Source organism: Pantherophis guttatus, chromosome 6 (assembly GCF_059756535.1).
Source record: "Pantherophis guttatus breed Tessera chromosome 6, ASM5975653v1, whole genome shotgun sequence".
NCBI classification, from domain to species: Eukaryota; Metazoa; Chordata; class Lepidosauria; order Squamata; family Colubridae; genus Pantherophis; species Pantherophis guttatus.
This window is the reverse complement of record NC_142068.1, coordinates 27,682,196-27,754,284: the sequence shown is the minus strand read 5'-3', so window position 1 is coordinate 27,754,284 and position 72,089 is coordinate 27,682,196. Positions and strand designations below refer to the sequence as shown.

Sequence of the window (72,089 nt, the reverse complement as noted above, 5' to 3'; positions counted from 1 at the left end):
AATCCCTTAAAAACCATATTTAAAATTATTACAGTTTGTGCAACCCCTAGCAGATCAAGTTATTTGACGGAAGAGCCACATCTTCAGTTCGCGACGAAAGGAGAGGAGGTCCGGGGCTATCCTGAGCTCGGTGGGCAAATCATTCCAATATTTAGTTGTATATAAACCACTGTTATATCTAAAGGCTCTGTGTGCTGTGTTTTGCTCCTGGGTTTATCTCGTAATACTAGTTACACTGCCTAAACTCGGACAGATCTGATCATGAGTTCGTTTAGGCCAGGAAGGACTACTTTTGCATGGAGATGAGAAAAGCAATGGAAGTATGCTGCTTTGGACCTTCTTTCTGTAGAAGGTCCAAAGCAGTACTTGAAATGCCTCTAATCCAGTGTTTTCTCAACCATGGCAACTTTAAGAAGTGTGGATTTCAGCTCCCGGAATTTTCCAGCTAGCATGAGCAAGAAGCCTGCACATCTTGCCAAGGTTAAGAAACGCTGATCTAGTCTAACTTCAGAACGCAGTTCTCAGAGAGCCTCTATTCATAAAAAAAGAGGCTATGTGGTGAAAGTAGGAGAACATATCGGAAAACCTGGATTCAACTTCATTCTTGAGATTTTTCAGCCCAGCTTCCCTCAAGCATTGTTGTTATGCAAGGAAATTTGGAAAAGGGAAGCTATGTATCCCTCTTGAAGTCCTCAAGAAAAATGGAGTATAAATAAATAAAAAAAAAATACATAACAGGAGCAGTACTGATTGATAAGCGTTACACAAATTATTTATTCTTTCCTATTCAAAGTCTTTTGAATTTGCTACGCAACAAAGCTTTTATTCTAGTTCTTAAGCAAAGGCAACTACCAATTATTTCTATTTCACTTTTAGTGTTTTTATAAATAACTGAAGGGGGTGAACCTATCTAATATTCCTTCCTTCTCCTATCTTCCCCAGAACAACAATCCTATGAGGTGGGTTTAACTAAGACAGAGTGACTGATCATGATTTAGTTCCCCGAATAATTCATCCAAAAGTTATTTAAAATAACAACTACCTAAATTTAAAGATTCCAAAAATCAGAAAGGGTTGGTTGCATATCCATTGCTTATGATACTTGAATTACTTGAATCGTTTCTTATAATACAATGAATCGTTTTCTATTTATGTTTAAAGGAGGTTTTAAGTTTGTGAATCAGATACACAATATAAGTTTAATTATTGGTCTGGAATATTACATCTAACCAAGAACTCAGTTTAAACTGTTTCCAGTAGATCATCACCTGATAATGTACAAGTTGCAAGTCCTATCACTTACATATCAAAATGGAACAGCTTATGTCCGAGCAAGGGCCATTAGCAGGCATGGGGCAACTGCAACATCTGTAGAAGGACAGAAAGGCTGTGAAGGGGGAAATCAAGGCAACCTAATGTAAGTTAAGAAGACAGCCTGGTCTAGTGGTTAAGGCACCAGGTTAGAAACTAGGAGACTGTGAGTTCTAGGCCCACTTTAGACATAAAAGCCAACTTCATGACTTCGAGCCAGTCATTCTCTCTCATTTCAACTCACTTCCCAGGGTTGTTGTTGTTGTGGGGAAAATAGAACAAGGAAAGTGTATTACCGGTAGTTATGTTGACTGCTTTGGGTTGTTTATAAAAATAATAAAGGCAGGATATAAATCAATAAATATAAATAGATCAATACACAAAGAGAGGCCATTGGCTGTAGAATAGTGACTGACTTATGGGGACAATGGGAAACCATGAGAGGATGGAATGCACTGGAATTCCAAACAGAAGTTTTCTCTGCTATCACTTCTTTTGACTGACATGGCTTCCAGGTTGCACATTTTATCCACTTACCATCAAGGGTTTTCAGGCAGAACTTATTTTTACCCAGCAGCTATCATTCTATCTTGGATTAACACTTTACCTTGTATAATTGCACTGAGGCATTTCCCATGGCATTTTGCAGTTTCAATGCTGCATTCATAATTGGGCTACCTATGAAGTCTGATCAGATTTGCTGAGGTTGCTAAGTGAGATATTACCAAGCCCAACGGAAAAGCTATAGCTAAATCAACAAAAAGGTATGAAGCATTTTTGTTTCCTGACAATTTTGGGAGCTGCCTAGTGGTGTGCTAATAATATGTTCTCTGCAAGAGGGAAGGCTGGTGCCTTTTTATTCCCCGGTCGTTTGCAGCAATTTTTTTTGGCTGGGAACAAGGTGAACAGATGGGACATTTACTGGAGTGATCCTGTAACCCCTGAATAACTCTTGGTTGGCAGCTCTTTGATCTACTACAACAGTGTTGCAGAAAATAGCCAAAAATATTTTGAATTTTACATAAATATTGATCAAAGGGAAATAGGAGAGAGAGAAAGAGAGAGAGAGGGACGGAGGGAAGGAGGGAGGGAGGGGAAGATGGAGAGAAAGAGAGAGAAACACTTCTATTAACTGGTACTTGAGAAATTCTTATATGAAATCATTCTGGATTCCACTGTAATTGCTAAGTGCATGGATGAGCTACTTAAATTATTAAGTTTCTAGGCCTCATGGCTACAATGAAAGAAATTAGCATTTCTATAACAGACATGAAAGATGCTGAAAATTGCTCCTAGTACTCATTTCTTTGCCTGGTGTCCATTTAGTTTCTCCCTCAGCACCACTGCAGCTTCTTTGAATTGAAAGAAGACGATTCAAATTATGCAGGCTAAGAATTTTTTTAGAAATATATATGCATAAATATTGTATTGCCAGAGTACTTCAGTTTCCTTGGAATGCAAATACTTTTAGCATAAAGTGTACGTAACTTGGATTATAAATCTGACCCATGTACTACATATATAGTATATGAAGTGTGTCTTAATCCCAGTAAGAATATTTAGGTTTTATTGCTCAGGCTATGAAGTTTGTGTACGTAACTCTGTAATCCTAAGAAAAGACAAAACTAGGTAGTGAGGAATATAACTGAGCATAGCTGAAGGCAGAATGCTGCAGTTGTCTAACCCTCCTAATGGTGATTATTGACAGACGCTTTTATATTCATTGTTTTTAATAACTTGTACCTGAGTGACCTGTTTTGATTTGCCTCTTATTGGTTCTTTCTGACAGCTAAAAAACATGGGGGTGATTATTACATGACTCATCTGACAAGAAAGGCATTCTAGAGGGAAATGTCTAGACACCTCCTCCCTGTAAAAAGAGGACATTTTAGGTCATATTTGTCCCATTATTGAGTTTAAATGTTTTACTTTGACCAGTTAATGAGAAGGACGGACTCACTGGAGAAGACTTAATGCTGGGAACGACAGAGGGCAAAAGAAGAACGGGATGGCAGAGAATGAGGAGGCTGGATGAGTCACTGAAGCAGTACACGTGAGCTTAAATGGACTCTGGTTGACCCCGGTTTGCACCGGTTCTATAGAACCGGTAGTAAAACCAGTGGGAGGCTCTGCCCACCGACCCCGATGTCATCAAAACGCTTCTGCACATGTGCAGAAGAGCGCGCGCACACGCGGCCCCGTTGCAAACCGGTAGTAAAGATAAGTAGAACCCACCCCTGACTCCAGGGGATGGTAGAGGACAGGAAGGCCTGGAGGAAAGTTGTCCATGGGGCCGTGATGGGTCGGACACAACTTCTTAACTAACAACAACAACAACAAGTCAGTTCTTTTGAAATATGGAGGCAAGAAGTAAATATGGTAGCAGTTATATGTGTCCTGGAAGACAGGTGGGCAGTGATGGCCATCAAGACCTATTTGCAGCTCTCACACATCTCTTAAACCAAGACTGTGGTCTGACTAACTTTACCACCCATTTTGAGACATCTGCAAAACAAGCATTTAAAAAAACAAACACAACCTTCAACATTCTTCCTGAAATATTAGCCATGCTTGTCTATGGTCCTCATCTCCCCTCTCCAAAGCTATCATGTGAAATCTTTGTCAATAAAAAGTTGCCTGGCCCTGGCAGCCTTGACAGGTTGGAGAAATGACTCCTTAATGCAGATCTCCTCATAAGTCAAATCCTGGTTAGGAATTTTAAGCCATGACTGATTCTAAAGCTTTATCTTTTTCAAATCTATGATATTCAGGAATAAGGGTTTGTATGAGTTTAATCCATTAATAGTTGCATATTCCTAGATAAGTATGAATTATGATGCTTTGCAACCTTCCTCAGTCTGATGCTCTCTTTCCCCAACTGAGAGCTTATATTTCATCTGTTCCTTTTTGAAGGTTTTTTTTTCCTAGAGAGAAATATGGTGCTGGGAAATCAGGAGGATTACAAATGAAAGAGTGCGCAACAAATCATAAGGAAGGTCTATGAAATTTCAGAACAGCCTCACTCAAAACAGTTTTGATGCTTCTAGTGACTTATTCTTCTCAGGATTCCAGTGGCTGGATAGGATGAGAATTCCAGACTCCAACATGTGGTGGGCATCAGATGGAGGACAACTCCTTTCTAAATTTATAATTGAATGACTACTTGTTAATACACACACATGAAATGGGTATGGGAAAAGCTGCCTAAAATGTATCTTCTGAGCATTTGTCAAAGAGAAAGGATTATTTGCATACATTCAAACAAATCAAATATTTATTACTATACAACAATGTAGACTGGAAGGTGGTTGGTTCTCCTCTAGGGGAACATGTAAGCAGAAGTTGAAAAGACAGCTTTAAAATACTTGAGGTGTGTAATTCCTGCATTAAGAAGAGTTTGACTAAATGACCTCTCCCCTCTGATTGGTTACAATTCTACAGTACTATTATATTCTTCATTGGGGGTGGTAGGTGGTAAGACACACTGACATAGGAAAATGGTGTGACCCAGCATCCAGCCAATTTTGCTGAGGGTGCTGAGACATGCATCCTTGGAAGGATGTCTCTTGAGCATCTTCTAAGATGCTATAAACTAGTGTTTCTCAACCTCAGCAATTCATCTTCAGCAGAATTCGAGAGTGGAAGTCCATACATCTTAAAAAGTTGCTGAGATTGAGAAATACTGTTCTAAACTCTTCTGAAGTGCTCCACTCAGATTACAGTTATGATCTATTGTCCACAAGCAAATGTAAAAGCTATGGGTGAGAAAACCCATTTAAACAGACAAAGAAATATAAAGTCGTGTACCACCCAGAAATCAATGGATCATTGGGGTTTATGCAAGTTATACCTAAATCCTTAAAATTTGAATACAGAAAGCTGACATTCGTAATGTTTTTAATCTGTTCTGCCATTGTCCTTTCCAATGATTGCACATTTTATTTGAGGCTGTTATCCGCACCTCACCTCCCACAATCATGGTTAGCCACAGTCTCAGCAGCTGAACAGGTTGGCACATGCTGTGTTAGTCATACAGTTAATTGTTTGCTTATATTATTATTTCTGAATTAGCGAATTATAACACTGCAGATTAGATATACAATCATAAATAGAACTTTTGAAATGCAGCAATTGTATTCTGCATTTGTAATTGCAGCTGCAATTGTATTAACTTATTAAGATTAAGAATATATTAGGCTTGGTCCAGGCAAGTAGAGAATTTGCATTTGGATGCAAATTTTTAATTTATAAAAGGAGGAAAAAGAAATGATGGAGTATCATTTGCTCTCTTTGATAGTGGAAGAATTGTGAAAACTAAACAAATGTGAAATATACTTGATTTATAGCCGGGTCAGTAACCTTTGGAAAGGCCAATGTTACAGCAATCACACAAAATCTCATCAGCAATCTAATCTTCTAGTATTACAAAAGAACTCAAATGCCCAGTATTTTAATGTTAAACTTAATTTTCATTTGATTTTCAGAAGCCATGGGCATCATGTTTCCAACCCATTTTTATTGTGTATTGGGGCAAAGTTTCAGATTTAAGGATGTAGACAGCCTTCCTGGTTTCCATCTAAACTTGAGTGGGCAATCTAGTGCTCTAATCCATAAGCACAAGCCAATGGTCAGGGAAATATGGAAGTAACAAAATATTTAGAGATCTGCCTTGCTCTTAACTGCTTTCTATATATCAAATGAGAAAAAAAGAATTTCAAGGACAGTAAGTTAGAAAAGTATGAACAGAGAAATCTTGTACATATGGCATTTTTGATAATACTGTAGTCTTGCCAGAAAGAATGAAGGTATTTTTATTACCAGACCCAATAATGAAAATGAAAACAACTATATACAATTTGAGAATAGACTAAAATCTCACTAATTAAATCATCTACTTCTGTTATTGGGTCTGAATGTAGCTTTATAGCTTGAGCACTGAATTTAGACACAGGTGATTTCCTAATATTTTAGAAAAAATTCTGGACACTATTTGTTTGCTAGAAGAGAATCTCATAGAAGAGAATGTACATAGTGGTGCTGTCTGAGCTTGGTTGTTTGCTTGCAGACATTTTATTACCCAACTAGATAACATCAACAGTGCAAGCTAGTGTAGAGTTTGCTCCCTTTTTATATATTTGCCCTGCCTGTTTTGGTGGGGTGTGGTTTTCTCCTTGGTAGTCCCTTGATTAGGGTATTGTTTTCTGCTTGATTGTTTGTCTGATATTAATCCCTGTTTATCTGGCATAGGCTGCTGGAATGGATGTCTTCTGGATTTTTATTTTCCTTCTTAGCTTTTTTTATTGTGTCTTTTGAATGTGATGTAAGAGAAGTTTATCCCATATACCTATTGATGGCTGATTTGTTTGAATTCCCTAGCATTTTTAGATTTAGCTTGGTCTAGGATGCTCAGTTTCCCAGCTGAAACCATGGTTGAGTCGAGCCTGACCATGTGTTGCGAGATAAAAAAAGTTTTCATTCTGTCTTCTGATTGCTAGTTGATGTTTATTTTTATTTTTTATTTATTTTTATTTTTATTTATTTTTATATGCCGCCCTTCTCCGGAGACTCAGGGTGGCTTACAATGCGTTAAGCAATAGCCTTCATACTTTTGTATATTTTATACAAAGTCAGCTTATTGCCCCCACAAACCGGGTCCTCATTTTACCCATCTTAGAAAGGATGGAAGGCTGAGTCAACCTTGAGCCTGGTGAGAATTGAACTCGCAGTAATTGCAGGCAGCTGGATGTTAAATGCTGCCTTAGTAGGAGGCATTAGCCTCCTACGCCACTCAGGATGTTCATGGACACCCTCTGCTAGTATTCTGCCTGTCTGTCCTAAATAGTGTTTGTTATAGTCATTATACTGTAAATTGTGGATGACTCATGTTTTTGTTTTCTTCTTGAGCTACTGAGTTTTTTGGTTTACTGAATGTTTTGGGCATTATATGTCTCAGATTCTCACTTTAGGACCAGGTTATCTTTATTGTTCAGGTATGGACAAAAGACAGAAATCTGTTGCTCCCAGAAGAAACAATCCAAAAAAGGAACCCTCACTAATATCTGTTAAACTCTGTCAATAAATTTCCCATCCATCTTTTCAGAAGCCTCCATCCCAGTTCAGATATCCAGGGAAGTGGGACTGTCTTGACCTCAAGTGCTATGAAAGCTTCGCTTCTGCTTGTAGCAAGAACAAAGCTGCAGGCAGATGAAGCGGCTTTTAATCCACAACAGATAAGAACAATCTGCAGTTGGAAAACAATACTGGTAATCAGCAGATCTTCAATTGTTCTGAAACTGAGTAAACCTGAACGTCTTGGAGAGGACGGAAAAGACAAAGGAGAGCAAAGGATGCCTGCATCACGTCAGCAAAAAAAGCTTGCCTAGTAATGCAGCAGTGCCATCTGCACAATGCAGGTGTTCACACAGCTGAGCAGTTTACTTAATACTCTCACCTGAAGGCCAGGTGTGCATAAATCAGGGCTGGGTGAGGAACAAAAGTCAATAATACCTGTGGCAGCTTGCTGAATTGTAGATCTCTAGGCTTATAATTTCTAAAATAAGCAAGATTCCTAAGATGAATTCCACGGTTTTTCCCCTTCTAAAATCAATAGTTTTATAACAAATGTATTATTTTTTTCATTTACTACATTTTCTTCTTCTTTTCTCTTTAAAATGTCAGATGGGCAACTATTTCCTGAGACAGGCAGCAAGTTGAGCTGGGATGCACATCCAAGTTTGTAATGATCCTTGCCAATGATCAATGAAAATTATAACCCAAGAACACTAAATCAATCCTATACTAAAGCTGAAATCCTATATAAATATTGGGTTCACTCATCAAATTAACCACAATTTAAGATGTCTAGTATGCATGCAAAATATATGACTGGCAGATCACAACGGCTGATTTTCCACACTATGCCAAAAGCAAAGAAGTCTCATTAGACTTTGTTTGATGTATGAACCTCTCCAAGCTGCTTCTTGAAGAGGAAACAGGAATGGAAAGGGAAGGTGTTAAAAGTGCTGAAGTAGCAAGCACCACAAGTGAATTAGAAAATGACAGAATAAGCAAGCAAGATTGCAAAACCATGGTCAGAGTTGCTCTTCCCCTACTTCAGATCAAACAAATGGATAGCCTTGACTTGTGGGAAAACAACTGGGGAAAAAGTCAGGGGGAAAAACATATTTAAAACAGTAAAATCTCTATAGAACAAAGTGGGGGAAGCATCACTTAAAGGTGAATCTGAACATTTGTAATTTTTAAAAAAAGTTATTCAAAATTGGAGTAATTTATTTAAGGTATATTAAATACAGAAAAATCATGTGAAAATACAGATTTCATCCACTGCAGCCAAAATCTACTGAAAGAAAGTTTGTAAAAGTAAGGATTTAATGTTTACTATATTGCATTTCTATCCCAAGGACTCCAAGTTATCTCTTTTCTTCCTTTCCTTTTATTTTATAATACTCCCAAGGGCAACTAATGAGCTCAATTCATTCATGGCTCAATAAATAGTTTGAAATGGGGCTTTCCAACACCTTATATAACATTTTCATTGCTTGGAAGATAATCCTTCCACAATATCAAGTGTTAGACAGGGGCTAAGAAAGGACGTCAAGAACTATAAGCTGCCCAGAGTCACCTTAGAGTGGAGATGGGCGGCATAAAAATATAATAAATAAAGAAAAGAAAAGAAGGAAAATCCTGAACATGGCACAGAAGACAGACTGGTATTATCTCCAACAGCTCCACAGCTCTTAAGTTCTATGTGGTTGACCCCCTACCAGCTCAGCCGTTGCTTCCCTGCATGACTCTGGTCCCCAAAGAAGTTACAGTATTTCTCCAAGAGATCTTGACCCTTTGTCCATTCAATTCTTCTCGGACACAACATTGGATTGGACTTGAACACTACTGGAACCTGCTGCTTTGGGCAGCTTTCCATTTTTTATTTGTTTAAAAACATTAAAAGATCAAACTGACATAGTTTAATGGTCAGGAAAAGGTCTCAGTAGACACATGCTTGTGGGCCTGAAGATACCAGAGGACTATATCATACTACAATATTATTACTTTGAAAAGCATCATATGGCCCTTTCTCTAATAACTCCATAAAACTTGATTGTGCATAGCAGCCCAGCTGCATGACTAGGTTATATCACCTGTGTAACCTAGCTACTGAATTAACCCTTACTTAAGCTAAGCAAACAGGCTAGATTTGTGCCACAAGTGTTAAGCTATAAAAAGGCTAACATGCTAATCAAATGTCATATATATTATACAACTGCACCTGTAATTGTTTAGCTGACCTGAATAAATGTGTTTCTCTGAATCTCAGGCCTAAAACATAGCAATAGTACATAATATCCTACCCGATGGGGGTAAACACTGCTTAAGAAGTATTCTGGTAAATTAATATTTTGTAACTGGTTATGTGCAGGGATGGGCTTCAAAAATTTTATCAAGGGTTCTCTGCCCAGTTGCTGAGTGGGTGTGGCCATGGTGGGCGTGACCTAGTCAGCCTCTTGCACCATGGCAGGAGGAGGTGTTTTTGCCCTTCCTGGGCTCTAGACGTTTTTCTCAAGCCTCCGGGAGGGCGAAAATGGTCTCCCCAGGTTCTGGAGGCCCTCTGGAAATCGAAAATGGGCCCGTTTCTGGCCTTCTCGAACTTCTGGTAGGCCCATTTTTCACCCTCCCCGAGCTGCCGCATTTACCTACATCCAAAACGGGCCACATGAGGACTCCTGGGAGGGGTGGGATGGGAGGGGCCAACCAGGAGTGAGATTTGGAGGCTCTCCGAACCACACAGAATCTTAGCTAGAGGTTCTCCTGAACCCTTGCAAACTCCCAGCAATCCACCCCGGTTATGTGTTCTATAGCTGTACAACCCCCCCCCACACACACCAGTAATATTGGCAAAGCCAATCTGAACCTAGTCTTAAAATAATAGATTAGCCAAAAAATGTGGCTGGCTCTTGCCATGCCTACAGTGCTTGATACAATCTAATTTCAGTCCAAATATTACAAAGATACATCCTACAGCAGCCAAAATCCTACCCTTGTGAATAAGAAACTCAAAGCCATTCATAAATTATCCATTAAATGCACCAACAACTATAAACAGGATCAATAGCTGCTCTACCCCATCTGATTTATCAACAACATTTGTGGAAAAGAAAGCTTTTTCTGGTCTCTTTTATGTTCCTCTTCTTCATATTTGATCTTTACAAAACAGCTTTTGATTCAGTCAGACAAAAGCTATTCAGGGACAGAAAAAGAGCAAAAAGGATCTATTGGTCCATTTTAATTAACATTATTTTTAGATGAAGAACAAAGATGAATTAATCTGGATAGATGCCCTCATTTTAAGACCAGGGAGGAGAACTGCTGAATTAAATTAAGAGAAGATGCTTTAATAAATCCAAAACTGAAGGAAGATTAGTAGGTTGAATAATGAAGTTAAGATCCATATTTATGATGTTGACATTGGCTGAACTTCTGTTTGCATCAGGACTTGATAAAGACTTTGGATGTGACCTGTAAAATCTAGATACCATTGGATATAAATAAAGAGGAACAGAAAAATCTCATACCAGTGGAGATCTGGTAGCCCAGACTAGAAAAAGTGAATGAATTCCTGCATACTAGTACTATAAGCCATTAGGATTTCTTCTCTAAATAAGCCAACTATTTAATACTATTTCTTCCCTTCCCTTCCCTTCCCTTCCCTTCCCTTCCCTCCTTGAATCATACAAATGAAGACTCAATCATCCAGGCCAAAAGTATCCAAAAAGGTCTTCAGGCATATTTTAAAGGAACTTGGAAATAGCAAAGCAACGTTTTAAAATAAGCTGCTATTGACGGAGACCAATGGTGTCCAATGATATACTTATTCTACAGTATAGAAAGGTAAGGCATAGATAAGGAAGAAAAACCAAAGTAAATTTAACACAGGCAAATGCAACATTTTTCACCTGGAAGATGCCTGGCTTGATAACAGTATTGAAAAACAGGTTAGAATAGTAGTTGATCAGAAACAAAATATGAACCAGCAGACTGATGTGGCTGCGATTAAAGCAAGCACAGTTAGCCCTAGACGTACAACTTTTATTTAGTGATAGCTAAAATTACAAAAGTGCTGAAAAAAATTGTAATTTATGACCCGTGCTCTCACTTATAACTGTCACAATATCCCCATGGTCACATGATCAAAATCCAGGTCCATGGCAACCAACATGTATTTATCACAGCTACAGCATCCTGGGGCCATGAGATTGCCATTTGCAAATTTACTTCCAACTTCTGACAAGCAAAGTCAATGGGGGAAACTAGGTTTTCTTAATGACTGTGTGATTCACAGTGATGAGCGTTAAAAAGGTTATAAAATTGGGTGCAATTCACTGACCAGTCATCTCCCTCAATGACAGAAGTTCTGGTTCCAATTGGGGTCATAACTTGAGAATGATCTGCATCAGTGGTATGTTTCAAAATTTTTTACTACCAGTTCTGTGGGTGTGGCTTGGTGGGCATGGCTTGGTGGGCGTGGCAGGGGAAGGATACTGCAAAATCCCCATTTCCTCCCAATCAGCTGGGACTTGGGAGGCAGAGAATAGATGGGGGCGGGGCCAGTCAGAAGTTTTACCACCGGTTCTCCGAACTACTCAAAATTTCCACTACCAGTTCTCTAGAACTGGTCAGAACCTGCTGCAACCCACCTCTGATCTGCATCAATTTTGATCTACATCACCAGACTAGAGAAGCAAGGAAAGAGGCAAGGGAGAAATTTGACTGGAGTAAGAAAAAATGATAACCTGCCCTTCGAGAATGTCTGCAGTGGTAGTGAGTCAAAAAATAGTCGAGATGGTAGGGGCACAATTGCATGACTGAAGCCTTCTTTTTTTTAATACCCATTGTAAAAAAGAGGAAGACTTTGATCATACGGTCATAGCAAACACCGATTTTATGATTTCCCCTGCAGAAGCCCCTGCTCCCCCCTGTAGTTTCAGTTTTCTGGACTAAACTGCATGTGCTAATTTCACACATATTGTGGGAGGAAATGATTGAAAAAAAACCCCACATGTTTTGAACATACACTGCCTTTGTCTTTAAATCTTCAAAAAACCAGAAACGGAACTCTTATTTATCCTTGAGCAATAACAAAATGCAACCTACCAATAAAACCTGAAACTCTAGTTCTGTGGCTAACACCAATCTAGATCATCCCCTTAAAATGGAACTTTCTGGAAATTTCCTTTAATATGTACAATATTTCTCAGTCACAGGTCAGTTGTTCAGCCAGAACATCACATCCTGTTTTCTCGAAAATAAGACCCAACTGGAAAACAAGCTCTAGCATGATTTTTTTCAGGGTACTCATAATATAAGCCCTACCCCAAAAATAAGGCCCAGTTAAGATTGTCAGCCAGATGGACGCATTTAGTACTGTATTTTCCCTAAAATAAGACCTAACCAGAAAATAAGCCCTAATGCATCTTTTGGAGAAAAAAATAATATAAGACCTGGTCTTATTTTTGGGGAAACATGGATGTTATTTGTCACCTGTCTAGTACCTCTGCTCAGGTTAAAGCTTTCTAGCTTGTTTTTTCTATAAAAAGAAATCCCCAGAAATATTCCAGTGTTGGATTTATTGGTAATAGAAAAAAACTAAAGAGAAGTGGGTACAGCCAGGTGCCTTGGAAGCATGAATTGAGGCAACCATGCTGCCCGGCATTCAGAAATTTAAAAAGAGGATGAATCTTAAACACACACCTAGGGTCGATGTTAAAATCACCTGTTTAAGCAGACAGCCATGTTGGTAACTCTTAAGTTCTAACCAGAAGTTAGGAGATTTGTTTTAAAAATGGATTAATATCTCACCTTTTCTTTGGGAGTTGCAACAATAAACCTGTGGTGTGGTTGAGAGACAAAGCTGGTCCAAAATCACACAGCAAGTTTCTGTAGTGAAGGGTTGGTCTGAAGTTAGATTTTCTCAATGCTAGATCAACACTTGAGCTGCAAGATCATACTTCTTTCTCAAAGTCTATTCCAAAGATTGCCCGCTTTGAGCAAACAGACTGGTGAGCACTTCAGCTTTTTATGAATAAGAGCCTCCAAAACTACTAATTGTGAGAAGAAACAGGTTTAGGGAGGACAGAGAACATCTGTGCTTGTTTTTGATGCCCTAATCACCCCTCTGTTTTGGTATTCAGTTATATTTTTTCTTCTTGGCATAAAAAAAATGTGTCTCTACAATTAGATATTGATCCAAACCAATAAACGAAAAGTAGTTTTGCCATCCTTTTTAGGGAGTCAGATTTTATTTACGAATTTGTATTTGAAAGGGAGTAAAAGATCAACACAGCATTTTTCCTAATCCCCCAAGTTACTTCATTTGGATCATTAAAGTGGTCCCATCATCACAATTGATGACTTTTCCAAAGCAAGTTAGCAATGACCATTTAGCTACAAAGGCAACCTTTCTCTTTCAAATGTACAAGTAAAACGGTCTCCTTCAAATTAATTCATTAGTTCATTAATTTGATTTGATTTAATTAGTTAAAATTATATACATTCACCCCAGATAAATGCTGATTTATTATGAAGATGGCACTTTTATAAGCTTCATCTGGAAGCAAGGATTTAGAAGATGATTGAGTTTAGGTTCTCTGGATTCATCTCAACTTCTCCAATAACTGCTTTTCATGATCTGGTATTCTCCTAGAACTCTTATACAGATTGAATAAGAAAGCAAAATCTCCTTCAAGAGAAGCTTTTCAGTTATTGCCTTTAGTAAAAAAATCATGCAGCTTTCTTAGCCACTACAGAGAAGTGGTGTACTAGTTCTACATTTGGAATGTTTTTTCAACTTCTAGCCTAGGAATTCCTAATAATCTTCTATCCATGTACTAAGCCAATCCAAGTCTATTTAGCTTTTTGAGACCAGCCAAAGTCAATTTGGTCCTGACACCTAACTGGGACAAATCTCAAGATAGCTAAATTGGCTGATAATATAAAAGTTTAATGTATTGCGATTACTGTGAATCAGTTTAAAAGATAGATGGGTTGACCACCACAATTTTGAGATCAGTTATCTGCTCTAATTATATTATACATAAACTGCATTTTTCCCCATGATATTCTTCTCAAGCAGGAAAAACTAGTACTTCTAGTAATGTGCTATGATTTTCCTGTTTTCCTTGGAGGCTATTAACTCTTTGGGTGACCATGAAGCAATGACATTATACTAGGCAACAGTAACATGAGCCTACTGCTTTGACTTTGTTTTTGGCAACACACCTATGTTAAACTGGAAGAATAACTCTCATTCTTCCAAACAGGTGGGCTTAAATGGGCAACTGACAAAGGCTAATAAATAGTATTGATTTTTCTTGGCCAATGGAGAGCAAATTCTATATCTTCTTTAATACTCACAAATATCTCTGAAAGACATAAATAGTTTTATTAGCTATATGTCTACAGGTTTCCTTAGTAAGTCAGATCAGGAAAAGTGAACTTTGCCTTCCTTACACCAACTTCTCTGCAATTGATGCTGCCCACTTCAGAAATGATTTTGAGATGCACCCTTCAGAGGTTTTAATAGTATACCTGAATACACAAAGTGTGAATGAAATAAGTGGATATAGTGTTTAGATTGCAGTTCAAAATAAGTGGGCTGTACTACTAGCCTTATCTGAAATGTCTGATACAGTATAACACTTCTGAGCAAATTACTGAAGTAAAATCAGTAGTATGTATTCTTCATTTGCCTTTAAGATCCCCTGAAGTCAATTTATAGAAACTTTCTGGTAACAGATTTCTGCCTTCCATTAGGGATTTCTTACCTAGGGTATTAACAAAATGAAATAGCTCAAGGAAATCATCCTAAAGGGTGTTTTGGGTACATATTTATTTTGAAGGTTCAGTGCTAATGATCAATATGGAGTGAATATGGCCTATCAATATGGAGTGTTCAAACTTGCAGGAGAAAAAAGAAACAGCTAAGATTTTCTTCCTGACTTCATTGGAAAAGTTTGACAGCGCTGCCCTCAATTGAGGCAGATATGAAAAAGAAAAAAAAAATCATTTTCACAGATACAGATGGGTCAGAGGAAAGTGCTACAGCCTTCTGGCTCATACCAGTCAAATTCTGTGGCAAATATAGTCAGGAAGAGAGATGACTCAAGAAGCAAGGCAGGAGTTTTAAAAATAACAGACCACAAGCAATATAGATTTTAAGCAGAGATGTAAGAATAGGAAATGCAAATGGGGGGAAAAAAATCCCTGAATGTGAAATATGATGTATTTGTTCCCCTCCAACCTGGGAAACCACCTGTTCCAAGACACTGATATTAAAGCAAGCATAACTATGCATATAAATGGCTTTGTCTCGTATATTCATTTGCTGCACTACAATTCACCCAATTTCCAGCCAATGCTGATACCGAACATGCTGGATAAGATAAGTTCTAAGGCACAAGATTGCCAAAGACTAACCTACTCAACTCAAGATAAACATCAGAAGCTTTGTGCACAGAACAATGGCACAATGGAAGACATAGCTGTTGGTCATTGGTGATAGACTGGGAGAAGTTAACATCAAGAGAGGATTTTTTAAAAGAAGATTCACTATCATCACTACTATTGCACTAATTCCTCTGACAACAATACTGAACAAATCAGACCATGTCTGTCAAACATCAAAAACATCTGGCAAGTATCCCACCTCCTTTACATGGGTCTGAAGTTCTATGGAAAAGCACCACCTGAAACAGAATAGGTGCTCCACACTGTCTATATATACAGCCAAGATATTGCAGTGGAGTTTGCTCTGGACAAATGTGACAAAATAGTGAAAACTGAAGGAATTAAGATGCCCTATGGAAATGATATCAAGAGTCTGGCTAAAGGCCATCATTATAAATAACTGGGCATCATTTAATCTGACAACATCAAGTACACTGAAATTGAGAAGAAGGTTAGAATACATCAGGGGGAGTATTCAAAGTCCAAACCCAGTGGAGGAAATGCCACCAAGATATGCAGTTGGAATAATGAAATGGACTCAAGCATAATTAAAAATCCTGGATAGAGATATTATAAAAATAATATTTATAAAAATCAAAGTTTTACATTTTACATTTATATTATAAAAAGCGAAGTTTTACATTTAGGTAGGAAAAATCAAAGGTATAAGTACAGATTAGAAAAGACCTGGCTCAAAAGCAGTAACTGCGGGAGAGATCTTGGAGTCCTAGTGGATGATCACTTGAATATGAGCCAGCAGTGTGCAGTAGCATCCAAAAAAGCTAATACAATCCTGGGTTGTATAAACAGAGGCATAGAATCAAGATCACGTGAACTGTTAGTATCGCTTTATAAAACCCTAGTAAGGCCACACCTGGAATACTGCAACCAATTTTGGTCACCATACTACAAAAAATATGTTGAGACTTTGGAAAAAGTTCAGAGAAGAGCAACTAAGATGATCAAGGGCCAGGATACTAAACCGTATGAAGAATGGCTGCAGGTTTTGGGTTTGGCTAGTCTAAAGAAAAGAAGAATTAGGGGTGATATGATAGCAGTATTCCAGTATTTGAAGGGCTGCCACAAAGAAGAGGGGGTCAAATTATTCTCCAAAGAACCAGAGGGCAAGATAAGAAACAATGTTTGAAAACTAATCAAAGAGAGAAGCAACCTAGAAATAAGGAGAAACTTCCTAACAGTGAGAACAATTGACCAGTAGAACACCATGCCTTCAGAAATTGTGGATGCTCCATCACTGGAGGTTTTTAAGATAGCTTTAACACCATCAAACAACATCTGTCAATCCTAAATCCTTGGGTAGGATTTGACTGGTGGATAAAATGCCAAATCAAGTCTAAACAGCCTTGCTGACTGTGTGACCAGATACAATAAAAATAATTTCTCACTCTTAATACCCAAGTTTGCGACAAAAGTTTTTTCAGAACTTCAGATGTGGAATATTCTCATCCCAAAAATGGCTGGCACCCGGTTTGCTGTCTTCAGATGACAATTATTTACCCAAATTTACCCACTTTATTTCATTTCTATAAACTGGTTTCTGATAAAAGTCCTTTTGGAAATCTTTTAAGTAAATACTGTAAAATAAATTCACATGGATACTAATGTATATGCCTACCTTGAATTTAATATTTTCAATATGAGCAGGCTAAAAATACTTTGTATGATTTGCCAATTCCCCAAATGATAACTGAACTTTTAATCTGGTTTATATCGATATTTACTCAGTGTTCAAAAGACTTATTCCCAGGTCATTGTGCATAATTTGCTTCTTTTGTTTCTCAGGATTCCTAATTGAGCAACAGTTCATTTGAGCAATAGTTTATTAGCATATATTGAGCCTGAAACCAGTATTTATTAAACACATTTTGAATGAGTGCTTGATTTTTAATGGTATATATAATTCTTCCTGAAAAGAAATTATAAACACAGAAGCTTCTGCAGAATAAAGGGTCTCTACAGTATAAATGGCAATGAAGATTTAAATTATTATAATTTTGCCTGAAGGTAAAATAAATTAGGTTCATTTTCCTCTTATAGTTACCTTCAGCATGTTTAATTTGCAATGTGTCAATCCAAACAGTGTGCATAAGATATCCATAGTGACTCACATAAACTCTACGAAGCTAATTTGCCATTTCATGGAATCATAAAATGGGGAGGGGACTTCACATTATCAGGTCCAATCAGGAGTCAGAACAGGAATCCAAAGTAAAGCACCCCGACCAATGGTTGTATAGCTTTCACTTAAACACATCCAATGAAGCAGTAGAGCAGTGTAACATTGGAACCAATTACTCCACTTTTCTAGTCTCACTACTCTTATTCCATCTTATTGGGTTCCATGCTCTTATTGTTAGAGAAAGTTTTGTTCATATTCAATCAAAATCTGTCTTCCTATAACTTACATCCATTATACCATGTCCTGAACTCTAATAAAAAGAGAACAGATCTTGATGTTCTATGTGACATCATTTGGCTCATATTTAATTTGAAATCAATTACTAATCTGATTTTCACAAATACTATTATTAAGCCACTATTCCCCATCATGTAGTTGTGCTTCAGATTTTTGTTTCCTAACTGAAGAACTTTTCATGTTAAATGTTACTCTGGTATTTTCTGATATTTCATTTCTGTCTTCTAAGGTATTAGCTAGTCCACTCAATTTTGTATAATCAGTTCATTTGATAAACGTTCCCTCCACCTCTTCATCCATTACTAATAAAATCCTGAAGAGTAGAAACCAAGGCCTGAATTTTGGGATGGTCCACTTGATATCACTCTAATTTGATAGATAGGCTCTTTTAGTAAAATTTTCAAGCCAGCTATCTTCTTAATGTCATGCCATTCAGTCTTCATAGGGTAATCTGCTGATCAGAATGACGTGGTATACATTGTCAAATTTCTTGCTAAAGTATTTTCCTCTTGGTGACAAAACAGCTGATTAATGCCTGATAGGTCTTACTACATCCTTCATGGGTTGAGTAGGCTAATGGGAAAAAGTTCAATAGTTCAGGAGTAGCACATATGCTTATATGAAAAATATTCCCAGTTCAATTTGGGAATAAATTAAATAGATCTGGAAAAAATCTGCAGCTGAAACAATTGAGAGCTACAGTTAATCAATGTAAGACAACTTTCCTCTATCAATGATTCCCAGTTGATTTGGACCACAGCTGCCATCTTTCCTAACCATAGTTCATGTTAGATTAATCTGATGGAAACTGTACCCTTCAGTATCTAAAACAAGCCACCTAATTGAGCCAATGGTTTGACTCAATATAAAATAGCTTCTTATGCTGAGCAGAACTTAGCATAAGTATCACACATGGGTTCATCTAATCCAATACCCCTGGGTATGATTGACAGAAAATGTCCATCTTAAGTTCTCACTCAGTCTTCTTGCCTAACATCTTCAGGAAGCAATATGTTTCACCCTTGAACTAGAGAACCCAAACATGGAACCCGAAATGCTCCCCTCCCCCCAATGAAAAAACAACAACAACTATTGTATCTGATGTCTCTTCTCCTCCTTTAATTCATACCTGGGGATCAACACTACTTCTTCAACCTCGGCTTTCTTTTCTTCTTCGGAGCCTTTCCTCTGGATAACTTAAGTAGCATTTCCAATCTTGCTTTTATCAGCTGACCTTAAGATCTGTCTCAATGACACTTTAGAAGGTTTAAAGTGCATATTGATCAGTTTAAACCTAACTCTTGGGAGCAAAAGACACTTGAAACTGATACCAGGGTATCAAGTTAAAAGTGGCTTCTTGAGATTAGTAGTGATAAAAAGGGTAAAAAAAAAACCAATTCTCCCCCTTGCCAGCTGACACATCTTTTTCTTTTTAAATATTAGATCACTTAGATGCAATACAGTAGCTGCTTCCCCCAGTAAAAGTATCATGAAAGCAGAAAGGTAAGGAGACATTTTAAAGAAGAAGCAATAAATAGAGATCCTACGGGATTAGTGTTTTATTGTGGAATCCATGCTCACCATGTTGACTACTATAATCTTTTTATTTAATAATGAACTTTGATGGTTGGGTGTCTATCATTTGAGAAGTAAAATGGGTTCACTCGCCCGAAGAAATATAAGGAGCAGTTACTATATATCTGCATGTAGACCAGTGGTGGGTTGCCCCCGGTTCGGATCGGTTCACAAGAACTGGTAGTAAAACCGGTGGGAGGCCACACCTACCACCCTGGATGTCATCATCAGCGATCTGCGCATGTGCAGAAGGAAGGCGCGCGGGCGAGCGAAGTGAGAGCGCACATGCGATCCCATTGCGAACCGGTAGTAAAGGTAAGTAGAACCCACTCCTGATGTAGACATATAGCAATCCATAAATAAAAAGATACATATTTTAAAAACCTAAACTGATAATATCTGATAAAGATTTGGAAAAAGGATTCCTAAGATGTAGGGAATATTAAATAGTCAACTACAAGGAAGAGAGATCCAGAGAGGACTCCTTCAGGCAGGGGTGGGATTCAGCTGGTTCTGACCAGTTCAGGAATACCGGTAGCTCCGATGATCAGCTGAGAGTGAATCAGTTCGCTCCAATGATCAGATGGGCCCTGCCCACCCCTGCATTATAACCTACCTATATTTCTTTTGTTTTTAAGCCCAGCTGATAGGCATGGCAGAGCGGATTGCAATGCCTCAGCTGTTTTACTCACTCTGGATTCAGTAGAAGGTAATTTTCGATAGTATTGAGCATGCACGGAAGCACAAATTTGGCGCACAGGCGTGCAGTGAACCGGTTATTACAATAGGTGAATCCCACCACTGCCTTCAGGCCACCAACAACTTAAACCAACCTTCCTCAGCCAAGAAATCTTCAAATTTCAAATATCTGAAGTTAGTTTCTAGCTAATACAGCCAATGGATATACTCACATGTATGTATATCACCAGGTGGATAGTGATTGCTTAAAAGAAGCACCCAGTAATGATATATTGCATTATGCTACTAAATACTAAAGCATGGAGATATAGCATCATCCCAAGAGGGTCTGTAAACGTGTTTAGTTAGATTACTACAGGACGTCCATTAACTATGATGCATTTCACTGAACTGTTGTTATAGAAGCTTTTAATACAAGTGGTGAGAACCTGCACTTTAGAATAGCTCCATATATTCCTGTTTTACCAGTCATATGACTTTGTAGCTGTTGAACAGTGATGCTCCCCAGATATTTAAGAATATTTCCTCCCTACCCTCCACTAACTGGGGCATTTATTTCATGTTATTATTTAAAGTGCTTTAGAGGCTTTTCAGTGCTACAACTTCATCACATAACGGATAAAGAAGAGTACTGTTGGACAATAGCCACAGTCACCAACATAAAGTTTTGAAAAATAACTTTTAAATTTGCAAGCCAACTATGGAGGAAGTTTCAAACAGAAATATTTCTGAGCTCCCTTAACATTTCAACTGAAAGAGATAGACTACAGGGCCTTTTCAGTAATGGCTGCAACACTGTTTCTTGTCCATGTTAATTTAACAAATTTTAGTGATGAGCATTCATAAAGTATCCTCTACACAATTCTGCAAGCATAGGTAAGATTATATAAGAAAACATTATACCTTACAAAAAGCCCTGCCTGTAGTCATTTGGGATTGCTTTATTTACATTAGCACTTCTGAACTAGAATCAGTTGGTACGAAAACTGAGTTGTTTTCCAACTTTTTGTAAGTTTCCAGCATCAGAAACTTTGAAGCACTTTGAAGTTACACAGGCACCACCTCTTAAAATACTTTGCTATTGTCTAGTTTGTAATTAATGAAGATATTATCCAAGCCATGCTCAATTGTTTCACACAGAGCCACAACTGCTGTTCAAGCTGAAGCTTGCAAAAATATTTTCTAGCCACAGCAATTCTTTGTAGTGAGCCTACAAGCATTCAGTCTGAACTTTCCATGGCAATGCAACTCATCCAAGACTGATTTCATACCTTATCCAAATCAGCCAGATTTCCAATTCACAGAGATTTGTCTTTATTGGACTAGCAGTGTTCATTTTCCCCCCATTTTCCTTCTTAGTACTGATCCACAGGGTCTCTCATTTAGGCTGAGAAGCTTTATCTACATTTCATAAGAAACCTCACACTTCCTATTTATATTTCAGAGTGATTTACTATAGATTTGTAAGAACTATGGGAAACATTGGAGGCGGGAATGTTGAGAAAAATAGCCAATACCACTCTTTAACAACCAAACATAAAAAAAAAAAAGACTATGGGACTAAACCTGTAAGTTTCTGGGTCTGCCCTGCCCCCTTCCCTTCCCCCCCAACGTAAATAACTAAGGAGACAAGTTTGCTGTAAAGATCTACAAGGTTAGTGATTATGCAGCATACCTATTTTTTAAGTCCTCAAGACTATTGTATTTACATACATTTAATTCAATCTTTTTACAACAATCCTTTAGGGCAGCATTCGGTAACTTGATATCCTTCAAATGAAAATAGGTCTGCAACTCCAGCAATTCTTCGCAAACATGGCCAAAGGCAGCACCAGTACAACTGAAGAGGACCTGCTTGAGGACTTGCTGACCTAAAGATACTACTTTAAATAGCCTATAGAACAAGTACCAAGAGCTGAGACAGGAATATTGTCTTGGTTACATCCGTTGTCCAGGTGAGATTTATATCCGGTGCCTTCCTATCTCGATTTCAGTCTCTTGCCTAGAAAATGCAGCAGGAACCATTCTGTTCATCTCTCACTGGGCAGATGGTTTGTGAGCAGAAATCTTGAGCAGATCATTTCGTTTCCTGAAATGTTGATGCCCAGTCCAATAGGAAGAGTACAGAGAACGCAGTTCTTAAGCGAAAGAGCTACTGGAATGGTGATCTGAATGAATGCCAGGGAAAGAATATATATATATAGTATATAAAATATGTACACCTCACTTTCACAAGTGTGTAGGAGAGCGAGAGCACGGAAAACCCGAGACTTTTCTAATAAGAACTACCATTTCAAGGCGATCCCCTGAAGTCTTCCCAAGGGGGAACGGGAATTTTTTTTTAAAATAGAGCCACTATTGGAGAAATAGTTGGGATTCCCTGCCGCAACCTCAAGGGCAGGTGCTCAGACCAACAGCGTCGCTCCCCGTCGCTCCATCCCGTTCCTCTCCCCGCCCACCTTCCTTCTCCGTGGCATTGCCCGCCGACTTCTCCCACCAGCCTTACCTTGCAAGGGAAGAGGACTGCCGAGGCCACTTTCTCCATCGCTAAGTTCCTGATGCTGGGGGTCAAGGATCCCCGGCATGTGGGGCAGCAGCTCAGCTTCTGCCGGCATTGGTTGCAAACCAAGTGCCCGGCTTGGCACTGCAGGATCGGGGGCAGCACATAGTCGAAGCAAACCGGGCACTCGAAGAGCGAGGTCAGCTCGTGATGCTGAGGCGATACCGGCCCCCCACTGCTTTCCCCAGCTCCAGGGCTCGAGATCACAGCGGCCGCGGCAGAGACCGCGGAAGAGCCGGCTCCGGCAGCGGAGATGGTGGCGGCCGCGGCGGCGGTGTTCGCGGCGGCGGCAGCAGCAGCCGGCGATGGCGTGTGCTGCTGCTGCTGCTGCTGCTTGCCGCAAGGTTTGTTAGCACTGGGTCCGGCGGAGGACGGGCGGCTCATTTCGGTCGGAACAAACCATCGAACTGCGGACACCGAGCAGATCGCTCACCCAAACCCCGCAGGGGCCCGCCAGTGGGACTCAAAACAACCACCACCCCCCCCCCGTCTTCCTGGAGCCGCCGTTCCTCAGAGAACCGGCTCGGGGCCTCCGCCTTGGCGCCGCAGGAAACCGCGAAACGTTCCAAAGTGTATCAACGTTCCAAAAGAGAAGCCTCCGACGTTCCGCGCTGGCCAGCTCCGCCGCGCTCCGAGCCAAGTCCTTCGCCCCCAACAGCCCTTTCCGCTCCTCCCCCGGACAAACCGAGCGTGGTTCCTTCTCGGCTCCCCCCACCCACCCCTCCCCGGAACATTAATCTGACGCAAGAAAGAGACAGGGGGTGGTGTAGTCACAGGCTGCTGCTCCCAAGTGGAGGTTGGCTCCTACTGAGCATGCCCTGGCTTTTTGCTAATGGCAAGGCGGGGACGGCAATTGCTACCCTGTTGGGTTTTTTTTTCTCCTTCCCGCGGTTTCTCCGCGCGATCAAACGGCGGCCAAGGAAGTGTGAGAGAAAAAAAAAAAGGGGGGGGGCAGAGGACGGCAGGAGAGGAATCGATGGGCACGCGCGCACGGGAGAGCTGTTTTCCTCTATTGTTTAAAGCATAGCAAAGACGGAACGAGGTTCCCTGACCGCCATCTGCTGGGTGTTTAGCTCACTGCTTTCCCAGCACCCCGACTTTCAAAATATACCCCCCCTTGTATTACTCATTCCCCCCCCCCCCAGAGGCCAAGCGAATTAACTATTGGCTGTTTCTCCGTTTCTGTTGAAAAAGGACAGAAATACCTTTCCAGGAAAGTCTGCGACGTCTCTCGTTTCTGGCCTAGAAGATTTATGCCTGACGTAACATCCATAAGCACCTGATGCAAGTTTTCTTGCCGTGCTGATGTAACAGAGCAATCTTAATTTGCTTCCCCAGAATGAAGAGTGAGGTTAGATAAATTCAGACCAGTCTGGTTGTATTGCTCTTGCACACATCCCAACACCTGTTTTCCATTAGAGGTATACAGTATGTGGTCTTGAAACCACATGTCATCCCCAAACAGTCATTTCTGGATTCCAGATCTGTTTTGATCAGACTGTCCCAAGAAATCAACATGGTTTCCTGTTATCTTGAGAGGGGAATCACAAATAATAAAATGGGTTTATTTTTGAATATAATATAATTAATTACAATAGTAAAATCTAATAACACTAAACTCAGAAAAGGAAAAGAATAGAAAAAAAAAGAACTGATATCTTATAATAAAAGTCAGCGTTCCAAATTTTTCTGGACCCTTGATCCATTTATAACTTTTTTTTCTCAAAAAGCTAAACAGCCTTGTTGGAAGAAACATCCTTCTAGGTTCTGCTCCAAGTGGGGAAACAGACACTGGAAACATGGAGACTGCTTGGAAAGATGGTTTAATGGTGGACAGGATCACATGGCTTGAGTTCCTGAACAGAAAAGGGGAGATACAGCGAGTTTTTCAGGTTTTATGCTCTCTCTGGCTTTGAACTTCCTGGGGCCCAGAAAGAATATCCTGATTGGTTGTCAGACTCCCAGGGGGTGGGGGCCTTGCTGGCTGATGGTCACATGTGCTTCCCAGGTCACATGTGGTGAGTTTCTGCTGCTATTGTGTAGAGGGCTAATCCTATCTTTGGCAATTCCTACTATGGCTCTGCCTGAAGGAGGTAGATCTTTGTTATGTAGAATAGACTGGCCCAGGCCTTAATGGCCCAATGACAAAGGGTGGGGGGCAGGAAGGTGGCAGCTGCTTTGTCTGTAAAATATGCTTCTCATATTTCTCATCCAGGGAAATATAATATTCTGCCTTTTTCATATTTCCTAAAATATTTCACTCTTCCAGGAAAGGGGTGGGTGCTAACTTCCTACAATCCCTACTTTTTTTTTCAAAACGTGAGTTTTGAAACAAGTTCTTGGCAAAAGATTAAAATTGATCAGATCAGGGAGCCTTAATGGGTGCTTTTAATTTTCTAATGCAAAGGGGAGGCATTGATAGAGGCAACAGAAAAGGATTCCTTCAGTGGCTCTTGAAAGCTTTCAACCATGAAGGTCTAGCAGCCAGGAGAAAAGTTCTGGTAAAAATTTTACAGTATCCAATTTTCCATGCCAATTAATTTCAGACTTCAGATATTACTTTCTGTGAGCTTCCAGTCAGGTTTCAAGCAAGCACATGTCCCAAAATTTTTCACAGCCATAGTTTTCCTTTAAATTACAGGCTGCCCATTTCCAAGGGTTGGTTACTAAACCTGCCCTAGCTCTTACTTTGGTGCATCCAGGATTTGTGAGTCCAAATTGAGGTTAGCCAGTGTACAATATCCATTCTTTTTTTTTTCTTTTTTTTTGGTGTTACACATAATGAGCCCTGGGATTTCTACTCATGAGACCACCAGTGCAATATATCTTCCTTTACTGGGCAACTGGGCAGCATCATTTGTGAGTCACAGTCAGGGCTTGGGTTTTGGATATCACTTTTCTGCTATCTCTTCAAGTGAGGGAATTGCCTGAGGGGGGGGATTGTCCCCTTCCCCATGGAATTAGCAGGGAGATATGACTCCTTGGGCTTTTAGTGCCATGGAGCAAAAATCAACCTAGGAGAAGCTTTGGGTGGAGGTAAATGAAGGAAATAGTTTCAATCTAATTCTGAATAGTGTGTCTCTCTGTGTGTGCATGTGTATGCAGCTACTTTTACAATACAGACAATACAAACATTTTGGACATATTTCTCCTCTCCACCAGACAGAAATCTAGAGTGTACATAACTTGCTGTGGCAATCACTCTCAAATACAATTCTTACAATAAACTGATTACAATATAAATGAGACAAGAAAGAAAACCTTACAATGAATTTCCACCCTCCCCCATAGTCTTTCCAGCTGTCTTCTGGGAATTGAAAAGAGTCTTTTGGTCTTTACTTGTACATCTCAGGGTCTTTTCTTTCATGTCTGCTGGGTAGCATGCTTGGTGGTAAGGCTGGTCAGTCAGGCTTGGAAAGGTCTGCTCCACTCTGCTTGCTGTGATGACTTTCAGTGGAGACTGGATTCAAACCCAATTCCTGGTTCAAACAGATGGAAGGTCTCCTCTGGAGGCAGCATCTGGATCCATGTGCTCTGCTTCCACAGGTTGCAGAGTCCTTTGTGCAGGGCTGAAAGACATTAGAACAGGGTCCCCTCCTCCCTTTTGTGGGTAATCTTCCCAGGAAAGGCATTGTAACAGGGTTACAGATTGGGGGGGGGTGTAGATAGCTTGCAGGCAGAGTTTGAAAAGAAACAACACAACAGTATTGCAGTTACTAAACAGATAATGCAGTTTCAACAAAATGGAGACACAACAGATAAGAAAAAAACTGGATTCACATGCTTCAGGAAAGAGATGAACAGGTAAACCCATTTAAACACATACAGTAAATGCAAGACTGATTTTTTTCTTGTAAACAAACTTAAAACGTTTCCTCATAAACTTGAGTTGTTACTTTAAGATACAGAGAGGAGGAGAAAAAAAACCAGAAATGAAATGAAATGCTCTCTTTAATCTGTGTTTGTTGGCCAGACAAACACAGGGCAAAGGCTCTTTCTTTCTTTTTTCTCTCTCTCCCCCATTTTCATTGCTTCAACCTTTTTTTTTTCTAACAATTTAAAATTCTTGTCTCTAGAGATCAGATACATTTTACAGTTACAATTACCTCGAGGGCGCACAAAGACTTAGACACACACACATAAAAAGAAGAAGGACAAAGAGAAGAAAGCAGAACTCTGAGATTTCACACATACTGATCATTCCCACCATAAATCTCAGTTAAATTAGGGAAGGCACAAATCTTAAGAAAGATACCACGTGGTTACATAGAAGACAGAGAAAGAGACAAACAAACAAAACAAACAAAAACCCCAACATTCCTATTTATATATTTCCCTTTTCTTTTAAGTACCTTTATTTAGCCAAATTTGTCTCCCGGTGTTATCTCTTAGCAAAACCCATTTTTGACACAATTTTCCTAATTTCCTTTTATCCATGCCCCTCAATATGGGCACCCGCCTGGCGTCCCAGGCCGCGAGCACTTCTTCCACAGGGGTCCCCGCCACCCGCGAACTATCGCTACCCATGACCCTTTCCTTTTCTCCAGAAGGATCACTTCGACTTAGCCGGGTGGCACGCCGTCAGTTTTCAGAGAAAAAGCTCTGGGAAGGACTTCGATTCCCTTACGAAGTATGGGCCCCTTCCTCTTAGGGAATCGCCGTAGTTTTTCGGATCCAAAAAGGGGATCCGGGAGGACCTGCTGACCCCAGCAGGTGGTACTGGCACCTCCTCTCACACACACACGCTCGCCCCTTGTCTGGGCTGGACAAAACCGGGTTTCCCTTTCACAATTTTATTACCCCCCCTTCACACGCTTGGCTTTCACTCGGCTTCCATTCCCTTTAAACACAAAGTTCCACATTTGGTGACCCCCCCTTGCTTTCTCTTTCCTACTGGTCATGGCTCGGTGGGGCTAGCAGTAGGCAGAGGTGCGGCTAGAGGTCACTCAAAGAGGTGAAATCAGACTGTTTTCCAGGTGGAATCCCACACACACACTTCCTCCTTCCCTAACAGAAGGTCCTGTGCTCTGGCAAAACCCCCATGCTCTCCAGACTGTAAAGTCTTTCTGCGGCTAGGAAATGCACAGAGAAAGCAAGATCCAACTGTGATTGGGAGAAGGGCCTTCACTCACACACTTGCAGGCATACACAAATTCCCCATGCTTTTCCATACTTTAAAATTAAAATTTAGAGGTACTCACCTTCTTTCCAAGCTGCCTTTGAGCTCAAACTCAAAACCCCTTTAAAACCTAGTTCCAAATGGCCAAGGTCCATGAAAACATGCCCACAGACTCAATGGGTCTGCTGCTAGCAAGGGAGGCTTACCTGGGCCTGGTCCATTGGTTAGGTTAGCTTGGAGTCCCATCTGGGTCGCCAATTGTTGGAAGAAACATCCTTCTAGGTTCTGCTCCAAGTGGGGAAACAGACACTGGAAACATGGAGACTGCTTGGAAAGATGGTTTAATGGTGGACAGGATCACATGGCTTGAGTTCCTGAACAGAAAAGGGGAGATACAGCAAGTTTTTCAGGTTTTATGCTCTCTCTGGCTTTGAACTTCCTGGGGCCCAGAAAGAATATCCTGATTGGTTGTCAGACTCCCAGGGGGTGGGGGCCTTGCTGGCTGATGGTCACATGTGCTTCCCAGGTCACATGTGGTGAGTTTCTGCTGCTATTGTGTAGAGGGCTAATCCTATCTTTGGCAATTCCTACTATGGCTCTGCCTGAAGGAGGTAGATCTTTGTTATGTAGAATAGACTGGCCCAGGCCTTAATGGCCCAATGACAAAGGGTGGGGGGCAGGAAGGTGGCAGCTGCTTTGTCTGTAAAATATGCTTCTCATATTTCTCATCCAGGGAAATATAATATTCTGCCTTTTTCATATTTCCTAAAATATTTCACTCTTCCAGGAAAGGGGTGGGTGCTAACTTCCTACAGCCTTTCCCTGTTTATTTCAAATATTTAAATTCTCAGGCTTAAAATTAATTTTTATTCTAAAGATAAACAGTGAATATTTTTTGAACTCTAATAGCTTTAAGTGGTTAACAGGCAATTTCCAAAAGTGATTAGAAAGTGAGTTTTCTGAACTTAGTGTCCTTTGAAAGACTCTGCTGTAGTTGTAAGTAAGAAGACTGATCTTGGCTCTCAAACCTGCATAATATTGCGGACTTACCATCTCCTTGCGAGGACCAGATGTCCAGAGTAACAAGTGAGCAATCTCTCATTTAGTCTCACCTGTTGCTTGGTTTTTCCCATGTTTGTCAGCTCTGATTTAGTGAATTTGTTTTCAGTTCACTGTATCTCCCCAAAAATGGGTTTATTAAAACCCATCATTTTACTAAAAAGGGAAAAAAAACACATTTCCAAACTGACTGCTAATCTTTCCAGCACACCAGAAAGTTGAAAGGTGTACTAACAGATGTAAAAAAACCCTGACCTGATCACAAAAAATCCCTCCCCCCAAATACAATTATAAGAAAGTGTGCAATTGAGATAAGTGACAATAGTAAATATGCTGCGTTTTCTACCAATACTAATGGTGGACAGGTCCACTAGCTTTGACAACTTCCTGCATTTATGAATGCTTTAACTGTTTGATAAAACACATACTGCTGATGAAGATGATTCCAGAGTTTATCTGTAGCACAGATTTAAACAGCCATGTTTTGAAACCAAGAACTGTCTGGAAATATGGGCTAGTAATGCACCCTGGATAGAATGCAGCTAAGTATTTAGTATTTTTACTCAGTATGTGCTTAAAGACCTATATTTCTTTCAGCATTGTCACCAGTGGCCCTGCTGGAAAGCACAATCCACATAGCTGGATATATGCAGTTTGTGAGAGGGTAGCATAAACAACATTAACCCAAGCAGCTGTTCAATAAGGCAGGGTTCCCATGTTAAGTCAGTGTTCCCACTCAGCCATGAGCAATTTGGGGCCAATCGATCTCAGCCCAATCTCCCTCCTCCTGGGATTGTTGTGATAAAATTCGAGAAGATTGTACTTCTCCACCATTGTGCCTTTGAGCTTGCATAGAAAAGTAGAACGTAAGTGTCTTGAACAAATACGTTATACCATAAGACAATTTCATTAAACTTGTATTAGAAAAGAGTTGGAAAACAGACAGACAAACAAACAAATAAATGGACAGCTCAATGTTCACCGGTTCAAAAGACTTTCTGAAAAAAAAATTACATCTTCATAAAGAAGATGTAAAATAAAAAATAGCTGTAGAAGCAACATGCTTCCAGCCAAAAATGAATATCACGAATTAATGTAGATTCTGGAAGAAAATGTCAGGTGTATAAAATAGCCTTTTCAAAAGTTGTGCTCGAACAACTATTCCCAGGAACCTCAGTATGTTTGGAAAAGAGAGTTATTTTAAAAAAGTATATTGAAGTGTCATATTCCCTCTTGTTATTCTATTGATAATGATGTGTAATGTGAAATCAAATATTTCAAGATTGATTTTCAGTAATCAGAAACAGTATGGAGCAGCTTCCTTCTGAAAAAAATGTTCTTATCACCCCATCAGCATAATCAACGCAAGTATCAGTCAGTTAGTCACCAAAAAATGTTACAAACAGAAGCTGAGTTTCCAGATCACTTTGTTCTTTGTATACAAAATATATATTCATTATCTTTTTGTGAATCAGTTCAGTTTTTTTTTTAGTCTGCAGTGCACTCTTCCACTGAACAAGATTTCTTGACTTCTTGTGAGCATGTGATTCATCTGTGATTCTAGCTATGAGCCAGTTTTGTTGTTGTTAAATTTAGATGGTCTTTGACTTCATCAAATTTAATTGAAGTAGTCTTAAGGGACTACTTCACACTGGTACACTGCCTGTGAATTTAGCACGAATGGCAATATAATAGATGAGCAGATCAGTAAACTGCTTCTGGCTGAACTTTCATGCAGGAACAAGATCAAATTATGCTGAACATCTGAAATATGGCAGCACACAACTGAGATGCCTGGTAGGTTTTCTTGGGTCTCATTTTTTGCTTATATAATGCTTATACAATGCCAGAAGTTGTGGCCAGGAACTTTCTCCATTTTTAATGTTGTGTCTACTAAGTTAGGGTGAAGTAGGGTGCAAAATTCTCTCTTCACTTCTTAGATGGATGCAGTGAAGTGCTCTCTTGCAAATACTCTGTTGGAAGATGTGTTGAAGGTGAATTGCTTTAGTTGAAAGGACTATTTCCCAATTTGCAATGGTTTTCTGTTTCTAACTAGGAGGTGTGGACAATTATGATTGAGCAATGGAACTGGAATGCTAGATAAGGAACCAGAGTGTGAAAATGCTCCGATTCTTTCTGTATTGAGTATTTCCACACCTTTTTTCTAAACGTTGTACTCATTTGGCATAGATAAGAAATGTGGGCTAGATGCAGCTACTGAATTTAATTGCTCCAAAGTATGATTCAATTTAATGGGGTTTAATTCTGATTAGACATGTATAAGAGATTTCAGTATAAATTCTTCCTTTACTTTCTGCATCCAGTCATGGTGCAGATTTATTTTTTGTTGCTGATGATAAAACCAAATTAACACACATAGAAACTAAACACCCAAGGACCATTCAAGCAATCAACCCAATGAAACTAAAGACTGGGACTGTCCCTTGCACTCCCCATCATAATATATTCCTTGTAAAATATTGGCTGACAGTACAGCAATAAAATCCATAATATAAATGCACATTATAAATAAAGTAAGCGTAAATTAAAATGATAACACAATAAGCAATTAGCACATCACATTAAACCCAAACTAGCAAACCACCTGTGTTTTGATTATTCAAGGGTAGCATGATATATGAAGGCAGAGCTCTGGCTTCAACTGCTCAAAAGAAGTTAAGAGAAAGGGGCTTTAGCATGCGGAAAACAAAGCAAGTCTCTCTTCTCTGGCTTCTTCAGATGAAGCTATTTTCTTGCATTTGCACATTATCCTAATCTTGGCTACCAAAGCCACGGATTGCCCATTAGGGGTTTGCATGAATATCGGCACATATTAATATTAATATTAATATGGATATTTCATATCTCTATGTGTAGAATCAAATATTTTTTAGATTGGCTTTGTTTGTGGAGGGCTTTAGGACTGAAAGTGAGTATAATTTCTCTCACAGAGACTTTTCAGTTTTTTTGTTTGTTTACTGATATTTTTCACTGAACAATGCGTTCTAAAAATTGGCCATTAAATTGCTAGATTTCAATACTCCGTAGACCATAAATTGGGATTGGTATATGTTGGGGTGGCATATGGTTTGCAGAACATGAGCTGCTCTCTCCTGGTCCAAAATGACATTGTTATTTATTGTTATTATAGGAATGTGTGGAAAGGGAAAAGTCTCAAAACTTCCAGGAGAATGTATCTAGATCCGAGAAGATTCTTGGGAGGATTCTAAAGAAGAAAGTGGATAATATTGCTTTTCTCCTAAAAATGGTTCCCTGTACATAAATAAGATTGATAAAGTTGCAGGACATTCATGGGTTGCAAATGAAAGACCATGAGCAAATCATTGGTTTACGTTATCTTCAGTGTGAGTACAAGCCATCTACCATTTGTGGAAGGATGGAATGCATGATGTTCTCAATTAAGCTTTTGTGAGAAGCTGCTGTAACACTTTCCCATGTTTTCTAGTCCTAGGTCAAGAACAGTGATGCCCATCTTTAATAGAACAGCTATTAAGTTAAGTCAAGTTTGTTTAACAGAGTTGGAAGGGACCTTGGAGGTCTTCTAGTCCAACCCCCTGTTCAAGCAGGAAACCTATACCATTTCAGACAAATGGTTGTCCAATCTCTTGTTAAAAACTAAGCTCCTAAGAGGATGCAGTCCTGGTTTTGATTCCAAAGCACATGCTCTTTCTTCATTCATATAATAAGACTGCAGCTGGTTTTGATAAAGTTTCTATGAAGCGTTTTGCCCTTTAGTAGTCAGTCCTCTTGTTCCCTTTTGTTTTACAATGCTATATTGCAGTTTTCTAACCCATTTCTTTCATCACAGTAGTAATGCAATTAATTTTTATGACTGCTACTTATTTACTACTAGACGAATGCAGAGTGCATGATGCCCTGGATGAGGTAGAATTTCCTTGGAATAATGGAACACTGTATAAATAACCACCAAATACCAGGAATTGTTATTTCCAGCATTTGGGGAGTAGAGCAGGACATTGTCGACTTACAGATATGAATGTGTGTCCATAGGCAATGCAATGTGGTGATGTTCCAGAGCATAGTTGAGCAAAAGAGGAATTGTCCAATGAGGTCCATGCTAAATCACAGTCTGAAGTAAACACCTTTCCAGTTCTCAGAAACATTTTTCTCCAGTCAGCCTACAGTTCATCTGGGCACACTAAGCAGGAGCAGTTTAAGGTTATGATACAGAATTGCCTAATCTTTTCAAAACCCATTTTATAATTCTGCAAATGAGACAGCACAATTGTATGATCATCAACTCATCAACTCATCTTGAACTATCTTACTTCCTTGGAGACATTTGTAATTTTGTCTTCTGCCGTGTCTGAATATATATTCATTGATCTGAATGACTGAAAAGGCGTGACAAACTGGAAATGGCTACTACTGCATATTTTATGGGTATGCATGCATGTAGGTGTTTGAACCTATCCAAGTAGCATTACATTGGGAGTCATTTCAATGGATTTTGGAGGTCATAAATCTTCTTCCTTATTTATGAAGAATAACATTCCAATGGATCATGTGCCAAATAGGATTTAAGACATTGCAATCAGTAGAAAGTCACAAAGTAAGTAATAATTCTCGAAAACAGTCAAAACTGTTTGAAAAATGAAGTTATTTCCTCCCTTCTCTGAGAGGAACCATTTAAGAGCCATTTAGGTATGATGATAGATGTAACTGTGGTTGAGAAATCAAGGTTATCATAGTTGAAAATCATACCTTATTGCATTGGAAGCAGATTCAATAGCATCTGTTTACTGCAATGGATTTGTACTACACTTTAGGGACATGTATCTGCCAATGACATGTGATATTCTATTGAGAGCTGCTGTGTTTTTCTTCTTCTTTTTGGCACTGTCAGTTTAAGTTGTAGTGCATCAATTGGCCATTACCACAACTTTCTCGTATGTTGCTGTAACCCATAGGGTCACATAAAACAGAGAAACCATTTTCATCACACACACTTTGACAGGTTTTTACTTCTGAAGTTGTGTGTTTCATTCTCTCTGCCAGAAGATTATTTACAAGAAACATTCTATGGAATATTTTGTTACGCTGAGCGATGGCATTTCTTTTTTTCTTTTTGGATGATTTAAAATACGTTATCATGCCCAACTTCAAATATTACATCAGAATCAGAGGTTTCTGGCTAATGCACAATACATTGTTGCAAGCTGGAAATTGCTATCAGAACTATAACAGCTCCTCTCCCACACCAATAAGATTCTCATCCTTCGTACGGTGTTTTGTTCCTGTCTGTATTTATCATATCATATTTCTAAAAACCTCCAGATGATCCTTCTGTATGTGGGTGATGCTTTTCTGGCTACATAAGTAAAGACTCATAGCATAATCTTGACAGAATAAGGAAATGATAACAACAGATGTGATGCTATTAACTTACATTTCTTCCTTAGCAGTTAAATTTTAAATGCAAAGATAGCAAAGAAGCATTCATTGGAAGTAGTGTTCCCTGCCACCAGACTGTCTCCTAATGATCTCAAGTTATTCTCTAACCCATTGTCCCTGTTGTTATGTTTCAATGGACTCCTTTGAAAATTTGAAAATACGTTGTGGGTGCTCCCACAAAATGATTACTTTTCAAAAAAAGGCAAATACAATTTAATCTGTGATAGCTTTGTGGCCTTAGTCTGCAGTTCCATGCATACAATAAAACCATTAGTCTTTAGGGTGCCACATAGCTCACTTATATCTGACAAATTTGGTATCATACATATCACTGTACTAAATACCAAGTTCTGGTTTTCAAATCATAATACAATTTGTATAAATTTGGTTAGCATGTTGCCTGAATCAAGCCACTCTGATTCAAAAATAATAGGTTATGCCTGGCATATTGTGCAAACCACAGCTAATTAGTGTCTTATGCAATTGATTCTGGTTGAAGAAACCATGGCTTACAGTGTCATGCAAACCAGGTCAGAATGAAATTATTAATCTAGCATATACAAAAGTACGTGTCCACAAAAGGACATACATGCATGTTACACATCCACCCACACAAACACACATTCTTTAAAATAATGATACTTGGAGCATCGAGTATGATGATAGCTCATTTCCAGAATGTTTTGCCCTATCCAGCAACTGCCTGCACCAGTGTTAGCAAAATACCAATGCAAATCTTCAGTTAGCCATTATAAGAGAAGAGATCAACTTCAGATGTTCTGAGCACTTTGCAGAACAGACAGATTTTAAAATAAATATAACAGCTTGTCATTCTTATGGAACCTTAAGATAACAAACAGAAAAGAAGATGGTTTTTGTAATTCATTATATTCCCAGATATAGCATCCCCTGATGGAAAAACAACAACATGCCAAAATGTGCATCTGCTTCTGTTTATTTTTTCTTTCTCCTCTGGACCTTGGAAATAAAGAATGCATTTTAGAATACCACCTGGGAGTTTACACGTAGGCAAAAAATAATGTTGGACAATTGCAAGTCCATTTTAGAATAGTATCTAGGGATACATTTAGAGACCAAAAAAAAAAATAATGTTGGCCAACTGCAACTCTTTAAAGTATATGTGAAAAGTTTGCCCGAGAAAATAAGTTATGTTACTGGAACACATTCCTTACAACTGTATCATAAATGCAACATTCCACTTACAGGCACTTTATAATGAGTAATACTTTAATGCATGCTTTGAAAGATGGGGTGGATATATACATTTTGCTACCTGATATTTTGACCCCATTCCAAATCACCATAGTAACAGTCTTGTTCTGTATTGAACAAACTTGAGAATAGCCCAGTAGGGCACATGTTTTACACTTAGAAAATTACAGGTCAGATAAAAGGATTACACAGTAGATAAGGAAGGTCCCTTTGACTAAGGCACTAGAAAAGTGCTGCCAACAAAGTAGACTCAGCTTGCTGAGTTTGATGCTCTTCAGATGTTCTGGACTTAACTCTCAGAATTTCTAAGCAGGAAAACCAAAGGCCCACGAAGTTGCAGGTACAAGAAACTTGACTCATAGGCAGCTTCCCCCCCACTCCTCAAAAGCGATGAAAAGATAGAGGCATGGATTAGTATAGCCTGCTCAACAAATCTTACAATACAGGAATTCTTCAAGTGATGGTGGAAAAAAATTTGTCAGTTCTCTTCCCTGCCTAAAGGGCAATGGATTCCTAAGGCAATACAGAACTTAGAACATTTCCTTTCATAAACTCAATTTTTTTAAAGTTTCCCTTGGTTATGACTATATCAGAGGTGGGTTTCAGCAGGTTCTGACCAGTTCTGGAGAACTGGTAGCAGAAATTTTGAGTAGTTCGGACAACCGGTAGTAAAAAATCTGACTGGCCCCACCCCCATCTATTGTCTGCCTCCCAAGTCCCAGCTGATCAAGAGGAAATGGGGATTTTGCAGTAACCTTCCCCTGGATTGGGGAGGGAATGGAGATTTTACAGTATCTTTCCCCTACCATGCCCACCATGCCATTCCCACCAAACCATGCCACACTGACCAAACCATTCCACGCCCACCAAGCCACATCCACAGAACCGGTAGTAAAAAATTTTTAAACCCACCACTGGGCTATATGATTTGGGCTGCAAAAATCCAAATGAGCACAGGATGATAGCAAAGACTTAGAATTTTCTGCTGGCTCACTGGTTAGAATGCAGTATTACAGGCTAATTCAGCTCACTGCCAGGACTTCAATTCTCACTAGCTCAAGGTTGACTCAATTTCCATCCTTCTAAGGTCGGTAAAATGAGGAACCAGATATTTGGGGGCAATATGCTGACTCTGTAAACCCCTTAGAGCAGGGCTGTCAAACTCCCAGCCTGCAGGTCGGATGCGTCACGTGACACCGCCATGCGCAAACCCAGTTTAGCAAAGGGGGAAAAAGTCCCGATACGTCACATGACACCGCCCTGACACCGCCATGATGACATGAGTTTGACAGCCCTGCCTTAGAGAGTGCTGTGAAGCACTATGAAGCGGTATATAAATCTAAGTGCTATTTCTTTTGCTATTTAGTGGTTCTCTGGATTTTTCCCAGGATAGTTCTGTACAATAAAAGTGGATAAAATACTCGCAATATGAATTTTGCTTTGTATCTGGGAGTTCTACAACAGAATATTGTACAACCTGCTCATCAGGTGTTGAAGGCTGAAATGGGAGTCATGCAAATGGGTCATGCAAGAAGATCTCCGACACACAAACATATCTGCAAAAGTGTTGGAAGAAATATCCTTCTGGGTTCAGCTCCAAGTGGGGAAAAAGACACTGGAAACATAGAGACTGCTTGGAAAGATGGTTTAATGGTGGACAGGATCACATGGTTTGAGTTCCTGAATGGAAAAGGGCAGAGATGCTGCAAGTCCCCAGCAAGTCCCTCTCTGGGCTTTGAACTTCTGGGGCACAGGAAGAGTATCTTGATTGGTTGTCAGACTCCCCGGGGGTGGGGGTCTTAGCTAGCCTTGCTGGCTGATGCAATCTTCCCAGATGACATGTGGTGAGTTTCTGTTGCTAGATGGGTCCTATTGTGTTGCAGATGATGGTCCATTGACAAAGGTGGGGGGGGGATTGGGTTTCTGCCTCTGGCCCATTGACAAAGTGGGAGGGGGAGGCAGGAAGGTGGGAGCTGATTTGTCTTTAAAACAAGTTTCTCCATTTCTCATCCAGGGAAATATATTCTGCCTTTTTAATATTTCCTAAAGTATTTCATTCTTCTAGGAGAGGGGTGGGTGCTAACTTCCTACAAAAGAATGGAGAAGAGTACATTAAATGTTTTAGATTGGCCAGATCTAAACACAAAACTCTAGAAAGGTTATAAAAAGACCCGAAAAAAGGACTTCCATTCTCAAACAGTACTACATTGAAGCAGTTGCCAAGTGGGAATGAGCTGAAATTTCTACACAATAAAGAGAGATTGACTGCCAATTAAAAAAAACAAAAACATTTGGGTGCAGTTATTGCAACTAAAAGTGAAAAAGTTTCTGAAATGAAGGAGTCCATCGCATGCTGGATGCTTCTTTAAGTAATAAGATGAAACAAGAATGAGACTTGGGTTTATTTGTTCACTTATATTGTTTATACGTCTACAGGATATCACATAACACTTACATCAACTTTGGCAACATTTGGGAACAAATAATAAGCCAGCATTCAAAAAATCCAAAATGTTGTCAGACCTACATAAGTATAGTGCAGTCCAATAGTAACAGTACACTTTTATATCCCAAGCATGGATGAGGACGAGATGCCGAGGCATCTGAATTATTTTTAGGGGAACAATTATACACTGAATTAGCTGTGTAAAGAACAATTGTGAAGTAAAAGGTATTTTCCATCCTTGTTAAATAGGAAGATTGCTGTGCTGATTTCCCTTGTTTTTCCCAGCAATTGGAAACAGGTTGTTATTTGAAGGAGGAATTAAGATGTGGAATTTACAAGCATTTCACTTTTATTCCCAGAAAATGTTGAAAGAATACAATTCAACTGAATACTACTCTGTTTTTGGTAACTATGCCATTTGCATGTCTGGAGGGTCCTTATTTTTCTGTCCAAAATGCAAAATGATACAGGGTTGGTTTTATTTTTCTTCTCTTGATCAAACTAAGTTTGCATAATAAATACTTTTGGAAACTTGAAAGCTTTAGCTAAAAGCTAAAGCTTCTGAGTTTCCAAAAGTTTTCATTATGCAAAGATAATTTAAGAGGAAAACAACTCCTGTGTTATTTTGCAATTTTGGATGGAAAAATAGAGATATAACATTTCAATGTTTCCATTGCCCTAAGAAAGATATTGCCTATAAGGCCTGTGAACTGCATAAAAACCTACTACTGATTTTAAATATAAAAATGTTGGAAGCACGGGAAACAATGAGGTGGAGAAAACAGAAAGGTCAAGAATCCATAAATTTGAATGCTCATTCATATATTGAGAGAATTGTGGATGTGCTAAAAAATTCTTAGCTTTCCCCAAATTGGTCTCTTCCAGATGTGTTGGTTGTCTTTTCAAACAAACCATAATCTACACGTTCTCTGTAGATGAAGGATTCTGAGATTTAAAATCTAACACATCTTGAGGGCACTAGAGTGACAAAAGGTATTTTAGGGGTGGCCTATTACTCAACTTTTTATCAGAATCTTACTAACAAGACTGTTACTACTACAGTACTAACTTGTGATACAACATGGTTCAAGATTTTTTCACAAATGCTTTTGGGTGGCTCATGACTAGTTGGTGCACAAAGTTCATACTTGAAGGTGAATTAGAATTTTCCAGGGAATATACATGTTGTAACATGTTGGTTTGTACAGAGCATTTTTAGAGAACTCACCCAACTGGTAGCTCATATTTACCTGCCATTGTTGGTGGAAGTTTCACAAACAGCATTGTGCTTCTTCCATTTTGTGGATGGCGGAGATTAAACAGTGATATTGCAATGAATGCCATTGACATGAAAGGTTCGTTTGTAGTTCTGAGCGCCATCTTCTGGATTATTTCAGAAGATAGTGAGAATATTCTCAGTGCAATACCCTTGTTCTCTGTGCCACCACAGATTTTGTTGTTTGATATGAGTGAGAAAAGAAGAAGACAAGCAAATAGGAAGGACATGCAGGCTGTACATCAAAGGGGTTTGTAGATTCATTGTTTCTGAGTTTTGCATAATCTTGTTCTTTCTGATTCTTAAGAATAAATTATGTGTTCAATGCGCTGAACATTTTATGGTTATTGAGTTATGTTTATTTTCAAAGCTTTTTATATTAGGTTTTAAGGCTTCCAATAATACTAATTTGCCCAATATAATCTTACCATTGTGGATTACCAGTAATTCATTTTTATATTCTTTCTATTATTCCATACTGATTTCAAATAGGAGAAATCATCAATTTATACTGAAACACTGAAATTGCTCATGGAAAAATATTTCAATTTAACACACAGTCGTTTTACTTCTTTAAATTATTTGGTGCAGAATTCCTCTATGAAAATACAAACTGTCTGAAACACACAAGTACATTCTTGTGAATTTCTGCCAAATTCTTTCAAACACTTTTTATTTTAATATGTATTAACACCTTTGTTTACTCTTAGTTTGCTGTTTTTGCTATTGATTTCTATAGATGTTGTTATTGTCACTATTTTTGCAGAAAAAAAACTTAATATTTTTATCCTTTTGCCCAACAACCTATCCATTGTGTCTCTCAACTTTAATATTTCCTTGTTAGAAAGGTATGATTCCAGATTCCCATTACCGGTAATATTAATCCTGTTGATTTCATGCTTAGCTTTAACTTTACCACTTCAAATTGGTGGTAAAGCCAAAAGTGTTTATATGATAGTACTTTGCAGAGATTTCAGTGTCCCAGACTTTCACAAACTGAGTAAGCTCTAAAAGGGGATAGGGCTCTGTATATTCTACTGAACAAAATTTGAATCTTTCATGCATACAAACTTCTTAGGCTTTTAAAGTTCTCCTGCAGACTCTTTCATTCAGAACATCAAGATCAGGATTAAGACAACATGCATGTGCCATGTAGATTCTGTGTTCAGAATTAGCCATGATGGCACAGTGGTTAGAATACAGTACTGCAGGCTACTTCTGCTGACTGCTGGCTGCCAGCAGTTTTGCAGTTCGATTCTGATTGGCTCAAGGTTGACTCAGCCTTCCATCTTTCCAAGGTCAGTAAAATGAAGACCCAGATTGTTGGGGGCAATATGCTGACTCTGTAAACTGCTTAGAGAGGGCTATAAAGCACTGTGAAGTGGTATATAAGTCTAAGTGCTATTGCTATTAGCATGTAGAAGCTCAGCGTAAGCAAAGACCTCGTCATTGATCTTTTTATTTAATTAACAAATTCATGTGGTCACTCATCTACTAATGGAAGCATGAATGCTTAACAAAGATAAGCACATAATATAATGATCAAAGTCACTTTGAGAAAAACATACTAAAACAAAGTCAAGGCCCCATTGAAATCTCAGCACAAACTGAAGAATTGTCTAAGACTAAATTAAAGACTTCTAGACCATGGCTTCCTAGTGCTACCAATAAACAAATATTTTGTTTTTCTCTCCTTAATGATTTTAGAGGTACAAAAAAGGCAAGTTAGAAAGAGTGGTGAAAAATACAGAAGGTATAGATAGAACACAGCTTTTTTCTAAATCCTCCAATAAAGTTCTAATTTTGAGGAAAGACAATTGGAAAATAAAAGAATAGTCAAAGCCTATTAGATTCAAAGGCCTCAAGTATATTATATTGGGTTACTTCATTCTTTTGCTTAAGGAATAGCGTGTTAAATAATAATTTGTTAAAATGATAAGTATCACTTTTCAAAATCAGAAGGCAAGTGGACAATATCTTGGATATTTGACTTAATTCTGCCATTTTCCAAAATTCTAATTGATATTATCTCTATTTAGGTCTTCACTATCCAAGAGCAATCTTGATATGATGGCTAGAAGAAATCTGGGCTAATATTGTTCCCATGATATAATATGTGTGCCTATCACATTACTGGTTGATGCTGAGATAGCATTAATCTGAAGAAAATCAATTCTGCTTAATTTCTGAACACATAACTGGAGAATCAGTGAGATATCGATAAGCTGCAGTTCAAGCATGGGCCCATTGGCCATGTTGATTAGGTCTGGTTGGATTTGTTGTTCAACAAAACTGAGATTCATATATTGGCTACTTTTTTATTAATGATGTTTTCTATCCCATAAGGAAATTTTCAAAATAGAAGTGGGTTTTTTTTGTGCCTGACCTTACAGAAAATTATGTTCATGAGGGATAATACTATTTCCATGAAATTCACTTTCCCTGTATTCAAGAGCAAGACTGCTTAATGCTCATTTTCAGTTACCTCGTATCAATTATATTTCCATTACAGGTAGTCCTTGTTTAGTGACTTCCTTGAACAGCAACCGTTTGCACTTGCAATGGTAATGAAGAACTAACTTCGCGACCAGTTGCTGTTCCTAATTGTGGTCACTAAATGAGGACTGTACAGACAAATACTCATCTTGCTACAATCCATTGTATCATGTATTGATTAGCACTTGAGTGAATTACGCATGATGCAATTTTTCCCCCTGTAATTCGCAGTAGCAACTTTTTAAATTAGCAATACGCTGTCTTCCTTCTCACTTTCATTTCAAGGTTCATGTGGGCAGCACCTTTAAAGAAGACCATCTCTTCCAGTCACTTGGATCAGAAGAAAGGAGTTGTCCCATTCCAGCTAATGGCGGCTCCTTCCCATTTAGTTCGAATGGCCATTTCCAGAGATGGCACTCTTTTGTTGGGATCCCTGTCATCCACAGAATGGTTTTCTTCCCAGTGATGAGAATGTGTATCTGCGAAGAGAACAGCAAACATGCATTTACTCTGGTTCCGGCAAAACAGATCTTGAGTCCACTTTAGTATTAATTCAGAATATAGCCATATATTGAAATTAGAAGAGCAGATAAGTCTCAGTCACTTTTTGAAATGTTTCTCAGAATAAAGCTCACAAAATGTAACTTATGTGAAAGAAATGATACAAAGGAAAAGGATTGTGCCCAATGTTCACACAGCTACATTTCAGATTAGGACCATTATCTGCAGTTTTTGATACAGAAGACCAAGTGGCCAAGACCAGTTCTGTATATTTCCAGAGTACATGAAATGGAAGACATAGGAAGGCAGATACCAGTTAAATGTTAGGGGGGAAAAGATTCCCAGCAGTGAAACCAATTATCCAAAGATATACTGGGTTCCCTTCATGGGAGATATTCAAATAAAGGCTAGATAGCGAAAGGATTGCACTGATCAAAGAGTTGGACTCAATAGCCTAAATAATATCTTCCAAGCCTATGAATCACAGAATATTTTGAAATATGAAAATGCAATCGTGCATTTATCATTCTACATCATTAGATTGTTGGAATTTCTTCACACATTTCCATTTACTAGGCCGTTGATTTCAGTGGTCTCTCTCTCTCTCTCCATCCAATCATTCATCTATTTATCCATCTATTTATCCACTGAATGGAGACCTCTCAAATATTTAAAAAGGGATGTAGGACTATTCCCCACAGTCAACTTGCCATGGTGAACTCACCATGGCCAACTCACCACTGCCAACTTGCCATGGGACAATTCACTGTGGTATAAGAGTTACAGTAATATTGAATAAATTGTGGAATAGAATCATTTAAAAAAAAGAATACCAAAGGAGGGACAAAATGAAATGTGAATGACAAAAAATAAAATATTTGTTTTTAGTTGTTTTAAACAATTAAACCCAATTGTTGAATTGTCCTGCGGTGAATTGGCCATGGCGAATTGTCCCATGGTCAATTGGCCATGGCAAGTTAGTCACAATGAATTGTCCCATTCCATTTAAAAGGTCCCTTCTTGCCGAGTACCTTCTCATTCTAGCACAGTACTCCATACTATGATATTCAAACCTTCACTTTTTTATTACAGCACTTCAGCACATCACTTATTGTATACAATAGAGCAGTTTTATGATATATATGGTCTTTAGGTAAGTCTTTTAATGGCTTATATGGCTTGAAACAATTGGAGTATTTCCCTTACCTTTATTGGCAATGATTTTGGAATTTTCACCAGAAACTTTCATTCTCAGTCACAGCTGGATCTTTTAAGATGCTAGATTGTTTATTTTAATTTGTTTATAGTTTGAGTGATTGTCTAAGAATTTTTAGGAATACTTTTTAATCTGGGGTTCATCACTTTACAATTAAAAATTAGAAGGGGCATTTAAATTGATATCACTTTTAAAATTTGATTTACAATGATCAGAAAAGACAGGAAAATGGATTTAAACATTACTTGTGGGAAAAAGAAATAAGCATCTTCCTTTAATACTTTTCCAAGAAATATAAATGCCTACCTATTGTTAGATGAACAGTTTTCTTTTGGGAGGGCTTGCCTTTATAAAAATATAAATCAAAGAGATGTTCCATTTTCCAATCAGACAATAATAGCCTGTTTAAGCTGAAGAGAATGCTGTATGTTTCATTTATGTTGCACAGCCATATTGGCAATTTTGGTGTCTTCAACATGCTTCCAACCTGTAGTATAAAAGTTGTAGTTATGGATCAAGTGAAATAAAATGCAATTGCATGTTTTTTTAGAATTGCATATTTCTAAATTTAAAATGCAAACACCTCACTCTAAAAAGGTTAAACTGGCATAAAAGTAAAATGAGATTCATTGTCTGCAAAAAGTGGTGATAGTTTTTTATTTCAACCACCCTGGGAACAATTCTAGATTCTTCTGAGGGATGTCTAATTAGTCATGTCTGGGATAGTAAGCTATCATTCCCTAAGATCTTTAATTCTTCTAAAATGCTGTCAAGTGGACTATGAAAGTTATGGCAGTCCAAGAAATAGCCTGAATTATCCAGTGAAGCTGAATGATGAAAGAGAAAAACACATGAATTATAAAATTAACTTCCATGAGTTGTGGCAATATCATCAGCCTAACAAATACTAAATAGAGATTTATACAAACACATGAAATATGACTTCTGGAGGATTATGGCAAACATAAGACAGCTCTGCTAAAGTGGAGCCAATGACTGCAGCAAAGACCAATGAACAGGGGAGCAGACTGGTTTCTTGGAACGTCTCCAGATAAAGAGAGGACGTGCCCTCAACTCACGATCACATGATCACAGTTTAGGCATTTAGCAACCTGTTCACACTTATAGCTGGTTGCCAAGTGCCCTATGATCATGTGATCGCCATTTCCAATTTTCTCTGCCAGCTTCCCCAGAAAGTCAATGGGGAAACCAGCAAGGAAGGTTGCAAATTGCGGCTGCCTGCCAAAAGGAATCCCTCTTGTCTTTGGGGTCTGACTCAGAAAGCTTCTTGCTGAAGGATTTCAGCTCTAAGTCTGCTTGGCTTTTGTCAGGGAGCTCTTTCAGCCAGCTTCCAGAGATGAGAGGGAGCTGAAATCTAATCAGGATTTTCAGCCCATGTGTGGAGAAGCAATGCAGTAGAGCAGTGATGGCTAAGCTTTTTGGTGCTGAGTGCCCAAAGCATGCACGTCTGCATGCAACCCCAAAACACAATGCAAGCACCCCCGCACATGCACCCCCCCATGCGCCTCTCCCTCACCCATTTTTGGCTTCCAGGTTGGTGCAGGAGGCCTTCCAGGCCCAAAACTGGGTGTGGGGGCGCACACACATGCATAAACTCATAAAATGCATTGCGAGCTCCCCCCGCACATGTGCCCTGCCCCCCATGCATGCACATGCACATCCCCCATATGCGCCCCATCCCCCGTGCATGCACAGCAGACACCCGAAAACCAGCTGGCTGGCAGGAAGCATGTGCGCATGTGTAGTGGAGCTGGGCTGGGGCGACGGCTGGCGTGCCCGCAGAGAGGGCTCTGTGTGCCACCTGTGGCACATGTACCATAGGTTCATCATCATGGCAGTAGAGTAAAGAGTGCAGGGTGCCTAAGAGGGGCGAAGAGACCATGGGAGGCCTGGTGTAGGCTGCATACAAGTGTCTCTGCTCAGAGGCTGAAAATCTTGCTTGCACATATACTGTCCAGTATTACTATCAGTTGCTGGGAGAAAGGATTATAGGATTTACATCTGCTTATGAGCTTCTTGTTAACACCTGCTAGGCCCCTGTCAGAAGAAAATGCTAAACTAGATCAAACTTTTATTTCACCAAGAAAGATGTTTTTTATATTCTTCTATAAGCTGGCTGTTTCTCATTGTTCTCACTCTTGTTGGCTCATGATGTCTCAAAGCTATTTTGAGATCCTCTTATGGGGCTGGACCAGTGGTGGGTTTTCCCCGGTTCAGACCGGTTCGCAAGAACCAGTAGTAAAACTGGCAGGAGGCCTTGTCCACCGCCCCAGATGTCATCAGCGATCTGCGCATGCACAGAAGTAAGTCGCGCGCGCGCGCAAGCGAAGCAAAAGTGTGTGCACGATCCTATTGCAAACCGGTAGTAAAGGTAAGTAGCCTTGGTAGTACAGTGGTCTAAGGCACCCTGTTATTAAGCTGGTTATTAAGACCAGCTGCCTGCAATTACTGCAGGTTCGAATCTCGCCAAGGCTCAAGGTCTCACCGCCCTGAGTCCTTCGGGAGTAGGGCGGTATACAAATCTAATAAAATGACAAAAAGACAAAGGTTGACTCAGCCTTCCATCCTTTCTAAGGTAGGTAAATTGAGGACCCAGTTGTGGGGGCAATAAGCTGACTTTGTATAAATATACAAAAGAATGAAGGCTATTGCTCAGCGCATTGTAAGCCGCCCTGAGTCTCCGGAGAAGGGCAGCATATAAATCAAATTAAAAAAAAAAAAGTAGAACCCACCCCTGGATTGGACTGGCTAATCAAGGGAGCAAAACTCCTTCAAATACTTGTCAGCTGAATGCTTTTTTCCACACCTGTAGAGATCTGTACTGTTCTGTTTCTTCCTTGCTCCATCGTAAGTAGCCAACATCACCACGGGAGAGAATTCCATGCTGTACTTTTTGCACGCTGCCTTCAGTGTCAAGCTTTTGGCATCCATTGAACACATGTGGACTTGCCCTGCCAGTTAAAATGAGATTCAGAATTGCCTAAAGGGAGAAAGGACCAACATTACACTTCCAGGTAGTATGAAGAATCAGGACACCTGACTATAAAGACTAAATTGCTGCTCAGTTGCCTGGGGTCTGCTAGGCAAACCACCCTGCCTCTGAGGGTGTCAGCTGCAGCTGCTGGCAACACACCAGGAAATCTTTTGTCTTGGCTACAATCTCTAAACCCTGAAACCCAACATTGCCCAGTAACTGGAAACGTTAAAGTATAGCAGCATATTATTTTTTTTCATTTTTATGTACTTATGGAAAGTAGTCAAAGACTATAAATTTCACATTTAGAAACTTACTTGTCTGCAGCTAATGTCTCCATGTCTCCATTGTAACAGGTGAGTTGTGGTGAAGTCGAGATCTCCCTGAAGCCTGTTCAGCCAAAAATAGAGAAAATGCTACAGAATTGGTTTCACTTATAGTTTAACCTTTTTAAAAAAATTTTTATTTTTACATTTAAACAAACAATACATCATTAATTATTCAGTGTGACATCTGAGTACATATTTTTGTGTCATTATATTTCCTCCTTTACCATCATTTTCTTGCTACATTTCTATCTGACTTTTACATTTTAATTTAATTTATTACATTTTTTCTAAGTTTCTTGCATTATATTAATTTTTATTATATCTTATCTCTATCCATTGATAGAATTGCCCCCATATCCTGTAATACTCCACTTATAGTTTAACTATTAATTAACTTCACTTCATTTATAGTTTGCCATCTACACAAAATCCTGTTTCAGCTATCCTATGGCAAAGCCTATAGGACGGAGAATGAACAATGTTTAACAGCATTGCAGGGTGTAATAATCAGTATGATATTAAGTAAAGCATCAGACCTAGCTGGGAGACAAGAGTCATGAAGGTTATTCTGTATGAATAGATTGTTTGTTATTTCACAGCACATTTCATTTTTAAAATATTATTGAGATCATGCCCAGCCTTTCTTTATATAAACACTCAAGTTTAATTTACATAGCAGAGTTATGGAATTGATAAAATAGGAAGGAAGAAAATCAAATAAACCTCCCTTTGAGAGGCAGGATATGGAAATAATAAGCAAAGATATAACAAATATGAAACTGGGCAATTAAGGGTCACTTAATTGAAGGGTTTTTTTGAAGAGCCTTTCTGTAAAAATCACCTGCATCTCTTGATTCTCTTCTTTCCTACTTTGGTTTTGGATTTACAATTTGCATACCCTGTTTCCCTGAAAATAAGACATCCCCTGATAATAAGCTCAATCAGGCTTTTGAGCGCATGCGCTAAAATAAACCCCCCTGAAAATCAGCCCTCCCTGAAAATAAGCCCTCCCCAAAAACATTTAAGCGCATGCGCAGCTGGTCCCTGCCATTTCCTCTGGTTAGGGTTAGAGAGACAGAGCTGGAAATCAGGTAAGACAGCAAGAGGAGTCCCGTCTTGCTCAATGCGCCCAAAATAATAAGACCTCCCTGAAAATAAGGCCAAGCACTTATTTTGGGGTCCAAAAAAATATAAGACAGGGTCTTATTTTTGGGGAAACACGGTAGTACGTGGTTATAATTCTGTTGTTTTTATTGTGATATTGCAACCAGCAGAAAAACATTCAGCAATTCCAGATACCAAAGGTTCTTTTTCTCAAGGGAGAAAAATGGGACTGTTTGCAAACAAGGGCTATGTTTATGTCCATATATATTGAAAATCTTCTCTGTGGAACTGAAGTGGAGTCCTTGATGCTCTCTGAGTATTGATAGTATATGGATCAACTTATCTTCTAAAACTTTCTTTACCGATGAATATAAATAACATTTTCAGAATCATAAGGTATACACATTGATTGGTAAATAATTGCTTAACTTAAATCTAAGTATTTAAAAAATGGAAAAAAAAAACATTTTACCTTTCAAATGTCCTGGAGAAAAGTAAACTATACAGAAATAAGATGACCCCATGACTTCCCTCAGAATTCAGCTGATTCAAATAGATTAAAGAAAACAATAATTATTTTAACATTGCCCAACTTTTCGGAGAATTGGAATTAGATGTTGTTTCTTGTTTTTAATTACAATATTATCCAAAATAGCCTTTCCTAACCTGGTATTTTCCAGATATACTGGGATTACAACTTCCAAAATTCTTCACCAGCATAGATTTATTTATTTATTTAAAAATGTACATGGTTGCCCAATTCTACAACGACTCTGGGTTGTACACAGAAAATAATAATTTTAAAATGCAATTAAAAGAACCAAATGCTAGAAGAACAACAACCAAGTAGACAGGACCCATTACCAGGGGTGAAATGCTCCCGGATTGGACCGGATCGCCCGATTCGGTAGCGATCTTGGCCGGTGGTTCGGCGATCCTGTAGCGATGGCAGAGAAAAGCTCTGCCCACCTGCCCGGGTATCATTACTTCCTGCTCTTAACCAGGTTTTGCGCCTGCACAGAAGGTCTGCGTGTGCATGTGATGCGTATGCGCGCACACAAAGTGAGCATATACACACGGTGCGTGCACTTCCGAACCGGTAAGGAAGGTAAGTAGATTTCACCCCTGCCCACTACCCACTCTAACCCAACAGCTGTAGAAACAGCCAGATTTTGGATGACAAGATGAAGAAAACTTCTCCATACAAAAGCAAACATGATTATTCAAAATGTATGAAAAGTTTAGCTGCTGGATAAGAATAAAATTGAATTAGTTAATACTTCTGGATATGAACCGGACAGCAATCCTGTGTAAGATGATTTAAGAATAATCCCTAGTAAACAGGTAGTAATCGTTTAAGAGAAAAATACACGGAACTGTAGTTCTCTTTCTGAGTATAGTAAAAAAAAAAAAGATTGGAAGAGATTCAATTTTGTAAGTGAATTGCACACCCTCTACTTACGCAGTGTATGTGATCCAAGATAAACTGCTGCATTGTTTCTTTTTCAAAAAAGTCAAACAGTTGAACCTGCAAAGAAATATTAAGAACTACAGAATGCCCATAAAGAGGTTGGATTCCAGTAAGAACAAAATATTGAAAAACATGTGAGATATAGTAATTACCTCATTCAGCACTATTACAGACAAGCATTGTTTGTTCTGATTTGAATTATGTATCTTGCATATCCTAGAGTTCACCTTAGTAAAATCTGCCAGATTTCACTGGGTTAGAAAAATGTGGATGACTCCTAAAGAGCAGCAAAGTAATACATAAAAGTTAACTATTTCCAGGCTACTAATGGGTTGTTTGAATGTTTGCATCCCACATATGGTTTCCTCTTTTATCACATACAGCAATCTTCCCCAAATAGCCTGTCACTATTATAGGTAGTCCTTGACTTATGTAGTATCTATATATGAGGTGTGTATACAGTGATGAAATCCAATTTTTTTTACTACCGGTTCTGTGGGCATGGCTTGGTGGGTGTGGCAGGGGAAGGATACTGCAAAAACTCCATTCCCACCACACTCCAGGGGAAGGATACTGCAAAATCCCCATTTCCTCCCCACTCCTGGGGGAGGGAAATTGCAAAAGCTCCATTCCCACTCCACTCTGGAGCCAGCCAGAGGTGGTATTTCCCGGTTCTCAAGATTTCTGCTACCGTTTCTTCAGAATCTGTCAGAACCTGCTGGATTTCACCCATGTGTATATACACATACACATACACATACACATACACATACATACACACACATATATAGTCCATTTGGGACCAGAATTTCCATTACTAAGCAAAATGGTTATGAGTGAGTCACACTCAATTTTAGGATATTTTTGCCATAGTGTTAAGCAAATCATTGCAGTTGTTAAGTGAATCATGTGGTCATTAAGTGAATCCAGGTTTATCTATTGACTTTGCTTGTTGGAAACTGGCTGCAAAGATTGCAAGTGGGATGCTGCAACCATTGTAAATACACCCCGGTTGCCAAGTGCCCAAAATTTGATCATGTGACTGTGGGCATGCTGCAAAGTCATAAGAGAAATGTCCAATTGTACGTCACCTTTTTCAGTGCCATTGTAAGTTTGTATGGTTGCTAAATGAATGGTTGTAAGTCAAGGGCTACCTGTATTTTTAAATTCTTAGAATTCTGGCTTTGAATGGGTGGCATTTGTTCTAAGTATTTATTTAGCTTGTGTACTTTTGAGGGGTTTTTTATGTTGGGTCTAAACCAATGGTGGGTTTCAAATTTCTTTACTACAGGTTTTGTGGGTGTGGCTTGGTGGGCGTGGCATGGCTTGGTGGGCGTGGCTTGGTGGGCTTGGCTTGATTAGTGTGGCAGGGGAAGGATACTGTAAAATCTCCATTCCCACCCCACTCCAGGGGAAGGCTACTGCAAAATTCCCATTTCCTCTCGATCAGCTGGGATTCAGGAGGCAGAGAATAGATAAGGGCGGGACCAGTCAGACTTTTTACTACCGGTTCTCCGAACTACTCAAAATTTCCGCTACCAGTTCTCCAGAACTGGTCAGAACCTGCTGAAACCCACCTCTGGTCTAAACTCAACTCAAACATTTCTCCCTTCCAGATCTTTAAAATAGCTCATCTTACTTGTTCAGTAAAGTGATCCACTTCGTAGTCTATATTTGCAATAAAGTAGGTATCATCCGTGATAAGGCAGATAGTCGCTCTCTGACTTTCTCCTGCTGTCCACAGAATGTCGGCTACTGCTCTTGTAAGAGTTTTTTCTTGCTCTTTGAGGCTTATTTCAGATATACTGGAAAGCCAAACAGAAAAAGGTCACAGGGAGCCATGGAAGTAAATCAGTAGATTCTGAACTATTTCTTTGATTTTTATTCACAAAAGGCATTGGGTTGGACTTGTAAAAAAAATAATAATACCAAACCATGATTTAGCATAATGTTAAAATAAGATATGCAAGACTTGGGTGTGTTATCTCACCAGGGTTTTTCCTAAGTGAATGGGAAAAGGTTTCCGAAATGGTTCCTTTTATTAATTGCAGGTATGTCATATATTATGGAATAAGAAACTATGGTCTATGTTGAGCTCAACAAGGTAGATTCAAATCTCGGTTTCTTAAATTGGGTGATGAAATTTACCAGGATTAATGTTAAATGCAATCCCCGCAGCCTGGAACAGCTGATTGGCGGTATTCTGGGAGGCCAATCCAACCACCAATCAGCTGCTCATGCTAAATCAAGCTGTACTGAAACTGACCAGGCTGTTTGCTGCAAGGAGGCAAATTGCTGGGAGGCAGAGGCAGATTTTTTTTCTTGTTTTTCTCCCCAAAAGCTAGGTGTATCTTATCGTCTGGAGCATCTTATAGTGCGAAAAATATGGTACTTTCACATGTTTAGCAGAGGAAAGACAAAAGCAGAGGAAATAAGATCTTTGGAGATGCTAAAGTGAAAAGAGATTAAGCAAAGTGATAAAGTGAGGCTTGGAGAAAGCTTGGAGCTGGTAGGAAAATCAGAAATGGACACCTCTTGAAGGGAGGTTTTTTTCCCAAGAGCATAAAGAGGCAAGAAATGGATCTCAGAGACAAAAAGAGAAATAGCAACCTATGAATATAAGCAGAGACACACACAGACAAACAGATGCAAAGAAGGAGAAAGTTGAGCAGCAGAAGTTTAGCAGTTTTCTCAACCATAGTGACTCAAGATATGTGAACTTCAGTTCCCAGAATTCTCCTGCCAACATGCTGGGTGGGAAACTTTAGGAGTTAAAGTCCAATATGTAATATTGTCAAGATTGAGAAACACTATCTTAGAGGGATGGTTAGCAAAAAGAAGACGTTAACCTAGAGAGAGGCAGCCTAAAGTAACCAAGGGATCAGCATCTGAAAGGAGAGTCCGAAAGGAGAGTCCGAAAGGAGAAGGGCGGTATAGAAGTTTGAATAATAAATAAATAAATAAATAATAAACATCAATGGGGAGAAAAATACTACCGAAATCAGGGGTTGGGAAATCAATCCAACCAATGTGAGTTAGAGCCACTATTAAGGCCTACCTCATGGTGATAAGTGCAACAAAACACCATGATTTCTCCACCCTTCTTGAGTCTGCACAATGTTGCCCAGCAGCCCCTGTGCAGGTTCACATGCATTCAGATTACCCGAGGACCACAATGAGATTGGCTCATCCTACCTGCATCAGCAGACCTCAATGGTCAAGGAATTCTGGCTGGCAGGATCTAAATTGCATGTGTGTTGACATTTCTTCATACTTTGTGAACAGAACATGTGCTATATTAATCCTTTGTCAAACAAATATTAAATGTAAGTCATAGTGGAAATATCAGTATGGGCTTTTGGAAACAGTCTTTTTTGCTGTGGCTTCCACCTTCTGGAACATCATGCCCCCTGAAGTGAGATCTGCACCGACTCTTTTGGCCTTCCAAATGGGCCTGAAAAACTGGCTCTGTCAACTGGCTTGGGGCCCCAATGGGCATGTGTCATTCTGGAAGTGTTTAGTGGATTAAGATAACACCCCATTTCCTCCCCATGTGAATCTTGCTCCCTTCCCACCTTTGCCCATTTTAAATCAGTTTTAGCATTAATATTTGTTTTAATGTTTCAGTGTTATATCCTGTTGTTTTTATTGATTGTAAGCCACCTAGAATCAAGTCTAGGCAAGATGGGCAGCATATAAATGTGAGATAGATAGATAGATAGATAGATAGATAGATAGATAGATAGATGATAGATAGATAGATAGATAGATAGATAGATAGATAGATAGATAGATGATAAATGAAAATATACAACACTTTACAGCTGGGATTCCTCTTTCTGAAAACAGAGGAGGCAGCTTGGAGATGGCCTAACAGGCCAGATAGTGCACAGAGACAGAGAGAATGGTTGGTAGATTTCATTTGTGAGGAAACTGCCAAGAGAATAGGCTGGAGGAAACTTGAGGTTTGATACTGGGAGGACAAGAAGCAGATTAGAGCCTGGAATGGTTCAGAATGGAGTGAGTTTCTCTGAGATTTTTTGCAGAGGGACAGCTGTTGCTGTGGGCGTTTGTGGAAGAAGGTGAGAAGAATCAGTTCAACTATATACTATGCTGTTGAAATGAGTTGTAACTAAGATGGCTGAATGTAATGGGCAGAGAGTTCTAGCTATGATTAAGCTTCCCTGCTGAGTACATAAAGATCCCACTAAGTCCCACCGCTTATTACTGCTTAAATTATTTCTCCGTGTTATACTCTCTACATTGTTTTCCTAACGCAAATTATAAAGTTCCTGTCTATTCATAACTCACAGTGGAAATTGCTCTTTAGTGTCTCTCCACTGGATAGATATGGCAGCAAATTAACATGCACATGAATTGAATAGATGCTGGAGTGATTCTAGTTGGGAGTTTTGTTGCAAATGCACTCCTCAAGTTTAGGACTGAGTGCCATCTGAAAAATGAAGTTACATATGGTTAATTAAAAGAACACTGAAGGAGGTTACAGTTCCTCTCTGGACTTGTGGGAGAAGAGTGGGAGATCAGAGGTTTACTGCCCTTCACATGAAAATAACTGCAAATCCTGCAGTTTTAGAACCACAAGGGATCCCATTAAGCCTTGGATGTGGTCATCAAGACCTCCAAATTCTTTGAACAAATGAATGACTGGAGAGAAATATAATTATGTTTTAATTTTAATTAAATTCAAGAATAAATGAAATGAAATCAGATTTAGATACTACCTTTGACTTTGGGGACTGAAATCCAAGGCAGTCCGCACAGAGGTGGTATTCAGCAGGTTCTGACCAGTTCTGAAGAACTGGTAGCGGAAATTTTGAGTAGTTCGGAGAACCGGTAAATACCACCTCTGACTGGCCCCGTCCCCATCTATTCTCTGCCTCCCGAGTCCCAGCTGATCAAGAGGAAATGGGGATTTTGCAGTATCCTTCCCCTGCCACGCCCACCAAGCCACGTCCACCAAGCCATGCCACACCGACCAAGCCACACACACAGAACCGGTAGTAAATCTTTTTGAAACCCACCACTGAATCCACTCAAAGCAACTGATGCTTTCAGTCCAGAAAAAGCAGTGTCTCTCTGCTCTAAGTCATGATTTGAAAATGCTATTACAGGCAGTCCTCGACTTACAACAGTTTTGTTTAGTGACCGTTCAAAGTTACAATAGCAGTGAAAAAAGTGACTTACGACCCCTTTTCACACTGATGACTACTGCAGCATTCCCATAGTCATGGGATTAAAATTCAAATGCTTAGTAACTGACTCATATTTATGACAGTTGCAGTGTCCTTGGGTCACGTAATCACTTTTTGCGACAAGTGAAATCAGTGGAGAAGCCAGATTCATTTCACAACGGTGTTATTAATTTAACAACTGCAGTGATTCACTTAATAAACATAGCAAGAAAAGTTGTAAAATGGCAAAACTCACTTAACAACTGTCTCACTTAGCAACATAAATTTTAGGCTTAATTGTGATTATAAGTTGAAGACTATCTGTATTATGTTCTTCCTGCTCCATCTAGAAATTAATAAATACAATTTTCCCCATCTCAGAGGTACCGTATTTTTCAGGGTATAAGATGCTCTGGAGTATAAGATGCACCTTAGTTTTTGGGGAGGAAAATAAGAAAAAAAAATCTGACTCTTCTTACCAGCATCCATTGGTATTCATCTGGCTAGCGTCCTGTCAGCATGTGAGAGACTTGAGGACTGTTTGGAAACTGAAACAGTATTTGTTGTGTGAGCAATAAGGAAGGAGACAGCAAGGTGCCTGGGCGTGGCTTAGCTCAACTGTTCTAAAACTGCATGCTGTACTAATCTCTGAAACTAAAACTGAAACTGAAACTCCTCTGCTTGTGGTTTGCTTGTATTTACTACCATATTGGAAAACCTGCTTTTGGTATTGTATATTTACTTCATGTGTTATATTATATGTAAAGAGAAGTTATTGAATCCTGCTGAATCAGTTACTTGTGTGTGCTTTCTGGATGTGATTGCTGCTGCAAACTCTGACAGTCCTTGCAGCAAATAGCGAACAGCCAGGTCAGCTTCAGCACATTATTGCAGCCTGATTCAGCACGAGCAGCTGATTGGCGGGTGGATCAGCCTCCTGAAATACCCCCAATCAGCTGTTCCAGGCTGCAGGGATTGCCACAGACCATCGCCTCCTCCGTGCCTCACATTTTTGGCTACATTCAGTGTATAAGACACACCCAAATTTTCACCCTCTTTTAGGGAGGGGAAAAATGCACCTTATACTCCGAAAAATACGGTATACATTTCCTTACCTTTGAAGGGAGATATTTTCTTCTTTGTTTTGTACAAACAAAAAGTGTTTCATGATGTGAACCTGAACTGCCATCTGGATTGCTGTAGCTCCAACCTAAAAAAAACAAAACAAAAGAATTGCTCTGTGATTTGCTTACACTATGATATAAATCCAATGTATTGGAGACCTTATTCAATGCTTACAGGAGACTGAGCTTTGAACAACGTACGTACATCCCCATGCTCTATTTAGAACAATACTGGACAAGCATTTTTCCATGTCATGAAATTAAACAAAAATCTATTAGCTCCTTGCTGTCTACTTAGGCAGGAAGAAGAGGTCTTGGAAAGCATAGATCTGGCCAGACCCAGGAAGTATTGTATCACAAATTGAGTATATATAGTATTTTCCAGATTTACATAACTGTGTAAATCAGGTGGCATACATATTTAATAAATTATTGCTCATTATTATTATTATTTATTAGTTTTTTTATCCTTTATTAGTTGTATAAATATCTCAAAGTGGCAAATAGTCTTTTCTCTTCTTATTTTCTCCACAATAACAAGCTTGGCAGGCTGAGAGAAAGTGGCTGGTCCAAGGTCATCCAGCAAGCTTTCATGCCTAGGGTAGGACTAGAATTCAGTCTCTTGGTTTCTGGGTCAGCATCTTAAACAACACAACAAACTTGGCTCGCATTATTATGAATATTTTTTTGAGTTTGAAAGGTGAATATTGCCAACAGACAGTTGGTATGCAGGGTTTTTTTTTTTTGACTTTACATGACAAGCTTTGGAACACTTAGTTGCTAGAGTCAGCTGGAAACTTCTGAACCTATATAGGATAGATTTACCAATTCTCTCTCTAGAAAATGCAAATATACTTAAAAATCACATAATCAGTTTTAGAAAGTCTTTTACTACTTGACATTCTCCATATGTGCTAGTCTTTGTGCAAGTATCTATTACAGAATGCTGGACTAAAAATATAAATCTTTCTTTAAATGAGCAAGATTGCTTGCAATCCATTTTTATTTTTATTGTTCCGGAAAAGAGAAGAAAGAAGGAATTGAAGTAGAAGGATTTGGTTGGACCTTCCAGTAAACAGGTGAGATTCTGATAAAATACTTATCAATTAAAAAAAACGTTGGGCAGTCATTACCTTATCCATCTCTAAGGCATAGGCCAAATCAGTAAAAGGGCGGTGAAACCTGAAATATGATCTTTTCCATTCATAGTTGAAGACTTCAAATGTGTTTCCAAATAACATCCTTCGCAATTCCTTTGAATGAGAAAAATAGATTTATTTAGTTCACTGTTAAGTCGGGCAACAATCAAAGATCTTTTGGTGATGTAGATATATTAAAAATCTCATATATACAATCATTGTAGGACATAATAAAAAGAGTGCCAAATAAAAACAAACAAACAAAAAAATCCCTGGGAGCCAAACTATATAGAGATAGAAGAAAAAAGAAAGTAAAATCACTAGCTCACAAAGCAATCAATAAAACCATCCTTAAAATGTCATTGAGAGTAAACAGCATTTCTTCTGTTTTATATTAGTATTATTATTATGTATTATATTACTATAATAATATAATATAATAATAGTATTATTATGTATTATATTACTGAGCAACCATGCCAAAACAAGGGAATTGTATGGCATGCCCTATTCTTGCAACCTTTTGTTTTGCAGCCTTTGGCAATGGAAATTGGCTGTTGGTTAAACATCTTAAGTCCCAGACAGCCAAATAAGGATGGGAATAAGGCTCCAAGTTAGTCCTGGCTGTAGAGCTGAAACCCCTTTAAACCGATTCCTTACAAGGCAGATCATTAAATATAATTTTGACGGCCTGTCTCCACTACAGCAACAAAATAAACAGAGGCAGTTGTGCCCATTTAAGGAGTGCTGGAAGTACACTTTCAAACAGAGATTGTGGTAGTCAACAGGAACAAACAGGTAATAGCACTGGAATTAGGGGATATGAAATCATGGAGATCACAGTACTGTGGTTAAATTCATTTGATTTGCTAGTCTATTTTAAATTAGATTATAATATAGAAGTCAACTATGTCTTAGCAGGTTATGTAAACCAAGCCATCATATTAAATCATAATGTGGTTTGATTGCTTGAGCATCGCTTGTTAGGCAAGCAAAGGAGTTGTGTTTCATTAATCTTGGTTTATATGCTAGCTAGTTAGTAGGAAAGGGTGCCAAGAAGAGAAAGCTCTTCTTCACCAAAATAACTCATGTAATTTCAGACGCATCATCTTTTGTTGTGAGATCTGGTTCTAATGTCTATGTTGCTCTATACCTAGTGAAGTATCAGGTTTGTGCATTTTAAGTGATCATTCCCCATAAACATCTATTTTAATTATTCTAACAGCAGCACACTGCAGTCTTCATCCTAACAGCGTGACTAGATAAGAATTCTCCGTTTCCTTAATTCTGGCAAGATTAAGTTTCAGCTCATGCTTAATTGATAAGATCTGCTTACCAGAGCCATTTCCAATGAGATGGGATGCCCTCCTAGGTCTGATGAAATGATTACAGCTTTGGGAATTGAATATAGAGTATTAAATGGAAACCTGCTCTGTTCCGAGGGATTTATATTTTGACATGTTCCAGAAGCATCTTTATCATTATCAGATTTACAGTCTTGGTATTTCTGAAAAAGATGAAAAAACAGAAACATGAGAGCATTTTAACTGCAAGGTAATAACAAGATTTTTGTATTAATTACAATCATCGGTTGAAAATTCAATCCTTTCAGATGCATATCTTTAAAAAAAGATGACAGTAATTTAAAGGCAAATTATGTTGTTACATTGCAGAAAGTACAATTGGTACAATAATAATGTGGGCACTTTGTTAGCTTAAGCAAATTTCCTTCAAAGCGAATTCCATTGAAATATTTGGAGTTAGGAGGCTCAGAATGAGCATTCACCATTACTCCTGAGCTACATACATTGTTTCATTTATATTCTGATTCATGTATTATAGTCTACAGCAAACATAACTAATTAAAAATAATCAACTCCTGGAATTCCCAAGCATACATGTCAGTTTTACTTTCTGTATTAAGAAAGAAAAGACAAATATTTGTCTTACTTACTATTTGATTCTTGTTTACTTCATCCTGCAATATTTCTATATAACTCAACTTAGAACCTACCCATCGTTTGAGCTGGCTTAGTTTCAGTCTGCTATCCATAGCTAACGGATAGAATGAAAGACGTCACAAGTTATCAAGTGACTGGTGGCACTTAAAAAGAAGAACAAGACTTAGTACAATATTCTGAATTACTCAGTAAAAATGATCTTATTTAGAAATAAACGTCAAAGTAATCCTGGGAATAGAGATATGTTCTTCATACAGAAAGTTTGAATGATTCTCCTGTCTCCACATAAATTAATAGTTATTTTAAATAGTTTTTTTAAAAAAATTGCTTTTCAGTGAAGACTGATTATGAGCCATATGCAGCAGGGGTGAAATCTAAAAATTTTCGCTACCGGTTCTGTGGGCGTGGCTTAATTAGTGAGCATGGCTTGTTGGTCAGGTGACTGGGTGGGCGTGGCTTGTTGGTCATGTGGGTGTGGCCAGGTCAATGTTACTTCTTTGCCCTTTTTTAACATACAAAACACAACACAACACAACTGGCTCACCCACAATGTAAAAGCAGCTATGCTAGACCCAAAATGCCCCCTGGAACAAGCAGGAACCTCTCATAGCCACAAAAAGCCCAAAAAACCAACTTTCACATTTTACACACACACAACACAACACAACTGGCTCACACAATGTAAAAGCAGCTGTGCTAAAATGGCCCCCAAAATGGCCCCTGCAACAAGCAGGAACCTCACACAGCCACAAAAAGTCCAAAAAACCAACTTTCACACTTTACACACACAACACAACACAACACAACACAACACAACACAACAGGTTCACCCACAATGTAAAAGCAGCTGTGCTAGACCTAAAATGGCCCCTGCAACAAGCAGGAACCTCACACAGCCACAAAAAGTCCAAAAAACCAACTTTCACACTTTACACACACAAAATTCCACATACAGCTTTGTGAGATTTTGTATGTTTGTGTAGTTAGAGTGAAACCCTACAGAAACACACAAAATCTCAGAAACCTGCACAAATATTATTTTCTTTTCTTTTCTTTTTATTTTTATATAAAAGCAGCTAAATTTAAAACTTCCTAAACTTTAAATGGCTATGTCTAAAAAAAGAACAACTAAAAAAAACCCCAATTAACTATTTTTTTTAAATCTCGCAAAGGGGAAAAAAACTTACAGGCAGGCAGGCAGGCAGGCAGGCAGATAGAACTGCTCACCGATGAGCTTGATTGCAGGCAGAGAGATTCAGTTGCTTGCTGATGCAATGGATTGCAGGGATTACAGCAAGCGAAGCAAAGCAGGCGTTGTGACCAGCAGCTAAGGTAAGCAAGCTGGAGGCTGGGGTCGGGGGGGGGGAAGGGATTTTTGCTACTGGTTCTCCGAACTGCCCACCGCCATCACTACCTACTTGCCCGAGCCAGTCCGAACCGGGAGCATTTCACCCCTGATATGCAGTATATTTATATGGATAAAGAGTAATGCTGCTCTACTGAACTAAGTAGATCTCAATTTTGCTGTTTATTCTAAAACAGCCATATGCATGGTTTATACACCCATTCTGTTAATATTTGTTCACTTGCCTAAACATTGGCTGATTTTGGTGGATTTTTTTTTTTTTAAATGTGCTCTCGCCCTGATCTCATATAAGAAGTCCATCTATCAAATTTGAAGGTATTTCTAAATGATTTATGTGTATAGAAATGTGTATTTATGCATACAGTACATTCATACATATTATTTCTTTTCAGAGTAAGCTACATTATACAAAGATCAGAAACAACAACTATCATGGCTTTTGATATATTACGTTTTAGATCCATATTCCTCATTGCATCACACAATTCATTTAACATTTGCAAATCATTTGAATTTTCTACCAGCAAAATTGCATCATTTGTATTCAAAGTACACATTCATTCAGGTCCCCATGAACACAACTCTAACATTATCACATATTAGACTTGTTTGTTTAATGTTATTAAACATTATGGTTATTAAGGTAATTAAGGTTAAGGAATTATAATTCATTTATAGAGTCCCAATACATTTATCTATAAATACATTAAACTAGCAAGGTAACATAATACATTACATCTTGCTCAAAACTGTTTGCTAGGCATTCTGTTTTACTCTCAAAAATATTACCCTATTGCATTCATCAACCAATGTTTAATACATGCAAAAATTTCCATAATTCAAGGCTATTCAGTTCTTCATGTTTTTCTAAATCAACAAATATACAATATTCATGCATTTCTCACTGAACTGCTGAAGAGTTAAAATTGGTCTATGACCTCCTTTTAGGCGTAAACCTGCACTGCTTGTCCAAGTATTGGTATTGTCACTACTTATACTTACTAAGTCAGAATTATGCAAAATCCCTGCCCAAAAATATTTAATGAATTACTCCATGTGTAGTTTTTCTATTGCCTCTTATTATCTCCCCCCCTTTTAAACAAAGGAACAATAATGCCATTTTTCCAACAAAAGGGATGGATCCTCTCTTTACAAACACAATTAAAAAGGCATAGCACTACTCATGAGCCGGGGTGGCTTAGTGGTTAGAATGCAGTACTATAGGCTACTTCTGCTGACTGCCGATTGCCAGCCGTTTGACAGTTCAATCCTAGCCATCTCAAGGTTGATTCAGCCTTCTATCCTTCTGAGGTTGGTTAAATGTGGATCCAGATTGTTGAGGGAAATATGCTGACTCTGTAAACCACTTAGAGAGGATTGTAAAGCACTGTGAAGCAGTATATGAGTCTTAAATGCTATTGCTATCTAATTCATCACTATCCTTTTCAAATTGTGATGCCCAGAAGTGGACATTTATTTCAAATAGGGTCTGACTGGGTGAAATTAGAGTGAACAGTTACTGTGATCAGGACCAATGTTTTTGTTAATGCACTCCATATTAGCATTTGCCTTTTGGCAGCTGCGTTACACTGCAAGCTAAGGTTTAACTTGTGGTTGATAAGGACACCGGATACTTTTCACATGCACTATTGCCAAGGTAGATCTCTACATTCTATAGAATCACCCTGTAATAAGATGGATGGTTAATATATGTAATAAATAAATAAATAAGCAAATAAGCAAATAAGCAAATAAGCAAATAAATAAATAAATAAATAAATAAATAAATAAATAAATAAATAAATAAATAAATTCTGTATTTCTGCTTTTCATTTTTCCTTCCGAGATTAAGAATTCCATGCTGTTCATTTCAGCCCACAGTTCAAATCTCTTCCTGTTAAAGTATTATCCAGCTGCAGGAGTTTTGTACTATCTGCATAGCTGATCAGGAACTGCTTAACTCCCCCATTTCAGTCACTGATGAAGATACTGAATAGCTTAGAATCCATTACACATTCTATGGCACTCTATTTGATATCTCCCTCCTAGCTGAAATGGAACTATTAACAAGGATGCTTGGGTACAGTATCTTAGACAATTATCAGTCCATCAACAGTAGTATCATCTAGCCATGCTTTACCATTGTATTAAGGAGCATATCAGGAGCAACTTAGCTGAAGGTTTGGCTGAGCTCCAGATATAATACGCGTATAGTTTTCTGATCTACTAAAGTAGTAATGCTACTATTCCAGCATGATTAATTTGCAGCAAAACCTTTACTAGCTCCTGTCTATCCAACCACATCCAAATACGCTGACAGATTTCTATTTTCTCGGTTCTTCTTTTTTCCTATTTTTGTTCATCTGGGGTTTGTACAAGCCCTCTGGAAGTTCTCAAATAATGATCACCTTCATTATTTCCTTCATTTAAGTCAGCTAAGTTGTCCCTTGCCCTCTCCTTGTGTATCCTATGCTGCAGTTTTCTCCTTCATCCAATGCAGAATGAAAATAAAGCTAATGCTCTTTCTCTTCAGAGAGAAGACAGGCGCAAAATAGAAGTTAAGGAATTCTATTTTCGTCCCAATGGAACTATAGCCTCTGGGTGTCCATTTGTTTCTAACTTAGTCATAGAACACACTGTAGCTTTCGATATCTCTTACAGGCCTCAGCTCATTCTGAAATTTGGCCTTTCTGACAAAACTCCTACATATTATGGATACTACCTAGTATATCATTGGTTATAAGCCCCTCCTTCCATTTCCTGTAGAAGGAGGGGCTTATTTCTCTTCAGCATTTTGGAGATCTGTCTATGTATCTCTCATTATCACTATTGTATGCCACTTTGAAAGAAGTACATCAGATGCAGAAAGGCTTCATCTACATTTTTTGCTTGTCCAGAGGGGTTTTTAATAATGGCATTACTTTCCCCTCTCTTCTTTTAATCTCACCAAAATCTGTCTGTCTGTCATCTCTATCTGCCTACCTGCCTGCCTGCCTATATCTATCTATCTATCTATCTATCTATCTATCTATCTATCTATCTATCTATCTATCATATATCTATCATATATCTATCTTTGTCTATGTATCTCTGTCTTTCTGTCTCTCTGTCTCTCTATCCATCTACCTCCCCTCCCGTCTGTACAGCACAAACATTTTCTCTCTCTTTTTTTTTTTGAGTCTGTTCCTTCCAAAGGCTTGCGTCAATCATGGGCATCCTGCTGCTAAATTTCAGTCATGCTTATCACAACATACTTGTCTTCCTGACTACACACACTTCTGTGAACTCTATAATGGAATTCTTTTCACATTTTTTTTCAAATAGCTTTCATATCCTCTTTCTTTACATCCAATTCATCCGTTTTCTATTCAGTCAAGACTCATGCTTTCTCTTTCGGCAATCATTTTATTTTTATTCTAGAATCTTTTCCCTTTCTTTCATATCCTTTTTCCAAGATGCTTTCCTGACAATACCAAAATTCTGACCCATATTCAAAACTTGTCATCAATCTTTGCATTTGTTTACATACAGTAAATAGATTTACACTTAAATCAAGATTTCAAAACATCAGGCAACAAAGCAGTTATCAGTTTTCAAGTCCTGATTTTTTTCTCTCCCATCCATTATTGCATAACAGAATAATTTCCTCCTTATCACATTTATTCAGAATGGTGCACTTTTCCCTGCAAAACACACCAAATTCTTCATCTTTTTTTTGGCCATCAGTAGGATTGAACTGTAAACCATACCAACTATGATTTTCCACTTTCGCGCATATACATAACCTAGATGACCAAGTCATACTTTTTGAAATACATCGTAGTCTCTCCATTCATAATTAAACTCACTTCTTCACTTTCAGGTTGATTTTAGTGATGACAGTTATTTTTTTGCTGCATTGTTTTTTTAAAAATAGTTTTATTAAAAGATTTTATGACATAATAAGAATTACATTCAAAGAAAAATACAGTAAAGTAAATGTGAAAAAGCAAAGAGAGGAAATGAAATGTAAATGTGAAAATAAATGTGAAAAGGAAAAAAGAGGAAGAGACAAAGCAAAAAAAGATAGAGAAAAATAAAAGATGAGAAAACACAAATATGTATATTATATGTTTGTGTGTGTGGCTTCTGATCTTCTTACCAGCAGTTATGCATACAATTCTAATCAAAACTCTCTCAATGAGATTCCCTTCATTTTTAATGCAAAATGTCCATATGAATTTTTTTTGCTGTATTGCTACTGTATAGACTGGACACTTATTCCTTTTTAACTATCATTCTTAGACCACAAATATTATAGAAAGGGATGCTGTCTTATTTGTAAAAATAGAACCATAAATGTGTTGATTCAGTGCTGGAGAAAGACAGAATTGTGTAGTTATCTAAAGCATATCTATATTTTTAGAAAAACAAATGTCTAGTTTACTTTAAGAATGCTTTAGAAATTGATACAGAAAAACTGGATTAGATTTTTTTTCTCTTAAAATGCCCTAGTAGTAATAAATAAGACATCTAAATATGCAAAGGTTTCTAAAATGCATTTAAACTTACAAAAATTGAGAAACAGCTCTGTCTGGAAACATTTTTGAGTGCCCGTTTGAATAGTTTCTTTGATTTATTGCACAAATGAAAACTCTTATCATCTCCCTTAGGTTCACAGGCTATTTTTATGAGTAGTTGTTGATGGCAAGATTAATCTACTGATACATTCAATTTTATGTGAGATCAAAGATCAACCTGATCAACATACTGGAAAAGTATGGAGGACACTTACCTGAAAGGTTCTGTGAGTGATCTCCAACCTGTGGAGAAAAATACAGTTGAAAATAGCCATCTAGCAAATGAATAGCTTATGCACATATAATCATAAAGATTACCATTCTGTATCAAACCACTTCACCTCTTAATACAGCATATAGGGAACATTCCAGTCCGAAACATGTTTACAAAAAAATCTTCATAAATTACGTGGGTCTTATTTCCATAAAACCTTGACCTTAAAAGCAATCTAATTTTTAGTACTCGTAAAATTATACAGGAAAAAAACCTTACCCACGAACGTTGAAAATCTTTCTCCACTTGTCTAGATCTGCAATTTTGCTGGATATATCTTCTAGCTCCATTTGGACTGAACTGCACACATCACTAGATGCTTCCTTGTCCATCTGTTTGCTGCACAAAACTATGTATTTTCACCATTAGCAATAAATTTTCAGAGACATGAAAATACTGTATCCTCTTTTATATAATTATCTGTCAGAAATGGTTTGAACCTAGGTTTATACCCAAGAACCTTGCCCCCTTTTCTGTCTCCTCATTACATTTAGTGTAAACTTAATACTGTTACATTGCAATTAAACTTTCATTAGAGTTGTACATAGCCCTGTGTTTTCTGCCCATTGTATATATGGCATAAATGTTTAATGCAAGACACAGATTTATATAAAAACAGGCTGCAATTACATACTCATTTCAGGGAAATTGGATCTAGTGAAGAAGATTGATAGATTACTTTCATACCACTTGGGAGGCGGCAGCATATATGAGGGTTAATGCTTTATTCAGTTTGCTGGTTGCAGAATGTTTGGCAGAAAATAATGAAACCAAAAGTGTGCCCTATCATGAACAGCCAGCAGTAAAAATTGTATTTCACAAAGTTCTTTTTATAAGATAATGTCACATTTGGAAAATGAGAAATTTAACTTGAAGATAACGGGTTCTTTTATGAATATCCCTTATTGGCAGCTAGCATATAAACAGCTATAGTAATATATATATATTACTATAGCTGTTTATATGCTAGCTGCCAATAATATATATATATACACACACACACACACACACACACATATACAGTTCTACGTGACATATATGTTAATATCACACCTAAAGTTAAACTGTGAACAATGCTGTACTTCCCACTTACAAATACTAGCAGATTATTTCCCCCTTGTTTTAGATTAGGTTTAGATATCTGGCATCTCTGTCAGATCTTTTTTGATGTTTCAAGAAAACTATTCAAATGCTTGATCACATTAGGTCATCATATGTAAGATTATAGTGATGGTAATGTTGGTGATGATGATAGAAATATGCTACTGTACATTTTAAAGTCCAAAACTAGGAACAGACATGTATTGTGACATCTGAGTTCTTAGATTTATCTAGTAGATGAGTCATCTAGAAAAATTAGATAAACAAGTGACTGGTGACTAATATGAAGCTGATGCTTAATTATGAAATTGTGAATATATTTCATATTTAGTTCTTTATTTTAGAAAGGCAACAAAGCAGCAGCTGCATCAGATCCTCTATCTAATTTTTTTTGCTTTAACATTTTTTGTATTTTAACTGAGTAAAATATACCCTCAAACAATATGATATGCCTGGATCATGATTTAATCATTTGCCTGGTGATCTGGTACCAGATGAAGTAACCTAACCCAAAAATGTGGGTGCAGATTGCTGTCCAACGCTGGGCAGCACTCAACTCCACAACTTCTGTTTCATCGTCACTTCTTCAACTTTGTCAGACAGAATTTTGCCAAATACCTCCCCAGGCACACTTACTCTTATTACCTTTCTTTTTGTTTGGGGAAACAGTAATGGTATTACTTTCAAGCTTCAGGCACAAATGCAGTCTTTATTCACATGAAACAAGCCATTTCACAAGGAAACCAAGGAAAACACAAGGATTTTTTAAAGGTAGGGTCTTGGATCTTTGGGGATGTTATTTCAGTGGGCAGGTGCCTACTTCCTGGGCCCCATCAGGTGACATTGTTTGACTAATGGGATTTGGAGTATGCCCACTCTGTCCAATGGTACAGCATGGGCAGAATATCAGGCATCTTGGAAATGTATGCATTTGTCTCTAACTTTGGGTTATCTACAAGACATGTGTTTGTTTTCTGGCATATATTTTGGTACAGAAAAGAATAAAATAAAAATCAGTATCTGCAGGGGAATGGGATGTCAGAATGACATCAACAGCTTTATGGCTGTCTCTTTGGAACATATTACATTACATACATGGCCCTAAAGGGTGGAGCTTGCACTGCAATGCCACAATGCTATTTTTATCTAATGAAAGTAATGGATTTCTATGGACAGGGCAGGACAGGACAGGACGGGATGGGACAGAACAGAACAGGGCTATTATGGTGAGCAGTGAAATAAACTTCATGAGAAAAGCCTATCAGTTCAGAATAAGTAAAGTGGTAATGAACCTTCACTGAACATATAGATGAAACATCACTGGAGTTGTTTTAAAACTCAGGTCTGAGCAGTAATTGGAGAGCAAATAATTCTTGGTGAGCTGTTTTTCTGTTACTGTCTGTTTGGAAGAAAATCCAGGAGTACTTGGAATGTCCAACTTGGGAGAGAAGAAATTGCTCTTACTATCCTAGTTTCTTTTTTGCTTATAAACTTACTGCAAATTTTCTTCATAAATTGGATGAAAAGATATGCAACTGTAGAGCTCCCCAGACCCCTCTTGCTCTCACTGTTGTGCCTGATATCCACTATTGCTTCCCATTAACACACACTCTCTCTCTGTCTCTGTCTCTGTCTCTGTCTCTGTCTCTGTCTCTGTCTCTGTCTCTGTCTCTGTCTCTCTGTCTCTCTGTCTCTGTCTCTGTCTCTGTCTCTGTCTCTGTCTCTGTCTCTGTCTCTCTCTCTATATATATATACATATATATATGTTTTCTCAGGTTTTCGCGGGTGTTTGTATGTAGGTCTTTGGTTATTCAGGTCTTCTCCCACGTAAAATTGGAAGTGTCTTGGCAACGTTTCGACGAAGTCTCATTCGTCATCTTCAGGCTGGTGTTCTCGGCTTCGTGCTTCCAGGAGCAATGTGAGATCGCAGCTGTCTCTTCCTTTTAAAAGATATATATATGTATATATATCTCCCTTTCACTATGTTGGGTTATCTCTGCATATAGTGGAGGGGGGGGGCAGGTACAGTATACACTGAATGGCACAACGAAGTAGTTGATGTATAGGAACATTTGTACAGAATAGGGACTAGGCTGGTCTAAGATTCAATGGGAGATTCCACAGAAGATTGTGGAAAGTAAGAGGACTAAGGTCTTGTGGCATTTCCAAATCCAAATCCAGACAGACAAGCAGCCAGATAAAGACCTAAAGACAGCAGTTTAATAGTTGTAGCTATGGTAACTGATAACAACATCAGGAAGAAGGCGTATGAGATACTGGAGAAATACCAGGGCCTGAAGGAGGACAGGAGAGGATGTAAAAGTAAAGGCCAAAGTAGTCCTAGTGGTCGTAGAAACACTCAGACTATGACTTCTAAATGGGAGAGGCTCCAACAGATCCCAGGAATGACAAAATCAGAGCTGTCTGTCCAGAAGAATGCAGTGTTAGGAACGGCTAAGAGCCTGCACAGTACCTGTTAGAGAACCTGAAATTGAGGAAGATACAGGATAAGGGAACATACATACACACACACACACACACACACACACATGGTAAAAAGGGAATAAACACCCACACACCCATATACTTGTATACATATACACATGTACATATAACATACAGCTCAATAGGGTATGGCTAGAAGGCTGCCTTCAATTTGGGAGACTGGGGTGCAGAACTAATCTACCTTACTTATAGGGTCCTACAAAATAGGAGAGTTATATAATTGGATGCCACACTGATTAATCAGGTTTGAAACAGGACAATCTGATGATAAATGGGCTATTGAAATGGGCTACTGAAACAAGCTATTCATGGACAAGAGAACCCAAAATTGGTGGAATGCTTCTCTAATAATAGACCTAATAAGAGAGGATATATGAAATGTATGAAGCAACTATGGAGGATAGAAAACCTGTATCTTTCACTAACTGAGAAACAGCTAGTTACTCATCACTTCAACATAGTGAAGAGGAAGATGCTTTCACAATTTGAGATAGACTTACTACACATTACATCCCATATTCAAGAAGAACAACTGGATGTGCAGCCAACCCTTAAAGTTGGAACATCACTACCACGCTCTCCATTATAGAGCATAACAGCTGGTATGCGGCATAAGATCATAGATAAGCTAGCTACGATCAACACATAAGACCAGTTACCAAGACTCAGTGAAAAAGTACCATCAGATACCCTCACAATAATCCCTACTGCCACAATAACTTAAACCAATAAACTGGTATACACTGCAGCTGCTGTCATCCTGGATTTGCTTAGCCACACAATCAAGAAGAACAGCAGTTCATACTTCTCCAGAAAATGAGATTAGAGGCTAAGATCAAGGCAACTCAGAGAGAGGTTAATAATTGGCAGAATTATAGAAAGGTATGAAGATAAGACTTGGCTTCTGAAAAAATACATGGGCCTGGTTCTATTTTAAGCCTTGAAACTGCTAAACAGCAGTGGCTACCCAGGCTAGGAGATACATTAGAGAAGCAGAGGCCAAGAAGATAAATGCCTTGCTCTCCATAGAACCATCCAAGGTGTATTCCCTACTGCAGGGCAATAATATACTGTAGTAACATCAGCATCACCAACAGCAGAAATTGAACAGTACTGGAGGAACATATGGGAGAAAGGAAAAACATGTAACACCAATGCAAAGTGGTTGCAGGACTTGAGAGCAGACCTGTGTGTCTCTGTGTGTGTGTCTAACATCTGCAAGAGCAGGTTTTACATTGCATGGCTAGTCTAGTGAAGAGAAAGACCAGGGGAGACATGATATCAGCATTCCAATATTTGAGGGGATGCCACAGAGAGGAAGGGGTCAAACTATTTTACAAAGCACCTGAAGGCCAGACAAGGAATAATGGATGGAAACTGAACAAGGAGAGATTCAACCTGGAAATAGGGAGAAATTTTTTGACAGTGAGAACAATCAACCAATGTCTTGCTTGTCTTCAGAAGTTGTGGAAGCTTCATCACTGGAAGCTTTCAAGAAGAGACTGGACTGCCATCTGTCCGAAATGGTGTAGGGTCTGCTTGGGTGGAGGGTTGGACTACATGATCCCTTCCAACTCTGTTACTCTGTATTTATGCTATTTATGAAAATTGTATACATGCAGCTGTTTAGGCTACATATGCATGGACGTAGAAAGGCGTGAGTGCATTTAATTATCTTAATTCCAGAGAAGGCGATAAATTACTAAAATTATTTATGCTTCTGATGAAGGGCAAAACCATTTCTTTACATACCTCTTTTCTTATTCTTTCTTAATTTTTTCTTTCTTCTGTCTTTCTTCTTTATTTTCTGAACCTATTTTTTTCATTTTATCCCCTTTTAAAAATGTGTATTGGTTTTTATGTTTTTAATTGTCATGTGTAATAAAATTATTGCAAGAAAGAAAATCAGCTGCCATTTATGGACAGGGGTAATCACAAGTTGAAACCATGATTAGGTGTTTATTTTAAAATGCAGTTAGCCTATATTTGAATGATATGCTAAGAGTGGAAGTGGTTAGAGCCCGGGTTCAAACTCATGGTGTCATGTTGTCGTCACGTGACATATCGTGACTTCCCCTCTCCTTTGCTAAACTGGGGGTGGGTGTGGCCAGTGCACAAGTTTGACACCCTGGGTTAGAGAGAGCTGCTGTGAAAGTAGTGCCCAAGGCCACCAAGCTGCTCAGTAAATAGCTGTGAATTGACTAGAAGAAGAAGCCTAGAGTTTAAACCCTGGGAATAATTGCACAAGTCTCTGGTTTCTTTGCACTGCAGTGTGTAATCAACTGTTGTATTTGAGGCTTCATTCTTGTCTGTGATAAAAGTTCTAATCTTGGCAAGCTGCCTCTGGGAGTCTTCTGCTTCCCGGGTGATAGCTAAACTTTTAAGTTTCTTGGGACTTGTAAATTATTGCCAAGCCTGTGCAGTCCATAATTAACCATAAAAGAGCCATAAATAATAAATAGTGCTAAATAGGGCTTCTGAGACTATCATAAGAATTATTATTATTATTATTTTTTACAGAGAAACACATTTGTTTCTCGTGATAAACTTCTGTTACTAAGACTTTTATAATGAAATCTATATCTAAGCACACAATCATCCCCTTAAATTAAATGGACTATAATATAAATATTGGTTTTATACTCACACTCCTTTTCCTGCTTCCTGTTAGAGAGATTTCTCTTTGCTGTTTACTGTGGCATTGCAACCTGTTACTCAAACTTTCTTCATTTTTAGCTTCTCTTTCTTCTTTCTCATCTACTCCATTGATTTTGCTTTTCCTACTTGCCAATTGATGTCCAAGGAAGGGACCAAAATTCTCTGTCTCCATTCTGCTAAAAGCTACATCTGCATTTTCATCATAACATGTCACCAGTCTTTAATGTTCACCTGGGTTTTGTCTGGCCATGTGTGGTGTTTTCACCCTCCCCTTCGTTTCTGTGGAAATGTCAACAATTTTCTCACCTTTCAGACTTATATTGAGCAATATAGCAATAGGTAAATAGCATTGTTTACTATTACTGATCAGTTACACTTCCCAATTACTTCCTCTTTGTAGAACATGCCTACATGTTCTACAGGAGTG

At 38.6% G+C, this 72,089-nt stretch overlaps 2 protein-coding genes and 1 long non-coding RNA gene across 3 annotated transcripts in view; 1 reads left to right on the top strand and 2 right to left on the bottom strand.

Moving 5' to 3' along the window:
• Positions 1-24,150, bottom strand: part of SIAH2 (siah E3 ubiquitin protein ligase 2) — a 27,772-nt gene extending 3,622 nt beyond the window's left edge. The window contains exon 1 of the mRNA XM_034439234.3: positions 23,049-24,150. Within this exon, the coding sequence (XP_034295125.2) occupies positions 23,049-23,486 (438 nt within the window). The 5' untranslated portion in view covers positions 23,487-24,150. The remainder of the gene's footprint in view (positions 1-23,048) is intronic.
• Positions 19,711-32,621, top strand: LOC148113067 (uncharacterized). The gene is made up of 3 exons (XR_015728584.1): positions 19,711-19,771; positions 22,289-22,497; positions 32,432-32,621. It is a non-coding gene; the product is annotated as an uncharacterized LOC148113067 (long non-coding RNA).
• Positions 32,622-42,445: 9,824 nt separating this feature from the next.
• MINDY4B (MINDY family member 4B) lies at positions 42,446-71,740 on the bottom strand. The gene is made up of 13 exons (XM_034440308.3): positions 71,652-71,740; positions 65,618-65,747; positions 65,340-65,367; positions 58,575-58,745; positions 57,233-57,352; positions 56,091-56,185; positions 51,423-51,588; positions 49,775-49,840; positions 48,785-48,855; positions 47,197-47,269; positions 46,712-46,885; positions 44,191-44,371; positions 42,446-42,646 (listed from the first exon to the last, which is right to left on the bottom strand). Exons 2-13 carry the CDS (start codon positions 65,728-65,730, stop codon positions 42,504-42,506), a joined length of 1,401 nt encoding a protein of 466 aa, XP_034296199.2. The 5' UTR covers positions 65,731-65,747; positions 71,652-71,740; the 3' UTR covers positions 42,446-42,503.
• Between the last annotated feature and the right edge of the window lie 349 nt (positions 71,741-72,089).

What these genes read in the sequence shown, in the direction of transcription:
- MINDY4B (XM_034440308.3), bottom strand. Translation starts at nt 65,730, where the DNA reads ATGGACAAGGAAGCATCTAGTGATGTGTGCAGTTCAGTCCAAATGGAG. An exon ending in AAGATTTTCAACGTTCGTGG is followed by an intron (nt 65,368 to 65,617) that starts GTAAGGTTTTTT and finishes TTTTCTCCACAG; the next exon opens with GTTGGAGATCACTCACAGAA. An exon ending in TCTTGGATCACATACACTGC is followed by an intron (nt 48,856 to 49,774) that starts GTAAGTAGAGGG and finishes TATTTGAATCAG; the next exon opens with CTGAATTCTGAGGGAAGTCA.